This window comes from Molothrus aeneus, chromosome 7 (genome assembly GCF_037042795.1).
Source record: "Molothrus aeneus isolate 106 chromosome 7, BPBGC_Maene_1.0, whole genome shotgun sequence".
NCBI lineage: Eukaryota > Metazoa > Chordata > Aves > Passeriformes > Icteridae > Molothrus > Molothrus aeneus.
The window spans coordinates 34,603,039-34,675,127 of record NC_089652.1 but is presented as its reverse complement, the minus strand read 5'-3'; the positions used below and the strand labels follow the sequence as shown (position 1 = coordinate 34,675,127).

At 40.0% G+C, this 72,089-nt stretch overlaps 1 protein-coding gene across 1 annotated transcript; it reads right to left on the bottom strand.

Annotated features, from left to right (window-relative positions):
- Positions 1-11,887: 11,887 nt before the first annotated feature.
- On the bottom strand, positions 11,888-70,509 carry KYNU (kynureninase). The gene is made up of 14 exons (XM_066553813.1): positions 70,501-70,509; positions 65,157-65,346; positions 59,739-59,859; positions 53,020-53,102; positions 47,334-47,395; positions 45,909-45,980; positions 44,345-44,419; positions 42,881-43,027; positions 36,554-36,652; positions 35,703-35,776; positions 18,829-18,881; positions 17,289-17,374; positions 13,316-13,546; positions 11,888-12,117 (listed from the first exon to the last, which is right to left on the bottom strand). Exons 2-14 carry the CDS (start codon positions 65,323-65,325, stop codon positions 11,965-11,967), a joined length of 1,425 nt encoding a protein of 474 aa, XP_066409910.1. The 5' UTR covers positions 65,326-65,346; positions 70,501-70,509; the 3' UTR covers positions 11,888-11,964.
- Positions 70,510-72,089: the final 1,580 nt, after the last annotated feature.

The window sequence follows — 72,089 nt, the reverse complement described above, 5'->3', positions numbered from 1 at the left end:
CCATCAAACCTGTAAAATGCTGCAGCAGAAGTTGCCTATGTTACCTGGTGCAAACCCTAGATGACTGGGGACATGACATTTTTCATGAAAACATCTTTCACCGCACACCTAACATTTCACTCGAGTTGCAGACTGCGTCTGAGCTCCTTCACATCCATTTGACAGTATGTCAGCAGTGACAAAATTCTATAAAAGGATGGCAGCTTTGCATACAGCTCAAACTTATGCAGCACAAGCTTCCTGTGTGATCTCTGAAAGGCTGAAAATACTTTAGATGTGCAAAAAAAAAAAAAAAAAAAAAAAGAAAAGAAAAAAAAAAAAGTCGGTTTAACAAAGTCTAAGCGCTCATTTAATCTAAGCAAAACTAAGCAGGAAACAGAAGCTGCACAGACACTACCTGGAGCAGATTGCTGTGCAATAGGTTGGCCCTTGTGTTTGGTGTGCAAGTTGAAGATAGAGCATCATTTCTGAGGCACTGATTTCTTGTCCCTGTTTTAGTGGCTGATGGCGTCATTGCCTCTGAGACGTGTCACCAGGCTGGTGAGCATCCAGATTGCCTCATCTCATACCTCAGAGAATTCAAGCTAAAAAAGCTGGTTTAAAAAGATCACTGTTGGCTGAAGGTGCTGAATGCCCAGCAAATGTTATCAACTCTGTTATGATACATTCAAGAGGTATCATGATCTTCCTCAGGTGCATAAACAGCTATTCTGAGACTTATTCTGGACCAGCAGCATCCTGGGGGGGAAAGAAAACTTGACTTTTTCGGTTGTTTTTGCCTAGTTCAGCCTTTACTCCCTGTTGTGATGACTGGCAGGCAGCCTGGTGTCTGGCTTGTAGAGCAGACACCCAGTAGCAAAACTAATTCAGTGCTTAAATCAAGGCATAACAGACAATACAAACCTGACAGCACACAGGCACGGGCCTGGAAGGACAAGGGTGCATCCATTGCCTTGCTGCAGAAGAAAATAATTTTTTATTAATAAGAATGCCTAAAGCACCAAAACTTTTCAATTCACTGGAAAAACCCTAGGAAACCAGGAGACTCAGTGATGATCATGGAATCATGGAATGGTTTGGTTTGGAAGGGCCCTTAATGATCATCCAGTTCCAACCTCTTGCCATGGACAGGGACACCTTCCACTAAAACAGATTGCTCCAAGCCCCATTTAGCCTGGCCTTGGACAGTTAAAAGATAATATTTATTTTTTTCCCCACATCTTTTGCCAGAAGAATGTCATTTTTTCATAATTTTAGAACATTTCAAAAGGAGAAAATAAACTTTTTTTCTGCATGGCCAGTAGTTCATATTCTTGCTCACAGCAATCGTTTGCTCAGAATGCTGATGTCCATTCAGCAGCCATTATTTTTTTTATTTCTTTGCTACAAGGGCCTTGAATATTTCATCTCAGCAAAAATATTTCTGGAAACACACATTCTCGTGTGTCAAGGAGGCCGTGCTTGTGGCCATGTTACAACTGGTTACAGCTCATAGCCCGAGTGAGCAGCAGCCTCTAAAATCACCTGCTTGGGCTGTGAATGCTCATTGTGCAGGAGCCTGAATGTAAATGTCAATGTAAATATATAGAAATGGCTGAATTCACACAGCCCTCTCAATCACAATGTGCATTATAAATATCCTGGTACTACCTTCCAAACCCTTTTACTCTGAGCTGTTTCCCCCAAATAATCCATTTCATTTACCACAGTCTTCAAAGTGCAAGAGGATTTTTAACAAAGTGGTCACAGGTGGTAGGAAATAGATCTTTAGAGATTCTCCAGCACTCTAGTGCTGGCTCTATGAAAGGAACATATGTGCTGTGACTTGAGGTCTAAAACCCAGAACATTCACATTTTAGCAGAAAAATGATCTTGCATTAAATCACTTAATAGCTGAGCCACTGAAGTTTTAACAGATAGACTGCAGAAAGCAGCAGAGAAGTTTAGGTTAGAGCTCTCTGAACATTTACTCCTAAGAAACTTCATTTTGCCTTAAAATGAGGTTTGCATTTAGGAATATTCATAGCTGAGAAAATAACATATATTTTTTGGTTTAACCTCATTATTTTTCAAGCTTAGTTATTGCTATATTTCATTGTTAAAGAAAAAAAAATAGGACACTAAAGTTAACAAAAAACTACTGGGTAAGAAAGTTCTATAAAAATCCAAAATAGTCTTTTTCTCTCTCTTTCCCAGGTGTTTTTACAGATCTTGCCATTTATTTTAAAAGCCAGCCTTGCCTAGGGCTATATTTAATAACTTAGAAAAGCCACTCCAATCCATTGTATAGCCATACTGTACTAAAAAAAGAGACAAAACCCCAGCATATGTTGATGCATTATGTAAAGACTTTCCTTGACAGGATTTAGTTACATGCAAGCTTGAAATGCAGTGTAAATGTATTTTCTGGAGTGCTAAAAGTACTACAATACCAAACTGCCAAAAAAGGTGGTTTTACACACTTTATCACACAATAAGGAACCTTAAAAGAAAAGAATTGTGCTCTCAGGGAGACAATATCTTCATCTATGAGCCCGTGATCCAGTCAGAGCTACAAAAACAGCCAATGTTTTCATGGTGAAGGAAGATTCTGGAAGGAATATGTCAGTCCTTAGCACAGAAATGATGTTCAGCCAGTGTTGCTTCTACCTCTGTTAAAAGAGTTTCAGCTACTTGGTGAATAGTTTCTAGTGGAGAAAGTCCCAAATCCTGTAAAATCCCATGCTGAGGATGAACAGAGAAGAAAGGTAAGATGTTCTGAGATATTTTCTCCTGCTTCAGCCTTCAAGGAAAATAATTTTTTCAAAAGTCTAATTTCTACAGTACTGAAGTCCCCATTCACAATAAACAAATAAACAAATAAAACATAAGCAAGCAGCCAAACAAGCTAGTCACGAAAAAAATGTGTGCCCACCAAATCTAGAGGAAATAAGAATTGCTGAAGTATTTTCCTGTCTCTTGCTAATAGAAGCTTTATCCAAGTGGCAGCTCTGCTCTCACCCATGCTGCCATCCCGGAGTTCATCAGAACTGTCCAGGCACTGGTGCCAGGAAAAAGAAAACAGCAAATGCAAGGGAGAGTCAGTTGCAGGATGTCAAACTCCTCTGCAGACAGATGAATGCCCTCTCTTGTGTCCAGAAGCTTTCAGGGGAGACTGTGCTGCTTGGAATGGACTGGGAAACATCAAATAAATCAGTTTATCAAAGACTTGAAGCAGTTAGTTGAATTAATTAATTCCGTATGTCAGTTCCAATCCCTTCCTGTGATTTTATTTGCTCATGCAATACACAGATCCTTCTAGTTTGTGTGCATGGCTCTACCCCTTTGCCCTTTTCCTCAGCTCCCTCCTTCTGGCAGGCAATTGCTGCATTCTCACAGGATCTGGGAGATGTCAGGAAATCAGGTTATTGGTGAACGGAGGGATCCAGATCTGAGGAAGGAAAAAAGGAAAAAAAAAGAAAATAAGAAGGGCATCTTCAGAGCAACTCATAGCCACCAAGCTGAGCATTAGATATGTTTGGCTGTTTGCACTTCTTGGAAGACTTAGTCACAGCAGCGACCTACAGAAAGTAAGAAAGTCCTTACTCGGAGCACTTCAACATGTCCGTGGAAATACAGCGAATTTCAGCTTGCTCTAAGCACACAAAAATAGAAAACTGATAGCCCTCATTCTATAGCTCTTGAGCTTGTTCCAGTTTTTCAGTTCCTTTTAATTCTATAGTCTGTGGTCTCTCAAGTCAGAGACTTCCTTTTTGCTTGTTTCTCAAGGCCATATTGTCCTCCTTGCTCTGGTCCATGCCTGTAATATTGGGTTTTTTGGGACCCTTTCTATTTCATTAATCTGCCAAGACTGATAGAGACTCTCCTAAAGCAGATACCCAGCACTGTCTTACCCTGATGCTGCAGTCACCTCTGTAGGTTTTCATGGAGGAATCACCTCCAGGCTACAGCAGAAGGAGCCTGGAGCTATGTTTTACAACATCTCCACTTTTGCATGAGGTGTGTGGGGGGTGTTTAGCAAAATTATTGCAATGCTAATTTCTTCTCAGCCAGAATTGGACCTTCTGAGCTGTGAGAAATGTTCATCCAGACCCATTATTTCCATAAGTCCAGGCAAACTCTGAGACAGGACAAAGTGTATCATCAGCAGTTCCAAAGAAAAGTGGTATTTAGAGCTATGTAATAATTTTAGGAGTATTTAGGATGTAGGAAAGAGTGAGAGAAGGAGTTTCTGCTGCAGCCTCTAGGTTTTTATAGAAGCTTAATTAACTACAAACCTTTCAGTCCACCTCCCCACCTGTGTTATGAACTCACCTTTATTTCAAGCTCCAGTTACTGTGACCCTCCTAATTCTTCTGAGCAAAAAAACCATTAAACATTAGGCCTGTTGGGAAAAAATACTCTCCATGAGGCTTTTTAATCCTGATTTATTCCTCCCTTGTTACAGGGTCTGCAAAACCAACTTGCACTTATTACTTATTTCTTCACAGAGCCAAGAGTTCTTTTTGATAACCTTTAACAGCGACAGTCGAAGGAGGCACCAGCCCCTCTCCCCCTGTGCATAAGCTTGCAAATCTAAAATAGGACCTTAATGAAAAGAAATTTAAATATTATAACTCCACAGTATATGTCATTATGATATATTGAATGCAAAGCAGCTGTTCCTGACAGATTTGGCATATAACAGGGGTAAAGTAATTTTACACAAATCATTATGTTCATTATTTTAAATTAATAGATTAAAATTAGTCAGCGATGTTTTGTAAGGCCATCTTACCCACAGAGCCCTTTATCCTTAAACTCTAAGAGGGTTTTTTTTTGTTTCTCCTCAATATTCTGTGCAGAGAGGACATAAATGCCCTGATCACTTGCAGCATAAGCCCCTAAATTCATGGCTGTTGAGCCTTTTCCAACATAAGCATCTGAAGAAAAGGTACTTAAGGGAAATAGAAAATGACATCATTTTTTCCTGATCTTTTGAAGAATGATTTTTTTTTCCCCCCCATCCTACAGGAACAGATTCTGGACTAATTTTTCCTACCAAAGGCTTTAAAGTCTAAAATTCATCAAACATCATGTCCTCAGAGACAATGTCATCCAAGTTCAAAGGATCTATAGCCCAGCAAAGCTGATGTCTTATTTCAGAGCTAAAGCCTTTGTTTTCACCAAATGTTTGATTTCATCAAATTAAACCCCTTCTTACACTTCCCATAAATGTGGGGAAAAAAGAATTAAAGACAGAACCAACTGATTCTCTGGAGAAGAGCATACATATCCATACACATACATGTACATGTATATCATATACATTAATTTGGGATGCTTTTCTAATATGTTTTTTGGGATGGACCTGTTATATATCTCATCAGGTTTTTCATATGCTTTTGAAGAGACTTTGAATTGAAAATAGTAGCCTTCCAAGACATTTGTTTTAATGATCATCATTACAATTAAGAGCATGCTTTTCATAACTAAGTACAAAAAGAATTTTTTTCAAGTCAAGTCTGGGTCTGATTACTGATGGAAAAATTTCAAGATCTTTTGTTGAGAAGCATTTCAATATTCATTCAAAAAAATGTCAGAAGATCAGACTTCAACATAGAACTTTAGTGATTCATACTTCTTCTGGTATTTTATCACTTCAGCTTTAATACCCAGTTAAAGAGAGAAAGTTCGAATAAAATAAGAATACTAATGAAAATCAAGCAGTCATAAGCTACATCATCTTCCACAGAACTTAGGATATTCTAAAAATTGACACATAGCTTTATCCTTCATCCATGTCTGATACAGAGCAATGCAGGATCTTTCATTTAGTAGACACATTTGAAAAGTTGAGAGTAACTTCTTCTCAAAATTCACTGCTGTATTAATGTAGAAGAAATTTATCTTTTCTAATACAAGTTCTTTCAAAATCAAATAAAACTTAAACGTTATAATGAAGTTTATAAAGTCATTAAATTAATCTGGCACTGTACTGTATTGAAACTAGAAGTCAAACAAAAATCAGGGAAGTAGTTTAGTGGTGGACTTGGCAGCAGCAGGTCTAAGGTTGGACTCAGTGACCTTAAAGTATTTCCAACATAAATTATTCTATGATTCTATAAAAAGTGGGATTTTCACATCAGTTTAAAAATAAGAAAAAAGCCCCACACTTTCAGGGTCAATGAAGAGAACTCAGAAGCAGGTGAATATGTTCTTTCACTCACAATTCTTCTAAATGAGAACTTCACGGTTTTTTTCTCATTAAGTAGAAGCAGTACAGAAAAGTCCAGAAGCATCCTTAAAAAGGAAGGTTCACAGATCACCCAGTTGTGAGGTGTTTTCCACAGAAGAAGGCAAGAACTGGCAGCATCTGCTGCCTCATGGCCACAATGGTTTAAATTAGATACCACACAAAACAACATCTGAGCATTTTGCACAAACCTTCAGCTAAGATGTTAAAACTGCTTCCATGTCTTGTCTGAAGAATGAATATTTCTGAATATTGCCTTTAACCTCCCAGGTGAAAATTGAAATAACACACTCATTGATAAGAAACAGGGTGTTGTGTGCTTGACACACCTCGGTGAATAAAACAGAAAATACAGGCAAAATAATTGCAAGTGTGTTTCTGCTGGGATTTATTGATGACATTTAAAATCTCCCAGTTCTTAATGCCTTGTGCTCAGGTATCAAAGGGAACCTTGCAGATGTTCTATCCCAGCCACCTTTGGAACAGCCACCCCACCCCAGGCTTTCAAAACTGAGGCACCAGGCACATCCTTGGAGTGGAAAAGTTGCAGGTGGAACTCAAGAGGTTGGGTTTGGCCCCTGCTGCCAAAAATTATGGGGCAACCCCCACCCCAGCACACTTCATGCATATCTTCACATTCATGCCTTGCACAGGGATGGTACAACTGCCACTCTCTTTTATTTCAGACGAAGGGGTCTCGGTGCTGTTTGCCCCCACACTCATTTCAGAAGCCTGTATAAATCTTCCCCCACGTGGGAATCATTTTGAACATATTGAATAATGATTTTTCTATGTCTCTGCCACTTTGATGTAGCCTCTGAGGAGGAAGAACTATCCTGGATAGACCATTTGGTCATGTTTTAACAATTTGAGGATCACTTCAAAATTCTTCAGTAAAATGTAAGGTAAAAAAAAAAAAAAAAAAGAACACCAGAATTAAGTTCAGTTGATGAGGCCCCATCCCCCCAAATTATAATGTAGAAACTTTTTGAACATATACTTTAAATTCACAATTCGTTTCTAATTTTAAAGCTGTATTTTATCATTTGATGAATTGCTTAAAACTGTACACAAAGATAAAGGGAACTTTGAAATTCATACCTTGGAGTATTAACATGTACTCAGGACTAGATGTAAAATGTCAGAGAGAAAAAAGATCTAATGAACTCTTTATTGGTGAAATACAGTATTGCAGCTGCCCAGAATTTTAAAAGGTTTGTAGCCAGCTCCAAAGCCAAATAACTACAGAAGTTTACTTACAGCAGGACTCTCATTCAGAATTTCCAATCTCTTCTTCCAGGGTTCTTTTAACATTAATAAAATGTCCAGAGAAAAAATAATAAAAGAAAAAAAAGTGCAACCGCAGAAGAAATTTTCTGTCTAGAAAATTACACTACCATAAGTTTTCCTTTTCCCTGATGTCTTCTCTGCCATAATAATGGTTTCAGGATTTAAATCCTTTGCTGCTATTGTGACTTCAAAGCCTTAAAACTGCAATTGAATGAAGTAGTTCATCTGTCATTATTCAAATATGAAGCAATTATGATGAAATAAAGATAGAATTCCATTGAGAAATACCCCAATCAATTCTCACTTATATTTAACTAGAAACATAAAACGATACTTAGAAGAGTAAGTTTAGGAAATAAAAACTCGGGATATAAAAAGTATGAATTACTGATCTATAACTTACTCATTTCTGAATAAGCTGTCTAAATATATTTCACAAATATTGACAAAAGTTTAAGCTTACGATGCAGAACTGTCTCTCAGCTGGTCTCAGAGAGTGAGCAGCTTTTCAGAAATATATTTGCACCAGCTTCAGTGCCCAGAGGTTCAGCTGAGAACCTGCAGATGTTTTGGGGGGTCTCTGGGCAGGACAGCTCCCTGTGAAGTATGTTTTATACACACTTTATACAGGAAATAACACACCTACCTCACCATGGCTTCATTATAATAGTGAACAAGGCAGTGCTGGGTGAGTGGTTGGACTCAATGATCTTGGAGCTCTTTTAAAACCTCAGCGATTCTGTGACTCAGGGAAAGGTATTAAAATAAAATATTGATGTGGCTGCTTTGATGTCAACGCATCCTGTCAGGCCCCTCTGTGGATTTAGCCCCAAAATGTTTCTCTTCACCTTTTTGATCCCAACTAAAGCCCATCCCTACCCCAGGGGCTGGAATTTCACAGGGAATTCCCACTGTACCCAGTTCTGTTTGGGAATATCTAACACAGGTTAAAAAGTTAATTATTTTGTTTTAGTATCTTCCATCATTTCTTGCATCTTTCATGCTTAATTTACCAATGTATAATAATTTGCTGGTAAATTGAAATCAAGGTGGGTCCTGTCAGACAATGATTTTTTGGGATTTAAGCTCTTCAAAGGAGCCACGTCCTTCCCACTCTCAGTAAAGCCACAAGCTCAGATGAAAAAATAACTGTGCCATGCCTTTTCCTTCCATCAGACTATATTGTTCTTCTGGAAGACAAAGGCAGCCTTTGCTGCTTGTGAAGGGAGACTTTGCCTTGTCTTTGGTGTTCCCATGGCAGAACAGGGTTAAAAATGCAAAGATGGATCCCATAGTATTCCTTCCTCATATTTTCAACAATTGCAGTGAGCTTAAGAGTTCTGTGCATTTTTAAATGTTGTTGTGCTGAAAAAGATCACACACAACCAGGGATCTGCATACTCACATTTGCCTTCATTTTGTAGGCATTTTCTCACTCTACCTGGGTATCAATTTTCTGTCATCTACAGATCCTCATGTCCTGCAGTTTAATTTGAAAAATGTAATTTCTTCAGACAATCCAAGAATGAAATGTTATCACAATTAGAAAGCCGTGGTACTTAGTATTGAATTTTAAATCAGAGATGTAACTAGCAAGAAGCATTCGGGGTATATACAATTAATTATTTCACACATAATTATTCCTGATATTACTCTAACTGTGATAACTTAAAGCATTTGAAAAAGCAGACTGCAATATTCTTCTCTTTTTTTTTTCACAGAAGCTCTTTCCCTTGATATTCTTTTGCTAAATAATATGTAAAATACTGACACCTAATGTTAACTTCCAGTATTATTCATTTTGCAAAACTTTTGCTTCAGGTAGGGAAAGACCATGTGAAACTGCTGCTTATGCTGCAATTTTGTTTCAGTAAAATGAATAAACTGCAATACAGGCTTCCCTCACTTTTTGGAAATAATTTTCTGAATTTATTTTTATATATGTATATATGCCTATAAATGCAAGGAGCTTTCAGTTTTATTATCACAAGTCAAAAAGATAATAACTCAAAATAGTTGAAATAAGTGAGTTTTGATGCACTGAATTTAATCAAATCCATAAAATGGAACACAAATACATATTTTTAAAGTCAATATTTGTACCTGTAGCCTGAAATGACACTAAAAGATAAAATATTATCAAATATTTATTATTAATCTGTTAGTCTTTGAAACCTGAACTGCATATATTCAGTACTTACCTACTATGTGATTCACCTTCCTCTGAGACACAAGATATTATTTTCACAGTGTGTGAATCAAAGGCAGATCTCAAACTTCTCAAAAATCACTGTTTATCTCCCCAGAACTGCCAAGACAGCTTGTCCAAACCTGAGGTCTAGATGCTATTTAGAAAGAGATTTTGGAGTTCTTACTCCTCTGGGGTTTGAGATGATATTAGAATAAGATATTTTACAATATGATCTACATCCATACCTGAATTTAGGCTTGCCTAACTTTAATGGGAAGATGTTAGAGTGAGCTGGCATTTACACACATGTGCTGCAAAGGCACTGACACTGAGTTCAACCCCTTTTCAACACTGTGGACCTGCACACTTTTATATTCAGTGCTTTTTGCATCAACTGTCACTTTATGGAAAACGGCCCTTCTCTGAGACCAGATAAAGTAGCTGAGCTGCAGGTGCAAGGACAAAAATAACCCCACAAAAACACAAATACCTGGCCTGCAACAGGATCCAGCTCAGCTGAACCGAGGAGAGATGACGTCAGTGCAATCAAAACCTCTTGAGTGAGACAAAGCTTTCCAACTGATTAAAACTCCTGTGCTATTCTTTATAACAATATTCTGGTTAAAGGAGCTCTTCTTTCTCTTCACAAGCGCTAAAAATACCAACAAATGCTGTATGTGCAGTTCTTTCAGCTTTCCCCTGCGTATTGCAACTAATAAAATAGGCATCAGCGCAGCAAGGGTTTTAACACTACACATCTTTGGGGAATTTTAGAGAACAGGTAGGTGCTGTGCAGGCCCTTGGGTTTCCCTGTGCTGCAGGAGGTGCTCAAAGGGTGTGAAAGTTTCAACCAGAAAAAAATCAGCTCCAAGAGAAACTAGAGAAGACCTCACTCCCCCCAAAATCCTTCCTCACTTGATAAGTAGAATAAAAAGTAACACAGAATCAGAGCAGTTTGGGTTGGAATGGACCTTTTAAAGGGTCCCCCTGCCATGTCAGGGACACCCAGAGCAGGCTGCCCATCCAACCTGGCCTTGAATGTTTCCAGGGATGCATCCATCCCTGTTTCACTGTAAAAAACTGCTTTCTTATTTCTATCCTAAATCCACCCTCCTCCAGTTTAAAACCACCCCCCTTGTTCTACCACACCAGTGTGTCCCTGTCTTTATTACAGGCTCCCTTCACATATTCAAAGCACTACTGGATGTAATTTTCCGAGTGTTTCATACCAAAAATGAGACACATTGAGCATCATCAGAGAGGCAGTTTCAGCTGATTCTTGGAAAACGCTGCGTGAATAGCTGCAGACTTTAGGGCTTAATTGCCAATTATGCCAAGGTGTTATTTATGCCTTAAAACAACTTTGGATAAAGAGTTGCTGAAATGTAAGCAGTTTTTCTACGTTGCTCTTGCCTGCCTGGTGCAAATCTCTGTAAAAATTCGGGCCACATGGTGAGCTAACAATGAGATGTTTTGCTGCTGCTTAAAGAGCTCAGGGTTCATTTTGCCTAATCCCAACTAAGCCTCACTAAAGCTGCAGGGAGTGCTCCTACAGCCCTTCACGCTGCCTTACACGGATCTACAACTCCACTCAGCTTCCTCCAGCTCCTCCTCTCCAACAGGACTACCTAGAAAAGATAAAGTGGTTTGTTTTGGCCAACTGTATCACACCAAAGAAGGTATCTGCAATGGAAATTCGTTCTTCAATTAAATCATCCATTAAAGCAAAATTTCAAAATATTGGGCCCTTTGAAAAACTCGGTGTGCAGCAGTCAGGAGTTTTGAAACAATTGTTCAACTTTTACTTTTCAAATATACCCTGTGCTTTAAATAGAATTACTAAATTAAAAATGTAAATTGGACTGTATCTTTTAACAGTTGGTGATTTGTCTATTTTTCACATTTTATTATGCATAATTTTTATAATAAAGAAGGGATTTTTTTTCATCCCTGTTCTAGTTGATAGCAATTTTTCCATGCTTCTCAAGGCTAATGTAATAAAACTACATAAAATGTTTAAGAAGAGCCCCATTAAAATATACAAAGCATACTAATTCATGAAGTCAAAGTCAAAGCAGAGTGGAAATATGAGCTTTAATAAAACTATGTCTGTTGTAAATAACTATTCAAGCACAGTCATTTTTTTGCAAATTGCATGGGGTATAGCTCGGTCTACTCAAAGCAAAGAATCACTCAGCAGGATAAATGCATCTTAGTCAGAAATAGATTAAAAGGTACAGCTGAGCCATCAATAAGAACCAGATAGCACGGTATTATTTGCTGTTTGTTTTGAAGATGTAATTGCAGATCCCAGGATTTCAATAAATCTGTGCACATCAAGGAAGGAATTGTAGAGAGGAACTGGGGCAACGCGAAGAGCGTTTGGTTCTCGCATGTCACACTGCAAAACAGAGAGGGAACATTCAGTAAATTCAGGTCACTTCTTGTCTGTCAGGCTGTATTTTTTACATGCCACAACTTGTCTTCAAGGAAGAATGACTGGACTGACAAGGACCACATGTAAAACCTTTGGGATGCTCAAAGAGCTACAGTGAGGAGCATGATTGTGAAAAATTTAGTAAGAAGAGTAGTTTTGCCTAAAAAATGATGCAAAGCTCAGGATGGGCAGGACTTTAGCAGTGCCATTGAGGGCTTCAAACCAGCCATGTAGCCCCAAAATTCACTTTAATGCCTATAGCAACCCAGAGTTGAAGAGGCACAGAGGTGACAAAAAAAAAACCACAAAGCCCCCCATTCCAGTATGTGAGTGTCTTGTTCTAAAAATACAGGTAATGGCACAGGTATTGCAGTATTTTTCTTCCCCTCACTGTGATTTGAACATGTTCCTGAATATAATAATCTCTTATATTTGAAAAATATCACTGCATTGCAAAGACAAGCCAACTGTGTGAGGCCCCATGCCCTGTTAAAAGCAGGAGTTCCTGGAATTCCCTGGCAGCACCAAAGCAGCAGCATACGTAACGTAAAAGAGGTGCCCTCTGGGGAGACAAGTGACCAGCAGAAATAAAACTGATATCTCATTTATATGGCATTATGCTATCAGCCTCACCTCCCAGCACATCTAAATCACCCAATGTACGGCCCTAAATTTCACTTTTATTCTTTTGGAGCAGTGCTCGATGGAAACTGTGCCATTACAAGGAAGTGGCTCCTTTTTCTGAGTGCTAAAACACATCTCTAGGGAAATGGCAGCTTTTCCATTGCTCCATCTCGATGTCTCACAAAGCTTTTGGCCACTTGTGGATCAAGAAGGGGACTGATGTAGGTTCAGAGTTCCTTGTCATGTAAATCTGTAGCTGTGCCTCCCATCCTAATGTACCCATGATCCAGCTCTAACCCCAACAGTGACTCCAGAACTACTGGAAATAGGTCAATAGTGAAAGGGCAATACAGCAACAAATAATACAACAAATAATTTATAAAATAACTCTATGTATTTGACTGCCTGCACAAGTAAAAATTGAAATTGTAAGAAATCGTCAACAGTCCTAGTGGGTTTTTGCCTTATATGACACTACATTTGAGTAAAAGCAAATTAATAGTTTGTTACTTGTTAAGATGAAGTTTGATTTACTTACAGCCACTCCTCTCTTCTCCAGCTCTTTAAACACAGATTTGATTGGTAGGGAAAACGACAGAGTGAGCTGGCATCCTCTCTGCTCAATCTGAGATGGTGTGATTATTCTTACAAAGGGCTTCTCTGGATTTGTTTTGTCCTCACTGTAGTAATGCTTTATCAGGTATTCCAGGTAACCAGTGAGTAGAACAGATTTCCTCCTCAATGCTTTCATTGTAGTTTGGCTAAAAACCTGTGATGATTTGAAATCATTAGAATGAGAATGTGTTGCTGTAGAAAATGAAAAGGAAATAAAGATTTCTCTATACATTATCACTGGAATCAAGTAGTAACACCAGAGAGACACTTTACATAAACATGGCAGGATTGGGCTTTGGAAAACACAGGATAATGTTATGCTTTAGATAATGACAGATATTTGTGCTTACTGTTTAGAAGTTTCATACACATCTGTGTCTGCAGAAATAACTTGCACACAAAGCCAGTTTGCTCAGAGAGCATTCCTCTGCATGTCTAAAGAGAATCCATAAATCCTCTGTAGGTGCAACAGTGCTGAATGAAAATCAAAATCACATGAAAGTTTTCTCTTGCATGTACCTTTAATACACACCTTCTCACTCTCTACAGCTCCCTGAAAGGAGGGTGTAGCCAGGTGGGGTTTGGTCTCCTCTCCCAGGAAACAACTGATAGAAAAAGAGGGAACAGCCTCAAGTGGCACCAGGAGAGGCTTAGTTTGGATATTAGGAAGAATTTCTTAACAAAAAGTGTGGTCAAGCACTGGAACAGGCTGTCCATGGCAGGAATCACTGTCCCTGGAAGTGTTCCAAACCACGTAGGTGTGGCAATTGAGGACATGGTTTGGTGGTGGGCCTGGCACTGCTGGTTTAATGGTTGGACACAATGATCTCAGAGGTCTTTTCCGAACTAAATGATTCTACTAACCAAATCCAAGGGCCAGGACTGAAACATCATGACTGGTGTAGAAATTCTGGTCTGTGAAAGCACAAAATGTATACTAACATTGACTTTATATACATGTACACTAAGATTGGCTTTTGACTTTAAGTCCTGTGCAGGCTCGCTCTCTCTGGTCCACATGAAGAAAAAAAAAGCACATTCACTGAATTCTTTTCAATAGCTCTGTGCTCCTGCACAGCTACAAGAACCAGTGAGTTTCAGACTCTCAAAATATCATGAGATACGCAAAAATGACTGCTTGAAAATGGCAGTGCTGTTTGGCCACACAAACAAGACCAATGTGGTAAAGGAGTTTTGGGAGCAGAAGGTGAGACAGCTTCTGCTTTTGCTCTGGAAAGGCTCCATTACAGGGAGTGATGGGGATGCAACCCCAGAAACAATCTTCCCCCCCCTTTCCTTCTCCCCATGGAATTAGCTGCAGGGGAAAATGACATAGATACAAACATGCAAGTGCCCAACAGACACTTCAAATCACATCCTTGCACATCAATGCTCGTGGACAGCTCTCCCTCCACTGACTGCAGCTGCAAATCAGAGGCAAGGCAGTGCCCTGGATAAAAATCCATGATCTTCACTCTCAAGAAATCACTGTTCCACACTAGAGAAGTAACAATTTTAAGATTACTTATATCATAACCTGGAAAAGGATAAAGAGAGGTACCTGAGAAATCCTACTCAAAATATACCAAAGTCTGGTTTCCAGCAGCATCTGGAAATCATTGTTTTGTAGAACATCCCAAATCTCACTCCTTGATGCTATCACAGCCACTAGATGCTGCACGAAACCAAGAACCCCTGCATTTTGTGCTTGTGAAATGGAACGTGGATGCTGTAAGACAGACTCTGCAAGGGAATAAATGTGACAGGGACCAGAGCCACCAGCAGTCAGCAGTTGCACAGGTCAACAGAAATCTAGAGGTGCTTCCCTGTCCACCCAGGCAGGCAGAGCAGACACAGGATGGTTCAGTGCATTTCTAGAGGGAAAACAGGCCTGCCTCCTATTCCTCCAGGATTTGCAGGAGTATGAGGGATGGATCTCCTTAGGCTGCATGCAAAAATCTGCTTCCACAGGCTTTGTGCAAGGAATACTTGGGCTCCTGGGTGAAATTTTTTGAAAAAGGTCTTTAAAATGTGTCTGTAGAGCGCTCCCCTTTTTTCCATAAAAGGCAGCAGCTAGTGCCATAACAGTCACTTTAAGCATTATTGAGGAATAACATCCATTAACACTTGCAGTTTTCATTGTTTCCATTGGAAACACTGCCTTCTGCTTAATGTGTCCCAGTGAAGGTGGCATGCAATTTCACTAGCCATCTCTTGCCAGACATGAAAACTACTTTGTTTCCCACTGTATTAGAGCAATTAGCACTGGGAAATCCTGGCTGTGCCAAAAGGTAATGTGGGCAGGGAAAGGGGAGGCAGTGGAAACTGCTCAGCCCTCATTGTTCCAGGCTCCCTGCAGTGGGCTAAATGACACCAGCCCACACAAACCCGAGCACTCACAATCTGGGTCATGGCAGAACAGCTTTCAGCTTATCTCAAAGGTCACATAAAGTTTAAAACAATATAGTGGATGTTTAAGGACTAAAAAAAAAAATTAAATTGTCAGGCGGAACAAGAAGCATGGCTGTGCCCTTTGCAGTCCTTCAGTGTTGCATGTTAGATGGAGAGATCATAACTGGCAATTTTCTGATTTTGTTTGCTTAAGATGCTGTTTTTTCAGTAAATACAGAAGAGGGATGTGGACCCTGCTCTTTGTTCCAGCATCAGCTCAGCCATTCCACTAGAATTAATGGAATGCTAACCAGAAAAAAATGTCTGCCATTTGTGCTGGTGGCAAAACCTTGCCACTCAAGGCTGCCTTGAAAACCAGCTGAAGGATGATTTTATAGTAGACTATATTGCATACAGCAGGTAAATCTGAGTAACACCACCTTTTTGAGCCACAGAGACTGAGTCCTATTTCAGAGGTTAATCATCCTAAAGGGAAATGCTGAAACATCTTGACATGAAACACAGGTGTTTGGGGAACAGCTCCATGCCCTCAGACAGGGGTGGGCTGTGCTCTCCAAAGCAGATCAGAGGCTTTCAGCACACGGATCGCACCTTCAGAGGTGGAATTAGCTCTGTATGGCAGGATTACCCTTCCCACAGCGTCAGTGATTCACACAGAGATAGATAGATAGATAGATAGATAGATAGATAGATAGATAGATAGATAGATAGATAGATCAGATAGATAGAGATGGGGCTCTGCTCCTTTGACCACCAGAAAACTAATGATTCAATGAAAGAAAAGACAGCTTGGAGTTATGCCACACTCATGGATTCCTTCTTTAGGAAACCTTTGCTGATAGTTTGGGTCTCTTCTGCTTGTAACCAAAGGCAGAACAGGTTCCTTGAGTCACTGGGTCATCTGATCAGTGCTGATCCAGTACAGCCAGGACACCTAATTTTCTTTCATAAAGGATATAAGTCTGCTTTGCTGGTGGAATATATGAAGCAGCAGCTCTGAATGCAACTCTTCAGACTTACATGATTCCTTTGCAGGAAGATGCTGAGCATAATCATTCCCATGAGTGGTACTGAGACAAGGCACTGTTGGACTTGGTGACCTCAGAGATCTCTTCTTTAATTATTCTGTGATTTTGAGCCCTGAATATTTCTATGGGATCAAGGTGCTGTTTGTACTGAGCTCCTAAAAGCAGGGACAAACACACTGCCAGAGTTCAGATTTGGAGGTGCAAAACTCAAATACTGTTGGTCCAACTCAGGGTTCTCCAGCAGAGTTTGTGAGAGACATGGGGAGATGAGCATATTCATTAAAGGCGTTGGTCTCTCAGGGCTGTGGGGTTATTTTGTTTGCTTTTCATTACTTCACCCCTTCCATGTTCAAATATTTCACAGTTTTCTTTAAGGAAGACAGCAATAACACATGTAGCATTCATTAAACATTTTTGTACTCTTAAATTCAGGCTCAAAGTGAAGCAATTACTTACCTCTAAACTGGCATGCAGAGCACAGACCAGTAAAATTGGAGGATTTGATAACCGGAATCCATTAATTCCTTCACTTAGTTGTAATTCTGGAAAATGAATAACTTATATTAGTGTTTTTGATTTCTTCATTTTAATGGATTGGACCTTATCTTGAAGTCTGTCCTCACGCAGTAAAATATTTCCCTAATGTGGCCCATAGGAATCAGCCATTAAAAGGAAATAGTAATCTATTCCCAGCTAATACTTTCAACTTCGAGAGAAGCCCAATTTTATCCAGCAGAAGACCTCATTAGCAGCTTCATGGGAACCAGAGGACTGCAATTAATTTGTTTAAATGGTGTGTGCTAAAACCACCTTTACACTTGAATCTCTTTTAAGGCTGGCACGAGGCAGAGGAATTCCAAGTCAGCAGAGGCACGCTCACGCGGAGCAAGGAATCACGTTCCTTCACTTTATTGAGCTGACGAGACACATGGGAGGCTGCATATGCAGCTAAGTGTAGCTTCAGGCCAAGGAGAGGAGCTGCCTAGACTTTGGGCTGTGAAATTTCACGAAATCTATTTAATAAATCTACAAAAGCCTCGCTGTAAGTTCTGTGTCACCGTTGATATTTCACGCTCCAGTGCCAGAGCGGGAGGGCGCGGCGGAGGAAATGCTTTTCACGCACAGCAGACTGGTTAATTTTATAATGCCCAACTTCTCCCCTGTAAACTGCTCATGGAAATGAATAAACAACGGTTTTTTTTCTTCTTCTAGCAGTATTTCAAGGCAATTTGTATCTCCTGCTGGCTTTCCATAGTGCCACTCTCTTGCATTTGGTCTGAAAACAAAGAGCAGACTGAGGCTATTAGAGAGGTGCTCTCCAGCCAAAGCCACATCAACAGGCGCTGCCACAGAAAATTAAAAATATATTAAAAACAAAACAACCAATCAAACCAAAAAGCACCTTTCTCATCCTGATCCCCCAGGATATTCTCTCTGCCACAGCTTAAACTGGAGCTGAGCAGTCTAGCTGTCAGATTTGGAAAGGAGTTCTCATTTTGTGTTGGGACAATAAACGCTATTTCAGAGCAGGTTTGTCTTACAACCCATCCCTCCCTAGTGCAGAAAATTTGGAGATGCTGAAACATTAGTGGGATTTCATGACTTTTGTCAGGTTGCCTTACCTGAATTTGTAAAATTTCTCATTAATTCCAGTGGAACTAATCCCGAAGAAAAATATTAGCCCAGTGACTGATAGCAGATCCTTGCTCCTCAGAGACTTATGAATTTAATTCACTGAGATACTTTGAAAGTTTCATCCATATTCTATATCTGCTTTTTGAAGGTATTTCAGCAAAATGTCTAGGAGCAGACAGTCAAACCCTTATGCCCACACACAAATTTATTCCAACATTTATTTTGTTAACTCTACTGCCTCACATATTGAGGATGAGGAAATGCAAAGTTCTGTCCTTTCTCCTCAAAGTGCTACAGAACTGAAGCTGGTTATATATAAATAAATCAAATAAGGTAAAATTGAGAGTGTATAAATACATACTGTTTTCCATGAGGAATCTTGTTTTGAAGTCATGGCCCCACCAGCCGATTAGCCTAAGAGTTTTTAAAGAAAGTAAATTAATAGAAATCTTAATATCTTTCAATTTAGCTTTGAGTGTTAAGAATTATATAAGATTGAGCAATATATAAATTTCTAATAATACATTTTATTTCTAACAATGACATAAAAATGAAATAAATTCTATAAAGAGTTAGCACTAAAAACTTAACATTACGATTTGAGAATTTCTCTTTTACTGCAAATAATAAAACACATCACATCTTTCAATTAACTATTGATTTTAACAATATCCATTTTCTCTGAATTCACTTCACAAAACAAAAAATAGTACAGAAATATTTCCACTGGTTGCAAGGCATTAAATTCAAAACATTCTCTCCTGCTCTTAAACTTAGTTTAATGAATATTGAAAGCTAGAAGGAGTTATAAAATCTGACTTAGTTTCACCAAGAAAAGGACTTTTGGTGAGCAACAAGCAAATAAGACCTTGGAAAGGTCTTGTGGACATTGCCTCACCCTTACTGTGAGGTCACTGTGAATTCTGCATACACTTATTTTCCTGAACTAAACTTATTCTGCAAAAAACTTTCTTTAAAATAAAAACCAAACCAGTTTAATACTATATTCCCTTTTTAAAGATCATCTCCTGAAAAAAAAAAAAAAAACAAAACAAACAAACATACAATTATTTAAAAAATAATATGCCTGAGCTTGGATGTTAAAATGACATTACATTATTAACTCATATTTAATGGAAAGTATGTTTGAGGGCATTTCTACAAGCAGTTTTCTAAAGCAGCTGGATGCACTGGATCACCTACTGCCAGGGCACTGCAGATAAAACCAATATTGCAAAATCAGGGACTTTTTCCCCACCTCCCTTGGGTTCTCCACTTCTCATCTCAGCACACAGTGATATCAGTGATTAATAATGCCAGCCCCACTTGAGATTCCCCTGTATTAATGCTTTTACAATATCAAGAAGTCTCCATCACAGACTCCTTCCTGAACTTCTCAGCTCTCCAGAACTGGACATGTTGGACACCATTTCTGCCAAGGCTTTGCTCAGTTTTACCTATGCCAGATAGCAAAATTTTAGGAGTGAAGCCTGGCAAAACTTGCAATGATAAAAATAATCTGTATGTAAAGGTCACAGTAGATCAGCCTTCCTGGAAGCAAACAGGGAAAAGAAAGTCATGGCCCCTCCCTAAAGGAGCATTCTGCAGTTTGCCTAAAAGAACTGAGCTCTGCAGAATTAAGACCACATTTGAGTTAGAAACTTGTTATATGAATACTGCAGAGTGTAAAATAAAGTAGTTCATATTACTGTATAACAACACAGGTTTTATGTTTACTTCTGTGAGCTGAATCTAAACAGAGGCAGAAAAGGATTTTTTTTCTTTATTGCTGCATGATGTTTTTATTATTCTGAGACCCATGAAAATTAACAGTGCAATATACATCCATTTTAAATGAGATATTACATTGCCAAAATGAATACACCCCAAATAAAGTACAACAGAGCCTCTGCCCAAGTCACTGTGTTACTGATGCTTTGAATCATAAAAGATATTTCAGTTATTTTATAGGAACTCTATAATACATAGATAACATTGCTCTGAAAACCCTGAATATTGCATGTTCCTGCAACAATCTCCTGATATCAATGTCTACACACATTCTATGAATTTCAAAGGTTTGAAGCAGAAAATAAATTCAAAAGGAAATAAAACATCTGGACAAATAGTCTGTGAGAAGGAAAAAACAATACTATGTTCCACTTGGACCACACCCAGACAGCAAAGACAAAATAAAGATCAATCAGACCATTATCCAGATCAGGGCTGATGAAAAGCTCCCTGGTTGCACTTCAAATGCTCAAAACTCACTAATTCTGAAGTTGGCTTCAACCCAGATCTCAGCTGCAGCACCACAGAGGCAACTTGGAAAGTGAAATTTCAAAACTTTTCCAAAATGACAGAATGAAGGATTTTTTTTTAAAGACAGTTTTAGCTGTCTTGCCCTTTCCTACCATAATCTGACAATTTGCTTTTCCTCTTTTTTATTTTTTCTCTTTTGGCTGTTCTAGAACTTCAGAGGTGTCACTGCAGGATGTGCACTTTGAGGCAGCTCTGGTCCTACACTCTCATTGATCTAATGGTCCATATGGATGTCATGTTATTTGACATTTAAGTTGACAGGCTTCAAAGTGTGGAAATTAACAAAATCTTCACAAATTATAGCGATTTGCTGTTTACAATTTTCTGTGAAAATTTTGAAATGAAGGTTGCCACCGCTATGCCAAATTTCAACCTGTTGTGATGGGAGAGAGCTAAGGTGTTAAACCCCAAACATAACGCTTTATAAATGCTCACTAAAAATAATAGGCAATAAAACTGCACATTAACTTACTGCAGTAAAATTTCTTATTAAAGAGTTGTTACTCTGCATGCAAAGTGAGCATTTTGAACTGCAGTCGCCATTTCAACTGTTCCTGCCTCAAAAACAAAGGCACCAAGATCTAAATAGATTCTGAATTCCAACCCATAATTTTTGGCAAAATACATAAAGTGGAAGGCTCTGAAAAGCAATATATGATGTGCTTGTGATTAAAAACACCTTAAACATGTTAGCAATGGCACTGTCATGCTTCTCATGGCAGATAAAACCCATTGTAGGAAGTGTGTTAAAATCAGCATCTAAGGAGATAAAGGTCTAATTTAGCAAATGTTCCACTACAAATTAAAAAATGCAAATTTATCCAAACTGAGCCCTTGTTTTAACACATCACTAATCGAAATAGTTATCTCAGTGATGGATAGGTTTTGGTTGCAGCACCCTGCTGCCAGTCCCCCCAGCAGCCTCCCAAGGCTGGTCAGCAGAGATGCTCCTGGGACCCCTCCACAGAGAACATCTCTCCACCCTGGAGCAAAAGCATACTTGAAATCCATTGAGAAACCATGCCTAAAATGAGAGTAAACTAGTGCCAAACTAGCCGTGTCTTTTTCTGCAAGGTGAACATGTTCTTAAAAGCCCACTTCTGTTAGAAAACAACCTTCCAAATGGATTGTTCTGTTCTGTGCCTCAAATAAAACCATTGCCATCATAGAATGCCTTGGGTTGGAAGGCACCTTGAAAAGCATCTCTTTCCAACCCCTGCCAGGGGCAGGGATACCTTCCACTGGACCAGGTTGCTGAAGGACCCATCCAACCTTGTCTAGGTCCTCACAGTTTGATACTGAGACCTTCCCAGGGAATTCTGCCACTTCCAGTCTTTGCACAGAAATTTTCCATGTGCCACATAATATTTAAAGCTAACTGTTATTAGCTTGGCTTCATGAAACAAGTAAGAATATAATTAAATATTGCTGAAAGATTTTCAAATTCCTTTTTTTTTTATTCCAAAATGTTCTCTTGTTTTACAAATCAATAAACAAAGGTTTGCTGGGCTGGAAAATGACTACAGAAAGGAACAGTATCCTCTTATTTAGTCATATTCTCTTTGAGGACATTTACACCAGGGAACAATCCCTCCAATAAGTATTTTTATTTAGCTCATTTTCCTCCTTCATATCTGTCTGCATTAAACTGAAGCACTGGTTGTTCATAGCTTGAGTCTTCTCATTTGTAGTTGTATTAATGATGCAGGAGTGCAGGATATAATGATCATGATGTATGTGCAGTGTAAACATCAAAGAAGATCCAGTTAAAGAACACAGAAAAAATACAAAAAAAAATTCCTCTGACCTTTGCTTTGGCATTACAGATGATCATGCTACTCATTTACAATTTAGAGCCTGGAGCAACACGGGTCTCATTTCCCTTCTCAGCAAGAAAAAGAGACAGAAAACAGGGAAAATGCCATTAATGTGGCCCAGCTTTTACAGTCCAGGGCAATGTGTTGAAGTATCCTGTCATTATATTGTGTGAGATAATCATTTCACATCCAGAGGAAGGCAAGCTGAAAAGCTACAGGAATACAGTGTGAAATTTGTAATACTTGATTTTACATCTTCCAGCTTCCCTGGGCATGGAGCAGTTTGTTTCCTCTCCCTTTTCAGGTCACAAAGCGAGCTGCAAATTTCATAGTCATTATTTAGATTATATTAGGAGCATATACCAGCAAAGCATGTTATGTTTATGAAAGGATGGATTAAGCCAAATCATAAACAGGCAGTTTGGGGCCAGGCTGTGTCCACAAAGGACCTGATGTAAGTGCTGGGTGGCAGCTAAGCTCTTCATTCACACATTGCTTTAATTTTGCAAAAGCATCCAGGTGTTGGCAAAGATTTGTTTGATTTTTTCATGCTACTGTTCCAGCCATGAGGAAGAATCAGCTCTGAGGAGTTAATGAGACTTGTCACTGCTCCCAAAGTTCATTACACAGAGCCAGGCAGATCCTGTGCTACATCTGCAAAGGCAGCCTTGTGCAGGGAAAAGAATGAAAGGGGCAAAAATAATCATTCAGTTCAGTTTCTTGCAGTCCCATATGTCCATGGCACAGCTGCTGGTTGAGGAGCACATCCATGTCTCAAGGCACCCTGAAGACCTAAGATGGGCAAGCAACAGACACTGTCACACAAGCTTAGAGGAAAGAGGTTAATTGTGACTTCAATATCACTCTCTTAGCAGAAAATGTGTGACAAAAACGCCCATGAGGCCTTAAAAATTAAACTGCAAAAGGGCATAGAAAGCCTGGAGGCTGGAGCCAGCCTGGAGCCAGGAACAATCCACATCTGACCATGCTGGACCACCATCCTTCTGCCTAGGAGAACGTGATGGTACCAAAGACCAAGCTTTCATATTTCAAATTCCAGGATTAAAAAACCCAAACCAAACTAATTAATTAAAACCCCAAACCAACAAATCGTACAATCAGCTCCTCAAACCCAAAAACATTTCTAAACATGCCTTACATCCATATATGAATCTCCAACTCAACTCAAAGGTTATTCCCATATTCTGAGTCTGAGGTGCATTCTTTCAGTTTCCTGGGCTCCATGTAATGCAATACAGATAGAAAATGTACCCAGGGCTCAGGTCCTCAGCAGGAGCATCTCCTAATGCTGCTGCACTCAGTCAAAGGTCAATCCCAGAAAACCAAACTCACAGAAACAGTTCTCTCACCCCCTCAAATCTACCTTGCTCTCGCCCAGATCTGCAAACTGCAGAACCTCTGAGCACAGACCTGGTCCCCAGGCTCAACAGCTGGGCTCAACTCTTTGCATTCTACTCTGCATTAATTTTACTGCAGCTTTCTAATTGCATTTTTTATATGTTTTAATTTAATATCTATGGCATTAATTTTATTGCAAGCACATGAGCATGATTGTGTTTCTTTGGATTCAATGCCAAACCTCAGAATAAATAGAATGACACATACACACACCAACTAAGAAAACAGAAAAACCTGCTCGTTGCTGTACATGGCATTTTTTTGGCTCACTGGCTGGAGTTTGAGAAGGAGTTTCAATTTTCTTTGCTATCACAGACTTGTCTGATCACTGATGAGTCATTTGGTCTCTACGTGCCTCAAGGCCTCATCTCTAGGAATTCTGCTCAGGACTGCTCTAACTCTGCAGTGAGGGATGAGAATATATTTGTTAAAATGTACCCACATACTTACCAATGAGGACCACGTAAGGATGAAGAAAAAGATTTATGTGGAGCATCTTATATAGGATTTTTTAATATGCAAATAAGAAAAGGGCATTTGGAGGTAAGCTGATGTCACTTGGTTTTTTCCCCTCCTGCTAGCCTTTCCTCAAATTATCACTTCACCCTCCAAAGTTCTTGCCAATTTAGGTTTCTATTCATTTCAGAATCTAATATTTTTCTTGATCTAGATCACTTAACTGGCATTTCTGATAAGGTTCAAAAAAAATTTAAAAAATCAATATTTCTATTGTTTAATTACACATGGGATTTTACAGCTATGCTGAAACAAAACAAACCCAAGTGGATGGACAATGTTATTCCATTCCACCCCACCCTCTCCACACTGAACACCCCAGCAGGGTCCTGCTCTCACCCAGAGCTTCCCTGCTGACAGCTGACTGAAAGGGAGAAAAGGCATTTCAAACGATGTTTGAGATGATGAGGGGTCTGCTTAATCAAAACAAAGAATAATGGAAAAATAACTCCTGCTTTCATCACTGAAATCAAGAATTCAACGATTTTAACCCCCTTGTGTGGGTGAAACTCTTCCCATACTGAGAAGCTGTCAGTTCTGGAGTATCCCCACAGTATATATCTATAAGGGCTAGGATTTGCACGGGGGATTAAGGGACTTATAGCAGCTACCCCTGTTAGACTTCAGCAATATTTCCAACCTAACTCTCACAGTCTCCTTCAGAAAACCTTGCCAAGATTGCCAGAAGCTATATTTAAAGCCTTTTTTTTCCCCCTTCCTTTATATCTTTTTAGCTATCCTTTATCCCAAATGGTAAGCTTGGACTTGTTTCATTATTCTCTTCTGTGCAGTGCCTGTTAATTTTAAGTAGGATCTGTTGTTAGGATTTGAAAAGCTTTTGAAGCCCAGGTAATTATTAGCCTCAGACTTCTGTAGTTTAGGACTTGCTTACACTCTGCTGCTTTCCTTACCCCTTTCAACTCATTACAAATATTTCCTAATTATTAAGCATATGTGACTTGTGAGCGGTGCCATATATTATTAATGGGCCAGTCTCTTAGAACTCAGTGGAAAAAATCAAAACTCCTTATGAAAAGTTGCTACTGTGAAAGTAGGAACTTTTCATATTTAATATGAATGAGGCTTTACTTTGTCAAAGGACCAAAGTAATGTGATTGTATTAGAGGCTAATAGCATGACATTTTTCTTCTGTTAAGAGGCTTGCACTTTCAGTACCATCCAAAGGGAGACAATTTTTCTCCTCTATTTTGAGGCTTGTCTTGCTTAAAAAATAGCTAAACTCACTTTCTGCCTAGCAGCAAGTTTTAAAAGCAAAGACCCAAATCCAGGAAAAAACAGTCTCATAATTTAAACAATGACACTTAACTATGCAACTGCAATGGATGGAATTAAGAAACTTCCAGATTTGAGTAATCACCCTCTTTCCAAAAGTAGCTGGCAGCTCTCAGCTCCCTGAGCTTTGCCGTTCTTCAAGGTGGGTGATTTAACAAAACTGCTGCCACTGTTAGGGAGGCTCTTGGGTGCAAAACCTGGGCTGTTTGGTCAGTGGAGCACAAGGTGACTTGCAGCTCGTGGCTACCTGGAGACAGAGGGTGCACAAACTCTTCCTGGATTGATTTTTACCTTGTTAGTGTTTCAGGCTCGACACAAGTGGGAATACACCAATTTCAACGTGTCCATCCATATTACCCCTCCAGGTCAAAACAAAAGGAGATTGAGCTCAGTCTTGTAGCAGGAAACAAGTTGCTGTGGCCAGGGCATGAGGAAGAGGAATGGCTGCAATGCTGCCAATCCAATCAGGGCCCTTTGGAGCCTCACAGAGCTCTCCACCAAACCTCTGAGGGGCTTGCGATAAGGGACAATAATTTCATTTGCCATGATTAGGCAAAAGAAAGGTATGATCCAACAGCAGACAAAATGGGAGCCTAAATTAAATCCCAGGAGAAGATTTCACAAAAAACAAACCCCCTAAGGCTAATGAAGTTGAATTAAAAACTGTTAAATCAGCTTACGAACAACTATTATCACAAAGTGCTCATATAACACTTTCACTGGCCAAATATCAGATATATGAAAAGGGGGAATACAGCCAACAGTATGTTCACACATTTAGTAAGGGGAAATTGAATATTCTGCCTAACACCAGAAATTAAAAATCAAGCAGGGAGCCAATTTACTCATGGAGATATTAATAAAGTTCTCAGTGATTTTTATAAAGTACTGAATAGCTCTCAATTATTTTATGGTGATAAAAAAAATCATGTTATATTCTTTAAGAATTCCATAATTTTTTTCTAGGCTGTTTCAAACAGATTAAATTAAACAAGTGAAAGCAACAGTCCCTTCTAGAGCTACTTTTAAATGTGGATTCTGACTTAAAGGAGATTTGGATAGTTTTGATTACTATGATGTGTTTACTGAACTGTACAGTCTCTGCAATCCCTTGAATAAATCTTTCAGGGGAGGATATCTAGATAGATTTCTAAATATTAAATATATCTGACTGAAATACAATATAAAATTTTTAAGATCTGGGACATCTTAAAGGAGATTTGGATAGTTTTGATTACTATGATGTGTTTACTGAACTGTACAGTCTCTGCAATCCCTTGAATAAATCTTTCAGGGGAGGATATCTAGATAGATTTCTAAACAATAAATATATCTGACTGAAATAAAATATAACATTTTTAAGATTTGGGATGTCTTTTTTGTTTCTGAATAGACTAATCACAATATTAATGCAAGACCTTTATCATACCAGAATCCTTATTAGCTAAAATGCAAGTTATCACCTCTGCTCTTTGCCTGAAACAAGAAACAATCCACATCAGATGAGATTTTTTTAATGACAGTGGCTAGAACTAATTGAATTCATAGTTTCAAGTGCCAGCAAATTTGCCACAGAATCCAGTAGCTGTGTTACAAAACATTTACTAAGTGATACTGAAGGAGGAAAACTCAGATGAAGTCTTTTCAGCTGAAATCTAAGACATGAAATAATTAAGGGAAAACAGAAATGTGCATCTTTCAGAGTTATTTTAAAGAGTTTCTCTTCAAAAAGATTAAATTCCATCCATCACTAGAAAACAAGAACAATGTGACTCAGGTGCCTTTCTTTATTGGGCTCCGGTTGCCCAAATTTTCAGTAGCACGCACATTCAAGAGTCTTAAATTTATGTTATTTATTTATATGGGGTCTAAAACAGTTTTGACATGAGGTCCAATGTAAGTATGTCATGTTTGACATGAGGTCCAGGAGCTCCAGGCTCTTCTCACTGCAGAAACAGGTGAGAAGCATCAAATAAGGACATTTCTGTGGACTTATTGTCCTGTCAGAAAATAACTGTAGCTGCAACTCTGACCTTCAACACACACTGACAAAATCACTACCTGCACTAGCTGCACTAGCTCACAATGGGTTGCTCAAAAATCATCTCAGAAAACTGTCAGTGAAAACAGAGGGATACTGAAAAATTAGATTTCAGTAGGAAAATATTCCATTTTTGCTCAATAATCTGTACACAGCTAAAGAAAATATTAAATGATTCTTCACGTTGAGCAGCTCTTTTTCATGGCATGGGGCAGAAAGAACCTAACATTTTCCCAAAACTGTTGCACTGGTGTGATTAGATCAGTGAATTGATGTCATGCTGACTGAGAAATTAGGGAAAGGAAAAGGAAAGGGAAGATTCTGTGTTTGTCCCACTAGAAACTCCTCTCCAGACACTTGAGTGAGCTCTCTACAGAACTCTCTGGAACTGCCCTGCAGTTTCCACACAGTGGAAGGCAGCAAGAGGCAGCTGCCAGCAAGCACTGAAAATTACTCTGGTGAAAAATGAGGAGTAGTCACTGTGACAGTAAAAATTGACCAGCAGCGACAAAGAGGTGTGAAAATAAGTATTTCACAAATGGAAAGTGAGAGGAAGGATGGCTTACAGCGAGTGGGCAAGAATACACAATATATGTCATGAAGGCCTCTAGGAAGCTCCTGATTCAAAGACATGTGGAGATGGGTAAGAAATAAAAGACAGCAGGCTGTGGATGTCTTTTGCTGGACTTTAAGATAAAATAGATTTGATTAAGGGAGACAAAAGAAAAAGAAAAATATGAAGGTTTCTGACCTGGTGAGACCTTATCTTGATTGAGTACTGGAAAGTTTTAATCAGGAGAAAGAGGGAATATGAGGACCAGAAGCCCCATGAACAAGAAGAAACAAATAGGCACAAGTGGTAAACCAAGCAAAAAAGAACAAAAAAGAAGAAAGAAAAACCATTTCATAATGCCCCCATGCACAAATCCAGAATGCCAGCTTAGCAAAAAGTAACAAGTCTGAATTATTTCCTTAACCTGAGCAATGACCTTTGAAAATGCTTATGGTTTGAGTCAGGTGCTGGCTGGGACATGAATCACAACATGAGCTGTATGAGTGACCCCAGAGCTGCAGCTAAAGGCAGAGAGGTGCTCAGCCAGGTCAGGGACACAGACAGCTCTGGGAGACATCCCAGGCACAAAACCCCATCTGAACACGGAGCTGAGAATTACAGGAACACACTCTGGGGGACAGAAATGGAGAGAAAGCTGTTGATGACACAAAAGCATAAAGGCTCTAGCTGGTGCTCTCAGCTTAGAGCAATTTGAAGCCATACCATGACCTCAAAGCACATTCTATAGGGAGAATTTAGACACAGTTTCCCATTGTGGTCTAATGAACCAATACAAAAGCATGAGCAAATCTCATTTTTAAAGGGCATGTGCAGACTACAGGTTTAACTGAGAATCTTAGGAGGAAAGATTCATACAAAGTTCCAAAATTTCTGAACTAGAAAAAGTGAAAAATGATCAAACACTGAAAGTGAGTCAACATCTAGTAGGAAATTCCCAGATGCAAAATTGCATTAGTTCCAGCACATTTCTGCACAGAGGTAAGCGAGCTCTTAGTGGAAACAACAGAAGATTTACTAGAGTTTTTTTTCATTAAAAATAAACTCTTTCCTCCCTAATATAGAAAGGTTCTGTGAGGTGGCTACAGAAGCACACAGATGAATGGATAAGAAAATAAATAACTCCTCTTTTTGTGACTTACTAAAAAAAAGCAGGCAAAGAAGGTTTTCTTTCCATTTTCTTAGAGGTGTGTAATACCAGTAGTTGCATTTCTGTAAATTAATTAATCAGGAAGGAAGCTTGCTGCTTTGTCTTATTGGGAAAAATCAAGACACAGGAAAGTGCTTTCAAAACTGCCTGCCTGGAAGTGGAGAACTGAGGCACACAGAGCAGGCAGATAACAACATACGGACTTTGAAATACAAGGGAATATCACAGCAACCATCCAGACTCCAAGGAGAGCCCCAGGATCCCTTCCCTGCTAGTTAACAGGATGCAAGACTCACCCCCAGGCTACATTCACCTTTCCATCAGGCGAAGCTGGTTGGTTCCTTTCATGTGTTTGAGCAGTTGTGTCTTACACCACCCATGAGAAAGCTCGAGGCACTGCAGATGGGAAAGCAAATGTGGAAGGAACAGAGCCACCTCCCTCTCATTCCCGAGGCTGGGAGTGGGACAGGACCACGGCAGAGCACACCAAGTGATGTCCCTGAATGAGATCCAGGAGGAAAAATGCATGGGAGTGCACTCAGGGAATGAGAGCAGCACATTTCTTCCTCATCCACCCCATAGGTGATGCAGAGTTCACACACAGCACCTTTACAATCACCTTAAAATCCAACCAGAGCAAAGGTGACAAAACAAGGAGGAAGACCTTCAAGAAGGAAAGAACAAGAACACTTATAATGAGGAAAGAGATGAGATTGCTTGAAGATACAGCTTAATTACAAGGAAGGATTTGAAGGAAGAGAGAGAGAAAATACTTGACAGAGAACAAGGAGACAATCATGGGAGCCACATAAAAGGAGCTGAAGAAAAAGAATGGGAATAGATGATGTGAGTGCACATTAACCTCTCGTTTTTTTCTCCCAGAGACTCACTCCAAAGTTAAAAAATGCTCTTGGATATTTGCCATGCAGTTGGTGAATCCGAGAACACACCCCTGCAGGCCCATCATGGGTCTAGATTGGCCTAATAAATCACTTGTCCCAAGACAATGCAATTAAGCCTAATTAGCCGATAGCTTTATTCCTAAACAGTCTCTTCCCAAGGGAGGTTTTAACTTTTGGTTTCTAAATTAGCTCAAGGAGCTAAATTGCTCTCATCTCCTTGGCAAAGCAACAGTTCATTTCTACCTTAGCACAGGATGCTTCATACACTCGGGGGACGCGTGCTCGCTGCACGAGTAGTTTATTTACATTAGCCCACAGTCCAAGTCCAGCAGGAGCAGGGAGAACCCTTTGGAAACAGCAGCATGTTCACTGCCATCTGTCACCACTGACTTCCCCACCTGGCTGCACTCAGCACAGCTTCCCTACGAGTCTCTGCGCTGCTTCTCCAGATCCTCTCCTTGACCAGGACAAGGTGCTCTGTTCTGATAAAGCTTCGAGTAGTTCTGAGATGCTCAGAGGAGAAAAATTAAATAGGCCAGCGAGAAATGGACCACCTTGGCCTATTATCTGAGTAAAGTCTGAGTAGAAGACTCATTCTGAGTGAAGAAATTCTTCCCTGTGAGGGTGCTGAGGCCCTGGCACAGGGTGCCCAGAGAAGCTGTGGAAATGTCCAAGGCCAGTTTGGATGGGGCTTGGAACAACCTGGGATGGTGGAAGGTGTCCCTGCCATGGCAGGGGTGGAATGAGATGAACTTTAAGGTCCCTCCCAACCAAAATCATTCTATAATCCCATGATTCCCAAAAGCATTAGTAAAGATCAGCATTAGTACTTTCCAGTACGGTAAAACAACCTTCCAAATCCTTTTATGACTGTCCTTGGCTTCCAACTCACGTTCCTCCAGAGTTACATTATTTTCAGCAGTCTTACAGAAGATTCAGCTCTTTATTTTGGGGATTATGTGACTCTAATTCAAAAAAAGACTAATGTGATGTGTCCTCATAAATCAAGAAAATGAGCAAAGAAAAACTCAGCGGGCGTTACCAGTCCCAGAAGGTGCAGAGTAACCTCCTGCACAACAGTTACTGGAGAGAGAAGGTTTGCACTGGAGCAGGATGGGGATCCAGAGCACCTGGGGAAAATGGGAAGGGGAAAGTAGAAGGAGCTGGAGTAGCATATTTCTATTTATCTGACACCAGGGTTAGAGTTCACATCCCAAAAAAGCTGTGCAGCTCTCTATAAAGAAGTAGCAGGAAGCTATTTGTGCTCTGGCATTTTCATTGGCATCAAAATACCAGAAGGGGAAGTAGTATAAGAAAAAGAACTGATATCTCACCTCTATCTGTGAAGAAATTGCCTGAAGATGCCTTTTGTTCCTCAAAGGTAATATGAAATCGTTACCTTTTTGCTTCTTGCTCTTTTAAACTTTTTTTTTTATCCTATGGTAAAAGCCAACAAATCTTTGGACATCAACTGCTTCCTGCACATGCAGCATTTCTTCACATCACAGAAACTTTTCACTTTTAAACACTACCTGCTGCTAGTGTGGGCTAAAGTCTTGATAAATCCCTTCATTTTAAACACTGTACAGTTTTCATTTATTTAATCCTCTGCAAGGGTTTATCTATTATTTTCCTGACTGCCTTACATACATTTATTTCCCTTTCATCTGTTTAAATTGTGCCTTACTTTTACTTAGTTTACTGTCTCAGGGCTCTGCAAATTTGGTTCTTCCTGTCCCTTTCACCTCTTGGCAGCAGAGCTGAGCCTGCTGCCCATCTACAGCTGCAAACCCCCTGCTGGGAACACCTGACTGAAGCATCTTCTCCCCCAGGCGCTCACAAATATTCACATTTCATTACATCTAAATTGCTTGGGAATTCAAGTTATCCTTCTTATAAATGGAGAATTAGGGAGAGAGCAAAAAATTTCAAAAATTAAAATGGGAACTTTTCTGGAGCTCAAACAGCTAGACAAGCAAAATTTCAGTATTAGTAGGTCACTTCAGTGCTCTCTGTGTTGGAAACCTCCCCTCTGAAACTCTTACATGGAAACCTGGAGGCACAGACTCAGCCTGCATTGACCTGATGGTTTCAGTAGTATTTCATAGCTCTGCTCTCTCCAGGTCCTTTTCTTTTTATTTGAAACCCTCCCATAAAGAAAGCACTCTCACACAATTAGCCAGGAATATATTGCATTGTGATATATAGAGCAGGTATTAAAAAAGCTATTTGAGTATTAAGAGAGACTTCAAAGGAGGTGAGATCATGGGAGAATGGGGATAGATCATACCCATATATGTCAGATTGATTCCGTTTTTCTGCTCTAAGGACAAAGATGGGGACTAGCAAAGCGCTACCCCACATGCTTGGGTGGAGATGTTAATTGGGCTGGTTACAACATGTCACTTTTAGAGCCATGGCCCCTGCAGTGAGTTAGAGAACCACCCCAAGCTAAGCCAAGGTGTTTTTCAGGACTGCAGGGTGGTGTATGCAATGAAACAAAACAACAGCAGGACACAGGAGACTCTATCACCCTCAGCTTCCACCTGATCTAAAGGTCAAGCTCTGCCCTCAGACATAAATCCTTTCCCCAGATACTGAATTCCCAACTTTATAACTCTTGTGGGAAGCTTGCACTTCCATGAAGAAGAGTGGGACTGGTTTGCCTTTTGTCTGCTGGGACATGTCAAGGTATTGCTGATTTACATCAGGTCTGGCTTGTGGAGGTTTGCAGCGAGGCAGCCCAAGAGCAAAAAACAGCTCTGGCTCATGTAGTGATGGTAAGGCTATCAAATACTTTAACAATTCTATCCCAAGTTACTTTTTAAAAGAAAGCTGCAAATAAATGTTTTGTTGTTGGAGGGAGCAGCTGGAGAGGAACAAACCCAGTTTCTTAAACTGGGCATAAAACAAAGCATACCCACAAAATTAGAAATTAAACTAAAATACCTAAATTCTTTTGGTGATGTGCTGTAGCTGGGTTTGGGGGCTCTAAAAATTAAATTTTAGAATAAGTTCTTTTTGCCCCAGTAACATTTGTCTTGTACTCAGACGGTACAAGACAAATGTTCTGCCTCTCTGAATTACACTCAGAACACACATTTTCCCATTAAGACACAATAGATTATTTCCATATTAAAATAACTACCTAGTCGATAACTTGCAGGAAATATGAAGGATGAGATGAATTAGAAAAATTTATATAGGTGAGTAAAAAGTGACTCCCCTAAAACCAGCCACGAGTTAGGACAGTATTTCAGGCAGCTCACACGACAAAAGGGTGTCAGCTGGATTGGAATTTAATTCCCTGCTCATGCATGGGCTGAGGTGCACAGAAACAAGTGGCTGGTGCCTCTGTTCTTGACTGAAGTTGTGTGGCCACTGGGTGTCATCCTTGATTCAGATGACAGCCAGAAACTCTGCAGCTGCAGCGCAGAGCCTGCAACTTCCCGAGCAGTTAAATTCCACTCTATTTGATTGTACAACATACAGCAAATTGCTCTGCATTTAAATCAGCTATACAATTGAATACTTTGACATAGACAAATTCTCCTTTGTCTCAGTGCTTTATTTGGAGACCTGAAATGGCTGGTTGCTGCAGGAAAGAAAGAAAAGTAATGCAACGGGGGCATAGGAACTACAGACAATTTGATAAGTGATTATCAAATCTCGGGAAATATGAAATAACTATGATTAAATAATGCAGAGGGTCGATGCAGGAAGTTTGGAATTATATCTGTAATTTGTCCCCAGGCTGGAAAAGCCTATTCCATATAGGTAATTTCATTTAAGATATTCAGTATCCAGATTCAGTGCACAAATTAATGACTATGTATGAAGGAGCTGGTTCAGGGAAAACTAATCTAAACTCTCACCTACAATACCAAGCTAGTACCCTCAGAACAGTTCCAAAATGTCATCAAGGAGGAAAAAAGACTGAAGGTCCTTGATATTTAATTAATTCCACCTATAGCTATTCTGTAATTTTTCACATTTTTTTCCACTGTTCAGCCTCTTCCCAGTTCCCCACAACCAGGATCCATGGGAGCCACACAACCAGGTGTGGCCATGGGAGCAATGTCTGCACCTGGCAACAGGGGAGCAGGAAAAAGCCTTTCCAGAAGGAATATCCAGACATCCAGTAAGTTTTGCCCATGCTCACATATAAGGTTGGAATCAGCTCACAACAGGTCATATGTCATCCTAATGAGTTTTCTGTTATGGGTGACTGAAAAGAACTTATCAGCGTTATTTTGTTATCTCCTGGGAGTCTAGACAGTCTGAAACCAGCACACAGTGCAGCAAAGCTGCCTATTATAATATTATTTGTCTCTGGAACCTGATTTAGTTTGCGTTCTTCAAGCTAAAATAAAAGGAAGTGCCAGCAATTTCTCCAAGCATTACAGGCAGAAATGTTTACATTTGTCAGTGCATTAAAAGTATTTATGCCACTGTTCTTAACATACAGAGTATAGCCATAAAATGGCTTAAATAACAGGTATTTTTGTTAATGCAGCTAACCTCAGCTGATAGCTCAGCTTTCCATGGATTATACAGTCTTTCAGAACAGATCTCCATGTAATACTTCCTAGCTTTACCAGTGGATATAATTTTAATGAAAACATGCCACTACTAAAGAGCTATTAGGCACAGTGTCGAAACTGTCTTTGATTTTGTTCACCAACCAAAGACTTCAATGGTTATTTAAAATCCATTTTTAAAGGCAGATGTTAAATATTCTCTTTATATTAAGCAGCCTCATAGACATGATTTAGGATGCTTGTTTTTAATATTGCCAACACTCTCTTTTATGGTTCTATTTAGTTAAGAACTGATACCAGACTCAAAGGAGGAAATGCATTTTAGATGTGAGCATGTGCATTAGCAATTTCAAAATTTACCATAGTTAGTGTAAAGCAACCCATCTGAAGTAACAAAGTTAGATAACCAAATTGTCTAAAGGTTTACTACCCTTTTAATTGAAGCAATAAACCAGTAACAAATATTAACCCAATGAGTTTTTATTGAAATAGGAATTTTCTTCTGTTTCCATAAATATATGCATAGATGCACATACCCATATTCTATGGCTAAAAATCAACACAATTTCACTTTCAGATCTCAATTCTGAAAGGGAAGGTTCCTTCCCATTTAAACTTCACAGCACCTTTTATTTGGGAATTTATTATTAGAAAAATACTTACGCTGGTTTAATACTCTTGGAATGCTTTTCATGAATGTAGGCACCAGCAAGGCCTCCTGCTCCAGAATTTAAATACTGCAAAGAATAAATCAACATGTACATGTCGTGCTCATTATCTGTAAAGTATCACTTTCCTTCCCTCACCCTGATCTATAAAACAAACCAATTTTAACATTTCTAGTGGTTTCTAGATGGAGATCTTAGCATTCGTCACAAAGTGCTGATGGAGGTAAAAGCAGATATATTTTTTTCAGATTAGATTTAAAAGTATCTCTCTTGGCTTACATATGGTATTTGAAGTCTAAGAGGCCAGAAAATTGAAGTACATCTGAAACAGTTCCATATACATTTGCTATATATATATATATATATAATATATATACATAGCAAAGTCATCAAACAATTCATCTGACTATGTCTGACGTGTCTTAATCTCACTAGGAGTCAAAGGAACTAAAGATACCTCGCTCTGTGATCTGAAATTCTTAAAGTTGAGACAAGAGTATTCTATTATCTGGGGACCACTTCATAAAATATTATACCTGTGAGACCTTCTTGGTGTGAGAAATAAGAGAAGAGCCTCTGATTCCACATCCACAGGGCAGATGTTTAACCACCACCAGTATCCACTTCACATCCACAAGACCTTGTAGGTCATTGCCACTTTTTGGACCCCCTCATAACAGAGACACCATTAAAGTCAGTGTCCATCTCTTTGTTGTGGCGAATTCAGAGATTCAGCCAACTCTTGCTCAGCTGCTCAGGTGCAGCTCTTATTCACCTGATCCGTGTGCTGACCCATGAGATGAGTGACATTAGGGAAAGCAGTCTCCAACAATGGATCTGTTTTACCTTGTAGGAGCACCAGCAGGCAAAATCTACTCCCCAGTCATGCAAATGAAGCTCCACATTCCCAACAGCGTGAGCCAGGTCGAATCCAACAAGGCATCCCTGCAGGAAAGAGATGATTACTGGGTTACTTATTAAGATAATCATCACTGGGATTATTTTGAAAATAACTCCTTCAGAGCTTAACTTGCTCTCAGTATGTAGGCTACCTAGAGACTTTTTACAGAAGCAGAGAGTGATAGGATAAGCGTGAATGGATTTAAACTCAAAGAGGAGAGATTTAGGTTAGATGCTAGGAAGAAATATTTTTCTGTGAGGGTAGTGAGACACTGGAACAAGTTACTCAGAGAAAGTGTGGCTGCCTCATTCCTGGGAGTGTTCAAGGCCAGGTTGGATGGGGCTTGGAGCAACCTGGGATAGTGGAAGGTGTCCCTGCCCATGGCAGGGGGGTTGGGACAGGCCAATTCTTAAGGTCCCTTCCAACCCAAACCCTTCTATGATTAATCTATCAAGAACCATCTGTTCTCAGTGATTACTAGAAACAAGTTTTCTATGCCACAGATGCATGTAGAAATCACCAATTTTTCTGTGATTTGTCTTCAAGGATGCTTGGATAGGGTTTAGATTTCTGAGGTTTTGATTGTTCAGGGAACTGGAATCACTTGAAACAAGTATTGAGAACAAATGTATAAATACAAACACTTCATGTATGGCACAACAAACCCCAGGCAGAGACAAAGCAGTAATGGTCATAATGATGCCAGTTACCCATAAAAATTACATTCCAATATATATATTCATGCCCAAGGTGTCCCTGGTATTTAAATGAGAAGGACCTTGCTCTTTGGGAATCCAAATGGATGAGATAGCAGCTTATTCAATGCCTTGGTCTTTAAGAACTTTTATATTTGTCCTTAAAAAGAAGGAATCTGCCATTTCTCTGTTAAAAATCTTGTATTTGCCATAAGCACAATTTACACAGGACACTGAGAAAAAGTGGGGGGAACCCAATATCTAAGCACTGAGAGATTTCTAGATCTAAAAGTATGAGTTTTACACATGAAATAACCACTGGATGGCAGCATTTTTAAACTAAAAAGTTATTTCAATCTTTGCTATTTATTTAAGAGCAGAGAAATAAAACTGCTTTTTGTGCCTGGACTACAAATTAAATGCTATTTTACATTTTGCTTTTAAAACACAAACAGCTTGCTTGCAAGCAGCAGGGTAGGAATAAGAGTGAGAGCACAGGCTTCAGAAAAATCAACGTCCAATAATAAAACAAAGGGTTTTTTTAAGAATCTCCTGCTGTTTCTTGCATGGAGGGAATCTTAGCTAAATTATTTAAGCAGTACTTTGGTATATTTAATCTTCTGTATAAACTAGATAACAATTTGTTCAGAGCATTTAAAGAAGATGTGACACGTAAATTCTAATAGAGACATTTGTGAAGTTATCAGCTTGAAAAATTATTCCAAAACGATGGAAAGAAAACTCACTGCCATAGCATTTGCATGATCTAAATGTTGGAACTAGAGTCCCAATAAATAGCCATGGTGGCTTGATTACACAGGGACACAGAGAACTGAGGTAAGAGAAATCAACTGAAATGGTGAAGCTAATGCAGAGAGGCTGGGACACGCTGAATTCCTATGGGAATGCTCTCATCTGGGGATAAAATGGCTTTGGATCAGAGAAAAAAGCTTCAGCAAACCAAGCCAATTGCCAATGAATAAGGAGGTTGTCATAAGGTTTTAAGGCATTAACTTCAAAACTTCAGTTGACTGGATTTAAACCTTAACAGGTACGTACATCCCACACAAACTTTTGGAAGCAATTCTATGACAGATGCACTGGTTTCAGTGGAAACCAGGAATAACAGATGAGAGTCTTGCAGAATGCATGTATCTGTCTGTACATTGACAAAATTGAAATAAACAAACAAAAAAAAAAAAAAGGAATTTGCTCATAAAGAAAAAGCATGTAAGAAATTTAATTCTATAAATCATGTGCCAAAACCAGCTGTCCTTTCCCTGTCACTATGCAGTATACTATATAAAAAATTATGTTCAAACACATAACATCGAATTATGAAAATACAGTAGATGGGAGGTAGGAGGAGATAGCTTGGGACAATTGGATGCCCTCACAGTAATGAGGCTCCATAACCACCTCCACAGTGTGACTTTGGAATGGACAAAGGTTCTTGGGCACTTTTGCATCTGTGGCTGCAACAGATCAGCTTGAACAAAAAGGAAGGTTATTGGCATAACACCCATGGGGTCACCCATCCTCCTGAACTCCTTTAGCTGCTCCCCACCACTTTGAAACATGTTGGCAGATCCTACTGGGCAGTGTTTAACAATACCGAGGCACGGGAAACTCGGGTTCAGTGCTGGCAGGGTTCCTGCATCGTCTCAGAAACGCCCACTCGCACCAGTTTGTTCGAGTCGTCATCTGCAAGATGGGGTGTGCTGGTTTGCTTTCCCAGGGAGGTGTCTGGCACTTGAGTCACACAAACAGCAAATGTTTAGCCACACAGATTGCATGGAAAAAGTAAAACAAACTGAAGCAGCTCTCCCTGCACAAGCCACGCAGAACCAGGACTGCGTGGGAACGGCGCTTCCCCAGACTGGGGGGAAAACAGAGCTCTCCATCTGCTCCGGGCAAAGGAGAGGACATGTGCTCTCCCCTGCCTCTTCTGTTTTATTCTAACATCTAAAAGTCATTTCTGCCAAGTGTCTGGGTAGCTGCTGATAACCAGCAGGTAACAACTCAGCATGGACAATGACATTTGGAGAGAGGGAGAGAAATGACAGCTTCACGCCAGCAAAGCTGGGACATTTAGAAAGAGAGACAGGAAAAGAAATGAAGATGAAGGATCTTAAAGCTCTTCCTACTGGGACTCAAGAGATTAAAATATTTTACATAACAGTTCAGAGTCAGTGGAAAGTACGATATAACTTATGAAATTAAAATTGTATTTGAAAGGTAGAGCCTCCTAAAAGTCAGCCATTTCTTCACTTGTAGAAGAATAAAACAACTCAGCCTCCTCCATCCTCTAGAACAAGCTTGAAAGTATGAAACAAGGAAAACTGTTACATCCTCTTCAGCCTACCGATGAGTCTCTTGCACAATATGTAGTAATTTCGATTTATCTGAGAGACCTTAGATGGAAAAATAGCCTGAGGTAATTTTTCAAGCTTAATTTAGTTCATTTAATATTTAATGACTTAATGAAGCTGTCTATGTGCAGAGCTTTCACTCTGGGAGGAATCTTAATGTACGCAGAGAACTTAGGAAATTGGCTTAAAAAATGTAAAAGGAAATCAGTAACTTAATTCATAAATGATTGACCTCAAGAATCCTAGGACATTTTCCAGGCCTCCAGAGCTCACAGCTCAAATCTCTAGCCAAGCCCTGATAGGGCACAACACTGTGGGACTTTATTTTGACAGTACATTAAAAGAATTATTAAGAACATCTGTGTAGGACTTTTCTCTCTGACATACTGGCTGACAAGTGATTTTTTTCCCCTCTCTTCTTCTCAAATAGCATTTTCACCTTGTATTTTCCCCTTCTGACTCGTTTGCTTGTCAGTTCTCCCCAACCTATTTTCTGTTCAGGAGTGCAGGGTCATCCACCACCCTTCATTCCTGGGAACGAGAGCTTTGCATTTTTGCTACAAACATGACTTTTTCAGTCTTATCTGCTTATAAAAGAACTTTCAGCCTATCTGTGACAATATGTTGACTAGAAGACAATTCTGGATTCATCAGGTCCAGAAGCTCTTGAAGGAGATGTGGTAAGTCCAACTAAAGCCATGTATAGATACACAGACACTAATGACTCTGCTTCAGCAGTTGTTTTTGTTTTCCTCTAATCCAACAGCAGCTCCTAACCCCAGCTCTGGCCTGGGAAAAGATAAGAGGAGCCAACTCTTTTGAAACCCCCACATTTCAGGCATTTTGATAACTAGGAGCCTTGTGTCCAAGATAAGCAGCAGGGAGCAGAAATGCTTCTTACCAACAGAAACACTTCATGAATCTACGGTTTCGTGGCTGTTCATGTAAATATTTGTCATACGCAGACGTTGAAGTGTGGTGTAACAGTTTCTTACATGGAGGGTTTGTGTAAACATATAAACATCACTTAACCTGTGGGCAGAGTCTGTAAGGACACTGAGCTGAGTGTATCTGACAGGAGGGAAATAAAAACACGGCTGGCTCGTGCTTTTCAAGCCTTAAGGGTACTCAAACAGTTCTTCAGGTTGAATTAATTTTGCTTTTTTTGCTTTTTCAGTGTACTAATGATATTTTACTTCATTAATCTACCTGGATCTCAATCCTGCACACTCGAACCACTAGAAATTCAATTTGATTTTTTTTTTCTTCTCTCTTTTGAAAAATCTGTGGAAGAAGAGATTAATGTCTACATTATGTCATTTCTAACAGGCATTCAGATGGAAACAGGCCTTTGACATCTACCTGTTCCTGCTGGAATGCTGAATTGCTGTCACAAATTGCTCTGCTCTTCAGGAACATGATACAGTCTCTGGGTAAAGTGTGTGGTGGTTTTGTGTGCATCCCTGTGGAAGCCCATGGGGTTAATATTATTATTATTATTATTAACACCTGGGTTAATATTATTATTATTACTTGCACTGCCTTGCAGATATTTTAATCTTTCTCCATCAAGTCCTGGTTATCTCCTCAGATTTTATAAACATCAATCAATTTTCCCTCTCTGTAATAAGCTGTGAGTGACTACTCTCTCCCAGAACACCACTTTGGGGCAGTTTAGAGCTATCAGTGAAACCGCATCTCTTCCACATATCCAAGTCTGCAGCCCACAGTCCAGAGAGCATCTTTGGAGAGGTGATAAAGCAATGGATTTTTTTCCCAGGTTGTTCATCTTTATGGAAAGGAAGGAAGATTTCTCTCTCTCTTTCTCAGACACCTTTCAGACACACCACGGAGCGGCTTTCTGGGAAGCAGCACTGAAGACGTGTAGGTGTTGGCAGCTCTGCTGCCACCAGGAGAGAGAGAGAGTAGAGCAGTGGGTGGCACCATCCTGTTAATAACCTGTCTTCCCTTTCTAGCATTCCAGCACAGCGGAATTGTGATTTTCTGTGGTCAGCAAAGCGCTGGCAGACACTCCAGGAAAGCACCATGATGGAGTTGCTTTTGGAGCTCTTGCACAAACCCACTTCCCCTGCAGCTGACTCCCCACATTTCTATTCACCCTGCTTTTCTACATCCCTGTCAGAAGTTGGTTTTGTTTTGTGCTGTTTTTAACGCTGGGTTTTAACACCAGGTGCTGCTCTGTGAGAACATTCCCTTTTTACATCCCACGGGCCCTGCACTAGCTCTCACACCTGCTCTGCTCTCCCAGAGGGGACTTTTCCATCTCTTGCCATCAGCATAACTTACGCCCTGACGTCCAGAAAAAATTCCACTGCCAAACCTACGGCTACAGAAGATGTATAGTGTGCTGTGAGGTAGGAACCTCTCCAGTGAGTTAAACCATTAAAGATAAAGAGTTAGCTGGTCTGCCAAAAACCCAGTGATACCAAATAAGTTTACCCTTCAGTGGTTTAATCTTGTATGAGATAAGCTGCATCCAGTAAAAGGCTGCCAGCATGGAAAGTCTGGTGACCTCCTGTTGATAAGACAACTTAATTAAAAACTATTTTCTCCTGGATTCTGAAGGCAATTGAGATGGTTAAAGAGTTTTACAGCTATGTCCACAGAACACACTGCCTGCAAGCTCTGAAGGCTGAGTCATCACTAAAATACACTTGTCTTGTGATGTTGATGTGCTCCACATTGTGCCTGTCTCCAGAAAACTCATCAGTGGAGTCTGAGCACTGCTGGCTCCGTGGGGATCTCACCCCTCTGCTGAGGGGGGAGCAAAATCTGCCATAACACAGCTACAGGAAAGGAGGAAAATCATAAAAGACTCATGTTGAAAAAGTTCAGAAAAAGCTCAGAAATCTTACACAAACTAACTTTCAAAGACAGGTGAGAGCTGTGATTGCCTCCTCCTCCTCCTTCACTGAGGCTGTTGGTATTCTACCCTTCAAGAAAAGCCATGTCAAAGCTAATAGTCATGAATTACCTTTTCCAAAGAGTTTAACATTCATCTGCCTGAAAGATTGCTCCCACAGGGCTATTTCTTCATGCAGCACACAGTCCTCCAAAGGTCTGGGCACAGAGTGCTTTTACGTTTTACCAGAGACCTACAAATTTCTGTGGTTTGAACAACTGATTTTACAGAGAAAACTGATCTAAAATTAGCATGAAAAGGACACATCTGGAGCAGTCCTACCTTTTTTTGGCCAGCCCTTGTTATTCTAGGGATGTCAAACAACTGTCCTGTGTAGTACTGCACCCCACTGAACAGAATGACAGCAATAGAGTCCCCTTCCTTCTCAATAACAGACAGGATATCTTCAGTCCTCAAGGTCTCCTCCCCCTAAAAAAAAATTAAAGGACACATTTTACATCCACTGTGGCAGTAATGACATCGCCATTCCTTATTTCATAATCTATATTTTACCATGAAAGGAGATCAAAAGCAAACCTTTGTCTTGGTAATGATATACAAAGGTAGTGCTGTGAAGTAGCCTACGAGCAAGTAACCTCAAAAAAATAATCATTAGCAAGTGAAGCTTGGAGGTGCTTGTTATAAAATATCTATTCACTTCATGCTCTAACATGCTTCATATCCTTTAGTATTTCTGACAGTTTTAATTTACAGTCAAAAATTCCTGGTGCAAACAGAATATCGAATGATTTTTAAGTGGCATCTGAAATTTGTGACACCCACAAGATTTGAAAGTTGTCTATCAGCTTCACTCTTTACTTTTCTGATAAACTTGGTATCCCACAGGAAGCTATTATAAACCTGACATATTCATATTTCAAAAACAATGTCTCACATCATCAAAAGTACAAAAATCCCCAAACCTGTGGTCATTAAATATAGAAGAACTTCAACCACAAGAAAAAAAGAATCAACCTCATTTTTGATTCTTTACAGGAAAATTACTGCCCCATCTTCCTCCTGTCTTCCTAGCAAGGGATCTTGTAAAACATACCACCACCTAGGGATCAATTAGGCTGTGAAAACCTAGAATTAAATTAGACTTGTTACTGAAAAAAGCTTGGGCAAGATGGTTGAATTGCAAGGGACTGTTATTATCTCAACAATCTCTGCAAATCTAGCAAGCGTTCAGGAGTGGGCTCTTTACTCACAAGATGACTCAGATTTCAGAAGCAAAAGGTCACCCTGGGTTTATAGTTGGGTGACAAAGTTCTTAATGCTGCAGAAGTGAAGCGAGGCAGCATTTCAAATTAATCTGAATTGCATATTACTGAGAGCAGACCTTTCCCTCAGCCCGTGCTGATGCAGACACAGTGCTGCTCGTGCTATGGCAATCTCTTAGCTCAGGACGTTCAAAGGACACTGGGAATTCTCAATGAGTCAAAAGCATATTTTGCAGGTGACTCAGGATGCTGCTAGTTTTTTTTTGGAAACAGGAAAAATAGAGAGAATGGCTTTTGTGTTGTTTTTGTTGTTCTTCTGGGAAAGTTAACTATTGAATCAGCAATTATAAAATGGGGTCTAATGTCAAAAATATGCACGGAAAGACATCTGTTTATGATTCATAAAGTTTATCTACATTTTAATGCACAGATTGCAACTTCTACACTAGAATATTTGAGAATATTCACATGAAAGGTGTTTCTGCCCTTGGCAGTAAGCAGAAGTGACAGGTTCCTCACCAACCTGCCTTGGCTGCAGCAGGACCATGCTCCTCTCCACATCCAGCCCATGCAGTCGGAGCTGGGACTCCACAGCATACTGGAAGAGAATTCCATGCAGACAGCATTAACTCAAATACATGAAAAACAACTACAAGGAAAAAAAGGACAAACACATCAGAACTTGAGAAAGCTGTTCAGATGCCTTGCCTTTCACTAAAAGTAATGCTTGAAAGTATAATCCAACTCCACTGAGAAATTCACAGATTTCCTCTGGATTAAAAAAGATATGAATTTAATTCTTGTGAGAATTAATTTAATTCCTTTGCAAGGATAAAGTCAAAGCCTGAATCCCACAGGATAAATCCATGGAGCAGAATGAGAGTGGAGATAGGGCCCTGAGCAACCCATCCAGTGGGTGGCATCCCTGCCCATGGCAGGAGGGTGGGAACATGAACTTCAAGACCTTTCCAACCTAAACCATTCCATGGTTCTGTGGTGTGATGGATGCACCTCACCAGGGACCAGAAAGCCAAGCCTGCAGGGATCACAGCCAAGGAGGACTGAGCATCCCTTCTCCAGGAGCCCTGGGTACCCACATGCCCTGCTGCCAACACAAACGAGGTTTGGCCAGCACAGACATCCTGCCCTGTGACATTCTCACCTCTTCTATTTGCTGCTCAGCTGGAGGGAAATAAGAGCTTTAAACTCTCAAGCTATTTAAAAAATTCTATCTGCCAATTTTATTGATAAATAATGGTCCTGGAGATCAAATAACAATCATCAAATAATAGTATAAAAGAGTTTAAAATTTCACGACAGGAACTGAAGCAATGATAGTTGCAGAAATTATTACTGAAGTGCCATAGAAATTTAAGAGGATGGAGTGTAAATGTACAAGTGCATGTGGAACAAATGTGGGATTAATCTGAACATTACTTAGAATAAAAGCAATTTGAGGTGTATACATCTGTGCCAGCATCTTCATTACAAATAAACCTGTTAGTAGCTCCAGTCACTTTTATTGCACCTCAGAGATCAAATTTGTTATAAATTTCCAGGAGTTTACGGTGCTGATGATAAAGTAGCAGTGCCCCACAAACCCAAAGATTAATTTGCTCAAAGCTCTGATGCACAGGCTATTGTCTCTTATTTTACAGCAGACAAATTATGTTTGAACTAGTAATCTAAAGTGCTAAGAACAAACATTTCCATCTCTGTCTGGGGATATATAAGTGTTAATGTTGTGAGTTTGTATTGATTTGGTTTCATAAAGTAAAACAGCAACAAGAATTAATAAAACATTTACAACTTTAGTTGATTTAGGCCAGTAGTTTGCTCGATGTCTTTAAAAAGACTAATAAATCAATGCACCCATTCATTCTTTTCCTCATGAAACACTTCTTATTTGAACAAAAGGAATAAAGCTATGATCTGTAAAGTATGCTGAGCTGAAAAGTTTCTGACAGATTTTTTTATTGTAATCTTACTTGGACAAGATGAGCTAATAAATATTCAAATCGTACTACCGATATTCTTTGGAAAAATATGATTAATAATACAAATATGGTGAAATATTAATTTCTTACATGGTCAGATGGAAAGGCTCTTGCTTCTAGAAGAATTTTATAGCGTCTTGGAGTAGGCTTAAAGAAAGATAGCTGTTAAGGGGGAAAAAAAATAGAAAGAAATATTGAAATTTATCTAAGCAGAGATGAGAAAGATGCTCCCAGCATATAACTTAATAAAGACTGCTTTACTGTCATGCAGACCTACAGAGAATCCCTGAGAAATTACAAATATTTTTTTGTCCATATAACATTTATCAAAGCAGGAAAGTGTTATAATACTGAATTTCACATATCCATAACAAAGCCACCAAAACCCAGCAGTGAAAACTTGCACTTACAGGAATCAATGGCAAAGCTTTGTCTGCAGCCAGGCAAGCTGGGATTTCACCCAGCTCCATCCAGCAATCAAAAGCAGCAGCTGGAGAGTGGCAGGCAGTGAAAAAGAATTAGATTTACATCTCTGCCCTTAAACTTTAGTTATGGAATCATCCCTTACTCCAAAACAAGGTTGACCAAAGACCTGATCTCAGCACCTGCAGGTGGGTGATCTTTTCTTCTCAGGTCCTGGCAAGCTGGGCTGGCCACCGTGCCAGGAGGACAATGAAGACTTACAAGCCCTCCTGCTCAATTTAGCTTGGGTTACACAACCCTCTGCATGGTCTGTGTAGTCCAGAAATTCACATTTAATTCAGGGCAGAGTAGCCACCTGAATTGACTGTACTGAGCCTAGCCTGCTCCACGTTCATTAATTTTAAAAGGTCCAGAGGAGAAGATAAATTTAAAAAGGTCTAGATCCAAGTGATAAACCTTGTTGTGAGAACCACACAAAGGGGAGTTTCACATCTACACTCAGTGGAACCAAATCTTTGGAAATACTGGAGAACCAGAGACAGGCTCTATGCAGACACAGGGACACCTGAGCATAAATAAGAACACATTTATGGTCACTATGCCATGCAAGTCAAAAATGCACATTTTAGGCACATATAAAATAGCATAATTCTAAGTGTCATCTCTTGTATGCAGCTGCATTTTAAGCTTGACTGATATTACAGCTTTGTCTTGCTCACAAGCTTGTTGAGCTCCTGTTTCCTTAACTTTGAAATTGGCCATGGAATTGAAATTTGAGAAGCTACTTGTAAATGTTTCTTCAATAATAAGATTTCCTCTGGCAACTGACATACAACACACATGAGAAAAGCTGAAACTTCCCTTCCAGAGTCCTTGAAAATATTTCTTTGTCCAGCTTTCCTGCTTAGTATTGAGTCAGGCCTGGTCTTGCACATACATTATTCAAGATACAACTCCCAAGGCTTAAAAACTTAATCTGTCACCCAGTGCTGTCTCTGTGAGGTCCTCAGAAAACACTTTGCTTATACACACACAAAGAAAGGAGAAAAATACTTGTCAACACAAGATCAAATATTCATCGTAAAGACATACCATCTGAAGGTGCAAGTTAACAGTCAGCCCATTCATTAAGGCTATTTCTTGTCTTTTGGCCCCTGAAAAATTAAAAAGATAAAAAAGTCTGAAAAATGGTTGAGTTTTTCTTTAAAATTTCAGAGAAATAGAACAGAGAGCAGAGAGCAGTAGTGAGAAAGCAAAAGCATGAATTCAGTCAATGTCTCTCCAAAGCCTGGAAAGGAAACAAATGTTTGAGGTGTCATCAGAGTGAAATAAAAAGATTTCTTATCTGACTCTCTACGCTGCACTGGCAGGAAAATATTTATTTTTTTCAGGTCAGACACAGAAAACAAAAAAAAAAACAAACAAACAAAAAAAAACCAGCTAAATCTTTTCATTTCCCAGCAAACCACCAGTGGATTTATTATCCTGAATACCTCAGACAAGTGAGGTCACAAAGACTGTATGTAAAGCAAGACTTGAAGACTTATTTTTGTCAGAAGTTCATATGTAACACAAGTGAGAAAGCATATTGAGATAATCAACTGTTGTAAGTGGTTACTGTAATGTCCAGATAAATCTCATCCCTAATTAAAAAATGAAATAAGCAAAATTGACCTATTGGATATAACAGACCATTATTAATGTATAAGCTTCACAAGAAGCCATACCCACATTGCTCCAAGGAGGATAATAACAGATGCCTTTGGACTACAGCTAATCACGGGCAGAGCTAATTAGTAACAACTAATGGTTGTTAGCAAGTATTTAGTAACAAACTCTCCAGCATTTGTCAAGCCCTGGTGAAAGGTTTTAGGTAGGATGGGGAATTGTGTGTTGGGCAGCACCAAGGTATGGAGAAAATCAATTCCTGTTTCCTTCTGGTGTGCTTGGTGTCTGTTCTTGAAAAAGAGAAATTCATTCTTGAGCCAAATCAATATTTTCAGAGTCTTCTTCAGATGGGAGATGTGTTCATGCACCTTGTCCTGATCCTCACTCAGCCACAGAATCACCAAATGTGGAGAGAGGTTGCAGAGAGGAAGGGATGAAGAGAAATGTAAGGAGGCAGGGAGGGCAGCAGCCACTTTTGGAATCAATAAAGAGGAAAGAAAAGCTGATTTGGGGATATAAAAGGGTAAGGGGAGCCACAAGAAAAGGAAAGCTGAACCCTGAATTTCTCCTGTCCCTGTCTTACACTGCCACCATATCCTGAACAGTTTAAATTCACAGAGTGATTGCTATGTCAGTGTAGAAAAAAAGATATAACCATGGGTTCAACCCAATGTAGGTAAATATAACCAAAGAACAATGGAAATCTATAATTATCATTAATTCACACATTCCTCCCAAGCAGGCCTCAGCTTCTGCCAGCCCAGGAAAAGCCAAGCACCATTCTCATTGAGGCGTTCAAGGACATTTGCACTTGTTGCTGAAATCTCCAGGTTTTGGACAGAAGGATTTGGAAAACAGGTGTTAATGACTGGGAATGATCAGTCCAGGGGATGAGCCACACAAAAATGAATAAGCTCCCTCTTCCTTCAGACACCAGGAACATCATCAAATTTGTGGGAAGAAATATATAGAGGACTTTCTTCATAGGGAAAAATAAGCTTTTTTCTTCACTTAAACTCCTCTTCTTTGCTTTCTTTTCTTCCCTCTGATAGCATTGCATCCTAAGGCTCCTTGCTGCTGGAAGAGGTCACCTTGGGATTGTTCTATTGCAGATCCAGGAGACAGCTAGAGAGAGTGATTGCAGCTCAAAACAGTATTATTTGCAGTCTTAATATTTCTATGGAACTCTTGAGGCTGAAAAAAGGGACAGGATCAAGAAATGGCATTGTTCTTATTTGTCCCTCTGCTCCTTCTGTGAAATCTGTGGCTTTCACAGCAAATTCTGCACGAGCAAACCCCTGCCTGCTGTACTGATTCTGTATGAAACAAATGGTTAATCTGTAGATCACTTTTAGCTGCATGTTAGCATCCCAAATTAAATATGACACTACATTTGTCATGTAAGTCTTGGTCTTCGGTAAATTATATATTTATTAAAAGCCTTCCATTATTGAATTTCATGCCCACAAAAAAAAACCTCATCCATGTCATTGGAAAATGGTTATCCTTTATAACCCGCACTGCATTTCAGAAAACAACCTTTCCATGATCCAATTAACCTATTACAATATTCAAAGACCCAGCACACGGGAGACAAAATTATGTTTGCCTTCCTTATTTCCTAACTTTATACCATATCTCCAGGACAGGCTAAAACCTGTATGTTCTGCATGATAAATCTCCTCTTTAATAAAAGGAAGCAGCGTTTGCAAAGTACAACTTCAGAGACAATTATGATTGCGTTAGGCAGACACTGCCATCCTTCTCTTCTCTGACTGCCAGGGAAGTCTGATCCTCGCTGGAGTAAGTAAAAAGCATTTTGTACAATGATTGGAAAAAGGCTAAGAGCCCCAATTTCGAAAACAGTTTGGTTATTTCAAATAATCCTTATCACTCAAAGTCACTCCAAATCTGCTCAGCGTTCAGTCTTCCCTCAACAGAGACCTGCCCGTGCCCATCGTAGAGCAGCAGCCGCACAGTTAATCTTGTTCCATCAGAAGGTGATCCTGCCAAGGTTGTAATGTTTTAATAAAGTCTGGTAGGAGAGGCAGAGATTGCCTTCACTGCCTTCAGCCACTTGGTGTGAGCACAGGAAAAAAGGTTTGGCCTGCACTGACCTTGACTCTTCATTTCACAACGTATTTACTACTGTAACTTTCATTGAACAAGAAAATGTGACTGCCTTTAATAAGCAAGGTGCTCATGCACTGTAAACCATTAAGCAGACAAAAGGTGTTTTACAGTCCTTGGTCCATTCCCGAATAAGTTTTAGTTGCTACCATGGCTTAGGGTGAGAAATGACAATTCTTCCTCCCCCTCCAAAGCACATTCAATACTGAATAAAAAACACAGTAAAATTCTGTTCTTGTTCTTACATTAAAGTCAATAAGAAAGTAAATTCAGAATTCATTCAGCTACGTACTCGTACATAATCAATATTATTCTTTATTGGAAAACAGTATTTAAGCATAAATTGTGAGGGCTGGAACTTTAAGATCCCTTCCAACCTAAATCACTTCATGAATCTGTGGAATGCTACATTGAAAAGAACATTTTAACATAGTTTTTTTCCCCCTCCATTTACCCTTTTAGCCTCTTCACCATAGCCTACAATTTTAAAAATTGGAATTTACTATGATACATCCATTATTTGGGAAATATTAATTCATCTGCTTTCTAAGAATCACTCAGCTGTGTCCTGAAAAAGAGCCATGAGGATATTTTCTAAACAAACCCTGCACACAAATTTGAGGGCCAGTTGTGAGCCTAGACCACATTTTACAATTTAATCGAAAAGCCCCAAAAATTCTGGAGAACAGAATCCAAACCATGTTTTTTATCTTTGAGAAAAACAACAGGAAGCACTTCCCAATAAAGAAATAATTTTAAAAACATAGTATTAGGTTAGTGTTAGGGTGACTTCAGTTGTAATTTTTAATTGAAAATTTTAGAATATTTGTTTACCATGAAGAAAATCATATTAAGTTCACTGTGGTTAAGACATGGTGATGTAAAAGCACTGGTGTCACATGGAGCTTGGTAAATAAAAGGAAAGTAAGGAGATGGATGAGCAATTAGATGAAATTTAAGCGAAGCTCTCATTTCCATCTCCTTACACCTGCAGTGCATCTTGCAGTTAAATTAGTATTAAAATAGGGACTAAGTTGGCAGCCTCTAAAAGACAGATGGATAAGGGTAAAAGGGTCCCAGCCTCGTTCTCTGCTTTCTGCAGTGACTCTTAACCCACAGCTGAGGCCAGAGGGGCCCTGGCAGGGACAGTGGCAGCAGGTCAGGGCTCAGCCTGCCTCAGGGCTCCACATTCTGCTAACAAAGCACAGGCAAACAGCCACAGAGGTGATGCAGAGAAAGATGATAACTCAGAAGCTTCCAGCTCTCCTTTGGGGAATCTTGGCTCTCTCTCTCTCTCCTGGTTATGTGAAGAACATCAGTGGTCATACCTTGATTACTAATTGGGGTGCCTGGGAATATTTGGGAATAATTGTCTGCCTGCTAAGATAAAGTCAAGGTTTCCAGTTGAAAATTCCAAGGCACCTTTCCACATCTTCCCTGTTGTACCCTGACAGAACAAGAATATCCACTGGCCAAGGGAGATGGGTCATACTGGAGAAACCCCTAAATCAGCTGCGTTCAGCATTTCAACACCCTCCACTCCCTTTATATTTCCACATTTTTGTGTCTTATGATGCTTAACAGAGGAGGGTGCTGAGCTTGTCCTTGAATGTAATGAAAGCAAGAGAAGTAACTTCTTAACCTCCTGAGCAGCACCAGGTACAATAATAGCAACTTACAAAAATCAGAACCCCCAATCTACATTTTTAGATTTTTAATTCATTCTGCATATAGGATTTCTCTACACAGCTCAATGATGCCCAGTGTAACCACACTCATGTTATCTCAGAATTTACATCATGGATAGGCCAACTACAACAATAATTTATTGCATTTGTTCTGCTCCAATAATAACACCCACTATTTTAGCTATTTGGAAACTTCATAAAGAATTCAGAGAGGGATTTTATTTATAAGTTTATAAATAAACTTGTCATGAAACATTCTTTAATGTGTCTGCTCCCAATTGTTCCAGTCCTATTTGCTTTTCTTGAAGGAGAAAGCCCATAATTTTCTCATTGAACACTTGTCTGCAGTTGGAAGAGAAATTACGATAAATTACAATATCTAGAATACAGCAGGTCAACATAAGGGCAATATTTTCCCTTAGTGATGGCACAAATGAAGGCCTGATAATTCAGTTCTGATAGTCACTATTGAGAGTTGCCTTTGACACCTACATTGAAATATGGGCCAGGTCTCCCCAAAATCTACTAACCTAGCCTTGACAACAGCTGGGAGGGTTGGGGGGAAAAAGACCAAGGCCAAGATTATTTCTCTTCCCCCTTCATAGAGAACTCTGAAGGAAATCCCAGTGAAAGATTATTTCAGCAGCTACACAGAGTAAGAGGTGATAGAGGAGATTTGCATTCCTACTCAGCTGACTGCTTTCATGGCAAATTCACCAGGAGGAGTCTCCAGGGCTCCTCAGTCTCTGGAATAACCAGAAGCACTTCCTGCCCAAGTCCTGCAGCACTGCAGGCTCCTCAAGGGGACAGCAGGGTCATGGGAACTCATCAATAGCAGGTCCTGCCCAATTATCTGCTCCACTGCCATAAGCAGCTCTCAAAGATGAGTCTGGATTTAGTTGCAGGGAAAAGAGGAAAACCAGAAAATGTCTAGATAGAAATAATTTATCAAAGGGGAAGGTTCATAATTTTACTTCTGAAAGAGTGACTGAGACTCTGCAATACCAAGTGCCCTTTAAAAGGGCTTCATGTGTTAGTCCAAGTGGTTTATGATGCTCCAAGAAACCCTCTGCTGCAACTAGTTCTGTTATATACACATCACACACATTCATCCCCTAAAATACTCAAAGCCTTCAAATAAAACGTTAGCCAATGCACAAGAAAACCTGCTTTCAAACATAAGAATAAAAGGAACTAAATTCTGCCTACAAAGTTTCAGGTCTTTGAGTCTTAAAGAAACTAGATTTGGTTTTATTTCTGGAGAAAGGTTTTGCCCTGCACGTCACACCTACCAACCAGCTCAGCCATCAGGTCCAGGAGGCACTCGTCTGCCAAAGCCCACGGGCGCTGGCCATTGAAATGGCCATGGACACCTCTGAAAAGGAATGGAAAAATGATGAAAAGGTGTGGTATTCTATTTGGATCAGTCCTAAGAATCACTTCAGATTTGGACATTCCACATTTGGAGGACGAGACTTGCCTAAGCTGAGCACAACCCTTTTCTCATCCCGTTAAACCTCAGAGCAAAGGCAATTTATTGGTTTATGACAGGATTTCAGTTGCTTGAAAATTATTTATTTTGGCTCACAAAATTCCTCTAGAAATTCATCAGTAAAGATGATATCTTTTTCACATGCCCCCTGGCTATATGGGCTCTGGAAGGCTCTGGGGACAGGAAAGCTGGGACAAGGCATCCCAGTGTGAGATGGCACCTGCTAAGCCAGGCTGACATCACTGCACAGACAGCAGAGCTCACCCCACAGACTTCCACAACCTGCATTCCTGGCTGGCCATTAGATGGTGCAGAGGATGATAGACTGAAATACTGCCTTGCTCACAGGCAGGAATCTTTCTTGTCAGAAACAATTTCCACCCTCTTGCATCTCCTGTCTGAGCTCACTCCTCTGCACAAACCAGAGGGTGCTTCATGCAGGGGCAGGTGCTTCCCTGCATCAACAGAGCTGCTGGCTAATTCTTATTGGTTCTCTTCTCCCTGAAAAGTTGTCCTAGAGCTCAGTGTGCATAAAGCTTTTTGGGTTGACAAAAGCTATTTTAAAACATTGTGTTGCAAACTGATCCTGTCTACAGGGATCATATGGTCACCTTAAACTCAAGTGTTCTGCTACTCTGAGGTGACAGATGTATAAATTCAGTTCTGTATTAAGTGGTCTGAACTAAATTTTCCTTCAGTTATGACAGAGAAGAAAACTTTTAAGTTTTCTTATATATCTGCCATGCATATATAAATAAAAAGTTGCCTATTTTCTTAAAGATGCAGAGTGTAGAGTACAGATTTAAATGCAAATGGAGGCAGATTGAGAAAAGTAATAATGGTGCTAATCCAGGGAAACATTGCTCTGGGCTCCCATCTCACACTGGATGATTTTCATATTTGCTGAGCACCATGGGGTACTTGTGGAGTTGGAAACACCAGGCTGCATGAGGCTGAGTATAAAACTGTTTCAAAATAAGGACAAAGCCAGTAGGAAGCTGGGTAGAGAACAGAAGAAGCCCTAAAAGCTTTGATATAAGAAAAAAGGGAAAAAAAGAAAAGTAGTAAACCTTTTAAAGAAGAACCATCCCACAACGTTCACTCAAAATCACAGGAGGACAGCTGCAGATTAAGACCTGAGACAGGAGGATGCATGAGCCACTACCCCATCCTCAAGGCTATTTAAAAGATTGATTTTCCCTATCCACCTCATACTTTTCCTTCTCAGGTAGAATATCAGTCTCTTGCAAAAATTACCTGGGCGTTTACAGTCAGACCCTTTTTGATTGACTTGGGTCTAATTCACACCTCATAGAGATACCTCCAAAAAAGAACTACAATCCTAAAAAAATAGGGGAGCTGATGCTTTTAAAAAACTCAGTTGTATTAACCATGTTGAGCTTCTCATCCTTACAAAACCCCATTTAATCTTGGGCTAGATTAGAGTAACAGCTGAAGGAGTGCAAAGGTACAGCTGAACATCTCTTACAGATAAAACAGCGTCCCACGCTCAACAAGTCCAATCCCACATCGACAAGGAGGACCCTGCTCCTCAGTTTGGATGAGGTCCTGGTACAGCAGCTGACTGCTTTCCTCCATTTTACAATTGCTCTCTGATGAGTCCTCGAGAGCAGAGAGCAGGCAGTGTGAAATAACCCTCATTTACAAGAGCATTTCATAGATGAGGAATAAAGGCAGTGGGTAGGGAGGGGAGAAAATGCTGTGAGGGGCAGGAATAGTGCTGAAATTTCCTCCCTTCTGTCAGCCCACAATGCAGCTGCATTCCCTGAAGACAGGGGGTATATGTTTCACAAACAGCAAGACATTTATTGGTAATTTCCTGTCTTATTCTTAACTGTAATAGAGTGATCGAGGGACTTTAGGATTATAAAGACTGTTAAAATAAAACCCCCAAAGATTTTCAGTAGCTCCCAGCCTGAGGGAATCTGTATTTCTGAAAGAGGATAGCAAATATAATAAGATGGGAAAAATAAGTCCTAACTACCTATGGGATTCTCTTTCATTAGCTTTCCCTGATTTTATAGCCATTAGTGTCATCCTAATGGGAATTTACTAATGAAAGTTCTCTCTATCAGCACACAGGACTATCAAAATTTCAGAATAAATTTCCAAGTTATCATGAAAACAGTTGTGAGATTTTGGTCATGAGAATGTTTTATTTTGAGAAGAAAACATGGACATTTAACCATATTGAAAGAAGGGAGAGGCAGCATTTATTATTATTATTCTTATTATTATTATGGCCCAGCTTACAGCTTGCCTCCCTCTTGATGGCAAATATAAATGCCAAGAGACAAAAATTATTGCCTCTAAAATGGTAGTTAAAAGCATATTCTTGGACCCTTTTTTTTATTTTAATCACATGAAACTCTGTAGACTTTGCTGATGGCACAATACATCCTATTACATTTAGGTTGTAAAATTCTATGCTGTGCCTCAGAGAATTTATATCTCTGTATATTATGCCACCCCTCTCTCAGCTCTGGTAGGCACTGGGGGTAATAATCTTTAAGGACACAAGTGCAGTGCTCCTGGCATTCCCCTCATACATGGAGAGCCTTTTCCTCCCCTGCACCCCAGGTAGCAAAAGAGATTTAAATTGAGGTATCCAAATTAATGAATAACAAACTTCACCCATCAAATCGCAGAGCATCAGACAAACAGATATTTCTTCAACTTCTATGAGGGTTTCTCATTGTGCAAATTAATTTTTAGTCAGTTACCATTTTATTTTCTGTTTGGCAGGAAATCACAATTCCACGTTTTATTCGCTGAGGTCTGGTTGATTTAAAGCTTGCTAGGGGAGCTAGAAACACATTTTTTGAGATGATCCCAGGGTTTCAAAGGCGGTGAGAAAAGGAATTTAAATTAATTGCCATCTTCAGGAATTTTCTGCGCTCATCCAAATCTTAGTCAAGTGCAAATTTCCTTCTTGCTCCTTTGCCAAAAATGATGCAAGGTATTTAATGAGCCAGTACAGACTCTTAAGTTGGACCAAGGTTTCAAGCAAAGAAACAGCCAAAAAAGGGGAAGACATATCAAAAGAAAAAGAACTGTATGGACCAGCAGATTAAAGAAAAAACTAAAAATTCCAGGGCATTAAAAGATGAATTTTCAGCTCTACCACACAACCTGGTGAAAGGCAGAGTCCTGAGAATGGCAGGAGAGGTGGGGATGTCCAACAGGGCTTGGCCAAGCTGCACTCCTGTTTGCAGCCTTCTCACATCTTGCAGAATTAGTTCAGCACACAGACCCAAAGATACCTTCTGACTTGCTGAAAATTGTCTTTGCTACTCCAAGTGTTATGTTATAAAGCCTTCCTCAAACTGGGAGGTTGTTAATATCCTATGTCCATGTCAGCCTCTTGCCAGACCACTTCAATGCTTAGAAGAATAGATATGTTTTATTTCTCTATATATGTTTTATTTCAATTTATTAATTCCTTGTTTATATTTACTATGCCAACATGCTTTTCATATAAGTGGTTCCTTCCCTCCCCTACACTGATACATCCACAGAGAACAATCCTTTTCCCTTTCAGTCTTAATTTTGCTCTACAGCTCCAGTCCTCAGGACTTGCGTGCAGCAGGTTCCCCACTCCCCAGTCACCCTGCCAGCCCTTCACAGGAGCACTACTGGCTACAGCAGGCTCCCTTCTGTTTTAATTGTTCCACTTTAATGAGTTATTCAGACGAGAGACATTGCCTGCTGCAGTGAGTATGCTCACACACAGTAATGATTCTATAAAATATTTTAATTACTTAACTGGTTCTGGCAGGGCAGAGGGGAAAACAAGGCACTGCAAAGCATCTCTTGGCCTTCCTCCAACCAAAAAAGTCCCTTGAAGTTTGGACTTTTAAAACATTGGGTTATTGGCTACTCTAGGCTAAACATGAGGGAACAACTCTTCATCCCTTTTTACCCCTTATTCAATAAATCTTGGATTTAGCTGAAATCATAACTGAAACATGAAGCCTCAGAGGCTGCTTTTAAATCCATACCAAGAATGCCCGTGGCTTGGATTTGTAATTTTGCTACATTAGCATAAGAAACAGTGGGAAGGGATATGGAGAGGAAGAATACAAATGCAGAGAAGGTGTGTGGGAGGCACATGTAGGATGAGAGCTGGAACCCACCAGTTAAAGTGGAGGTGAGGGAAAGGAACTAAGCACTGAGAGGAAACACAACAAGAGAGAGGCATTTCCATGTTTTTCTCTCCCAGCCGTTTGCCTGATGAGTTACCATCACTACTTGGAGATGAAGCTACAGCTCCCCTGTCCTTGACCAGCACTGGGTAATCTTCCTTTTCACTCTTGCCCTTAACTATGAGCAGTGAAAGCCATTTAAATAGACTCACAGCTCTTTGAGAGGGGTCCCAAGACACAACAAACAGAAAATGCAGTAAACCAATTTATAAGAAAGCCAAAATCTATACCATTGCTGACTTGATGGATGTTCCTAATTTGCATGCCATTTCCTAGATTCTTGCTACTTATTTATCTAAGCCAGAGCCACTACATCCCACACTGCTGACACAACAGCCATTGAACAGCCTTCAGCTGGGAGCAGCAACCACCTTAGAATGGGTTTTGCTAAGCTGTCCTTGGTGACTGGAATAAAAGTACTCATTTCTGTACCTTCAGCCACCTATTCCTTTGCATTCCATTCGCCACCTTCTCTAAGCATACACTGCTCTCCTCAAAATCAGCTTGATCCTACCCTGGCTGTCTCAGTTGCTTTAGGTTCAGGATTTTATCCTGTTTCCTTGTTGATCTTAATTTGAGGAGTTTTGCTTAGTTGGTACTGTGGTTTTGTTTTGGTTTTAATTTGTTTTTAAACTTTCTGATTTGTTCTGGGTAAGGTTTTTGAGGCCAAGCCGTGTTTTTGGCAAACAACCTTTCTGGTTGTGCCCCTTCTCTTGAAGTGGCTTGAAATCAATGTTCAGCCATTTTCCCCCCCTAGATACAGTTCCTGAAGGCACTTTTGATCTGAAGGAGCACACTGCCTACCTTTTTTCTTCCAGGTTTTTACAGTCACTGAGGAAAAACTCATTTTTCACTGCAGCAAAGACAAACACAAGAATAGAAGTGAGGCAGTGAAGATACAGTGGAGGAGCTGAAATAACGTTTGCAGTCCCAGTGCATCACTCTAAGAATGTTATCTGACTTGTGCCTTTTGAAGGAGCTCAGCTGTTTCCCTGACAAAGTGGGATAACAGCACAGAAATGGACAGGGTTGCAATTTTTTCAAATGACTGGAGAAACTGCATTGCTGTGCTGCCTGAATAACCAGAAGGAACAAGCCCTTCCCAAAGTCCCACTCATTCCCACTCATTCTCAGCCTTCGCACCTATGAGAATACAGGTGAAAAATAGCAATCAATAAACCATATTGATGAGCTCCCAGCATTCATACATTTACAAGTGGAAGAGCAGCTACAGATTTCTCACATTTGCATTGAGAAGCCTCCATCTCGACTGTTTCTGCTGAAACAAGGCTGCCCACTTAGCAGAATTCATTTTTCCTCTTCTGCCTCTCCATATTTCCTCTGCTCTCTCACCATGAAATCACATCTGTTCCACTCATATCCCGCACCCTATAAAAGAGTTCATCTCTCACCCAGCTCACTCACTCATCTGGATGGTATTTTCCTTTCCCACCTTCAGTTCTCTGTTTTTTACTCATCATTTTCCTTACTCATCCCTGCTCCAGCTGCTCAGGCAGGTGCAGGAGATCTCAAAGCACAGACTCTTAATGGAACAGAACATAATATTAAAAAAACCTAAATAAAGAGTAAAAAAAGCTTTTTCTTTCCCTCATGCATATTAAAAGGTTCCCCATTTGTTATGATGACAGTGTCCCTTTCCTGCAGTGTCCTTCTTTTATCCTGTCTCTTTTACATCAGGTTGATTTAGCAAAGCTTGTTGTAATTCACACTCAGCTCCTTACTGAGAAGACAGGAATGTTTCTTTCTAAATGAAATGAACTTGTCAGGCAGAGACCTGGTTTAAGAGGAGCCAAAAACCTGCCAGCATGGCAGCAGCATCACCTGCATTCGGTGCTGTTTCAACGGGAACTGCTTGTTGCAAAGCCTGCAGGGTGAATCATGCAGCTAAAAACATTAATTAGAAAATCACAGAGCCTGGAACCCCACCACATTCACCAGCAAGCAGCAGCAACCAAATAGGTTTGTGTGCTTTGTAGGGACACTTTATAGACACTGCAGGGTGGGGAGGGTTAAACTGCACAGGTTCTCCAGGTGAGCCAAGCAGAGCCACACACATAGCAGGGGCTATCACAGCTGAAAGGGTCTATTTGCCTGCTCTTGCCTTTAAAAGAGATACAAACAGCACTAGGAAAACACTGAACATGTTTTACTCCTGGGTTGGAGCACTTTTAATGCACTCTGCTGCTGCTCAAGCAGTTCCAAGGAAGACCCCAAAATAAAGAGCTCCTCTGAAGCACAGGTCAGCATCTGGCACACCCCACAGGGTACTCACGTCCGAGCCCACTTGTCCAGTTCTTCATCCAAGTAAGTTTTAACTTTTCTCGGCTGGAGCCCAAGAGAATTCCCAGCAAAGTACACACAGCTCTCCTCTCCATTCACCAGGGTCAGGTCAGCTGTGGAGGGAAACCAGAGAAACAAAAATGCGTGTGAGACTGAGCACTGGAGGGTCACCACAGCACATGTGGGACACAGCACAGGAGGGCCAGCAGGTGTGCACACACCCCAAAGCACAGGTGCCACCCTAGAGCTCTGTCCATCCCCCATCCCCTGGACATCGTGGTGCCCATATCAAAACAGAGGTGTCACATCCTGACCTCTCTCCCAGAACATCGCTCAAGTAACCCTGAAGAGCATCTAAGGAGCAGTTTTGCTTAGTTTTGCAACTATTCACCTTTTCCTCCTACAATTTTTGGAGCTGATGAGAGTTCAGGCACCACTAAATCCCCAGCTCTCAGGGGCTCTGTGAGAAGCAGACACTGGCACCAATTTTATCAGATCTGTAACCAACAGATCTGATAAAATTTGTGTGTACTCACAACAGGGAGTATTTTCCCAATCAGGCTATCCACTTTTCTTCCACCACCAGGATATGCCTACTCTGAGTGATGAAGCTACTGGAACCATGCATTTAACAAAAGTTAGGACTAGGTAAATCTGTGTCTTTCATATAAGTTGTCCCTGCACAATTAAATCTCTATTTAGAGAACATGTAATTGTTGAGGAAAATATTTTAAAGCAGTCCTAAAAGTTTTTGTCTTGTCAGCAAATACTGTAGGCTGCACTTCATGTCATCGTCTGAGGAGAAGGAGGAAATCTATGTTGACAAATCCTTTCAATGATTAGGAGAAAAGCAAGGCAGTAGAAATTTATAAATAATAGCTCTAGTGAGGTTCTGAGCAATCTAATTACCCTATGTCATCATCTATCAATCCTAACACAGCCTTCTTCTGTTATTTCTCATGTTAGAGATTCTTGGAGGGACAAGTGATGGTGACCTTCTAGAAGTGGTAATTTGCATTTGTCTATATCTACCTATACTTACAATACTCCTGAAAGCTAATATCACATATAATTTAGATAAATACAATTGATATCCCTCAGAATAAGGACCAAATGAATGAGCATGTTAAGATACATGCTAAAAATGAACCATAAGATTGCAGTGCAGTCTGTGAAAATTTTGTAAGGCCTGTAGAAAAACAGCCTGGAAAAGGTTTCTTACTACCTTTTGCACTAACAATTACCAGTTTCATTGAACTTCCCCAGAAACACATTTTTCAAGAGTATAGACAACTTGGGTAATTTCTTAATTAAAGTTTTAGAGGCTTTTATAAAGCGTAAGTCAGAGAGCAATCTCAGCCTAATCTGTTTTGCAGATACTCTGTCTGTTTTTCATCTCCATTGTAATATGAATGAAAACAGAGAGGCATAAATATCATCCATGCCCCCAAATTGATTCTATTAAAAGTTCTTTTCCTACCAAGAAACACAATAACACTGTCCCCCTGGGGTTAGACAGAAGGATCCTTGCTCAAGAATCTCAAGCTCCATCTCACCAGTGCTCTCCAAGCACTGAAACAGGTGAGGAATCATCAACAAGGCAGATTTTCTTGCACCACAGTCCTTTCTAAATAAAAACACATCTGTTCACCTTGGAGAGACAGGGCATTGCCTTTTGGACAAAGTTATTTTAATACACTTCTGCCTGCTCCTTTTGATATTCTTTTCTTGATATGTTATCAACTCTAATCCTGGATGAACTTTTTTTCCTTTTGACAAAAAGCTCTTTACTTCCCCCTCTCTGACATCACTAAAATATTAATTTTAGACCATTGCTGCTCATTTTTTTCACCATCTTTGTAATTTCTCCTGATCGGCACCTCCAACAACTCTACATTCACTGTGATATTCTTTTTTCCTAGCACTTGTCTTTCCCCAGATTACATTTATTTTTCATGGTGTAGGCCCTTTTAATTTCTGGAGGAGCTGTGGTTGATTTGAAATCCATATTGAAATATTCTAACAGGAAATAAACACAACTGAGGAAATAAAAGCAAAGAAAAAAAGAAATATTGAAATGTGTTTTTAGAGTAGCCTGGATCAAAAAATACATTTGAGTTAAGATTAATTAAATATATTATATATTTACACACCTTCTCAGATTTCTGCAAACTGGTCAAATCTAATCATATACATTACTTTGCATACTAATTATACCCATTCATTATTGGGTGCATCATTGAAGATGCACTTCTATACCTTTTAAACCTAAAAGGAAAAGCAAGTTTATTGTCAGAAATATTCAGTCCAAATAAAAGGGAAAAATGTAATGGGTTCATTAATCAGAATGGAAGGACTAAATCTGCTTGTACCTATCTGAGCTCTGTCCTTAGCTGAAGGATAAAAGATCTCCACTTTCATACCTGCCTGTACCCCACTTGCCAGCCCTCCAAAAAGCCAGATTTTTATGGTTAACCACTACTTTTAACCATTTCTTCTGGAAATACAGCTCAGCTCTTTCACTCCAGGGCATCTTTTTATTCCCAAGAAACCAAAAGGCACCCTACTCCTTTAGCAGGTGACAAAGCAGGAGCCATAGCCTTCATGAGATGGGTGATTTGGTGCCCAGGCCATTTCTGCCTCCTTCCTGGGACGCACAAAGAGAGGATAAAGAGACTTTGTTGTCAGCTTGGAGAAGAACTACGGGATCCAAACATTTCCCTAAGTCTTCTTGTGTCATCTTTGCCTCATTTGCTCACCTGAGCTTTGCCCCTCATGCTTGCCCATAAAACCTCCCAGATTTGCAGGGAGTTAGGCTGCTGCTGCTTTCCCCTTGATGGATACAGCAAATAAACAGCCCTGGCAGTTTATAACTTGATAACTAAATTAAACTATTCTAATGACTTCCTAAATATTTTCCTGTACGTCATCTCACCGTTGTCTCCTATGGATGTTCTCATCTGCTTCTCGTAAGGTTTCATTTTAAAGCCTCATTGTAATGCTTTATGTAAATATATAAAGAATATTTGATGGCTAATATCTGGAATGACATTTATCTTCAGGAACGTGTTATCTAGCATCCGCTCCTGGGCGCAGATAAATGTCATGGCAGATCTGTCTCTATGCTATAGTCACACAATGTAAATATATAAATATATTTACACCCCTGCTGCTCTTCAGCAGGGAAGCTGTTCTTCATGACAGCTGAAGCACAGAAAAGAAGAAGGACAGGAAAAAAAGGAGAGGGAAAAACCCCTCAATTTAGGAACACCAAAATGATGGGTTCTCTGTGCTTTCCAACTGGTACTACTTTGTACATTGTTTATCCTCACTAAAACACATTTATCCACAGTCTGGGGACTAAATATTAGGGGGAATATCTAAATATTAGCGGGAATACCCCCACAGTCTGGGGACTAAATATTAGACTGCTGCAGGGGGAAAACCCCACAGCAGCAGTCCTTGGGTCTAAATATTGTAGTGATTGAAAATCAAATAATAGTGGACATTGAAAGGGAAGAAACCAAAACTGTCACGTGGGTATCAAAACCTCTACTTCTACTTCTCAGAAGATTCTTTAATCTGAAGCTCCTACAACACTACACTGAAAAGTGACCTTTGATATCCTGGAGAGACATTTGACATTCTGCAGTCAAAGATCCAGCTGCTCCAGCTTGGGCTGGATTCCAGCAGCACCACTGCCATGGGAACTGTGTTCCAGCATCTTTCCAGCTTCAGTGGCACATCTTGCAGCACCATGGTGGCAGCTGAAGGAGCTTTGAGTACAGAATAGTCAAATATCCAAGCAAACAGAGGGGGTTTAGGAAACTCTCAAGTGACCAGGGTAAAAAAAAAATGAAAAAGAAAAGTTACAGGGGCACGGAGGAAGCACATAGTTTAAATATTTACAAAGTGTCCAGTCCTGCTCTGAATAATAGAAACAGCACAACTCAAGGATTTAAATGTGGGGAAAGATAAGCCAATGCCACCAGAACACAGAGAACTGAGATTTATCATCCCCGTGTCCCAAGGGCAGGAGCAGACTGCATTCCCAACACTCATCATTGCTCAGCAGGAAGATACTGAAGACAGACTGTTTCAAAAGATGTCCAGGAATTCAGACTATTGACACCATTTTCTATCATAGTCCCTTACTAGACACACTTTGGTGAATGCACCTGTAATTTCTCATTTACCATCAGTAATGTCCTTTCAGAAAAAGAAAACCTGCAGAAAATTCTGTCTGCACTAATTGGGAAAAGAAATGGCAAGGAAGTTCTATCATATCTTTTCCTTTCATTATCAATAGGAACATTTAGCCAAGGCAGGAAAGGAGGAGAGTGACTGTGCCTGTGTGTGTTCACCATCTCAGGAAATAAATCTGCCATTTCTCCAGTGTGCAGTGACCAGGGCCTGCAGAGCCAGCACAGGTAACTGAGACAAAAATAAAGCCAGACAGGGCTTGGGAAGCAGCAGGAGGAGAGACCAGGACCTTGCTGCCTCCATAGGTGGCTGCTCCCACCAGGTTTCCCTGCATGAATGTGGCTAAACATGGTGGCTATTGCAGGCATCATAAAAAAGTTGGAGCTGGGTTTTAGTTTTGATGGTCTGGGGGTGCTAACCCCAAGCAAATGCTTCCCTCTCAGACTGAACCCCCTTTTCCACCCCTCCTGCTTCCACACCAAGCCCTCCCCATGCCCAGACATGCCACAGGCTCCTCAAAGCAACCTGTGGAACAGGAAAGAAGGAGAAAAATGTCCAGAACAATTTCACATAGCTTCACTGAAGTCAGGTGCTGTCTATTTTTAGGCAATTCATGAGGAAAGTGGAAAATATCTTCAAATAAAAGGCTTCATTATGAATTATTTGCTCAGATCAATTATTTGTTCTGAGGCACAGTCTTCCATTTGGCCTCAGTGAGAAAATAGCTGCACCACCAGCAATAAGACATAAATGTTCACATAATATATATACTGCCTCTTTCATTAACTAAAATAATTGTAACCAGACAGATAATTCCAAGCTGAATCACACCAAGGAAGCAACTGCTCTGAACTACCCGAGCGAGGCTGCTGTTTCGAGCCATTAGACAGAAAAGCTCCTGCCTGTAATTTTCAATCAGTCACTACATTGTTCAAAGCTGCTGACTGACAGCATAAGCACCACATAAGTACTGTATCCTCACATTTGATTCAGGATGGCAACGAGAACATAGAGCTTTTGGTGCTAGAATAAGCTGATGGATTGATTTAGCAACAGCGGGGACATTCTGTGCTCAGATATGACTACAATTGCTCAATTATCTCATAAGTGACGATGATTTCCAAAGAATTGTGATAAACACATGCAGAAGATGTGAAGCCCAGCCCTTTCCCCCTCCCTCTCCCTCAACAACAATTATAACTCTCACTTGGAGGCAGATCCTTGACTTTGGGGACACAGAAACATTCCCGAAGATGCTTTAACTCATCTTTTTCATCTAAGTGAAGAGCAAGCTTTTTGTCCGTGGGGCTGCAACCGAGCTGCAAGGCAGTTTGTTCCAAAATGCTTGCTGGGAGCACAGGAGAAGATGGATCCATTTTCAGGTCATTTAATTTCACCTGAAAATCAGAAATGGCAGTTTAGCTTCTGCAGTTTGCATAGTCACAAGTGGCTGATAAGCAGCCACTAAAGCTGCACCATTCAAGACCCAAACTTCCTTGATTTAAAGCTTTTAAAAAGTGAAGTGTCTGAATAGAATAGTAAACCTGATCAAATATTTCCAAGGCAACATATTGCTGTAACCCCCAAAGGCTTTTTTTCTTTCCCTTCTACAGATACAAAGCTCTTCCCTTTTTAAACTTTATCAGCCTCTTCTAAGTGTTCCCACCAGACTGACAGCAGCTCCAAATGCTGGAGTGTCACTCACAGTCTGGAGACGTCAAAGCCAGAGGCAGCATTATTGTTTCTGCAGTCTGAGCTCCTAAGAATAGCAGGTGCACAGATGCATTGAAGTTGTTTCCACATTTTCCAATGTTCAGCCCCTTTCAGCATGTTTTGCCTCAAAAATTGGAGGGGGTGTTTGTATACGGCCGTGCTCATGTGCAAGGGCAGAGCAGGCAGGATGCAGGTGTCAGGCAAGCACAGCTTTCAAAATCAGGGCCTTGAATTAATATTTCCTTTCAGCTACACCAAATATCCTGCTGGTTTAGATCTCTTTCTCCCAGGAAAGGAGAGAAGCCCAAGTGAAATCAGAAATATGACAGACCACGAATTCTAAGAGAACGCCCAAAACTAACTGCAAAATTTGCAAGCTCGTTGATCTTGATATGAAAACAGTCCTGTAACTGTAATGCTCAGAGACGCCACTGTGCTCCAGTCAGCACTTGTGCGCTTGGCTTTACAATTGGCAGAGAAGGTTTGCAGCACATACTCTGCACTTTAGGGCAAGACTTCCCTGCTGTGTTTTGTGGCAGCAGGCAGCCAAGAGGCTCAGTGAGGTGCTTGGTGGCTGCCCCAGTTTAGGGAAATGTGTAGTTACACCACACAACATTCTCTGCCTTTTTAACATCCCCAAGAGTCTTGGTGCAAAGGAGCCCTCGAGGGGATAGGCTGAAATAGGATAGATTAGCACATAACAAGGAAAACAGAGCCACCAGAGAATATTACTTTTTTTTCTCTGTTTGAGAAAGAAAACTCTTGAAGCACATATCTTCCATAAGCTCTCATTTCTTAAAGCCAAAATATCCTGCATGTAGCTATCAGAAACAAGCTGTGGATAGAACAACAGATGACTATTGAGAAGAGCTTTGTCAACACATATGGGAAGGACAACGGTTGGTATTTAAATATAAACTCCCCAAACAGCACGGCCTCCTTCGTGCTAATTAACCCAAACCTGTTTATACTCTGGCCAAATGGCCAGCATGATGCTACTTACCTGCTTTAATCTGCTATCATTTGGTTTTATTATTATTATTTTATTATTATAAGGCTGATATCTTACACAGTAACAATTTTTCCCCTCCCACCAGCATGCAGAGTTAAAATAAAAAAAAAAAAAAAATAGCAGCAGAGTTCTTTAAAACAACAGTTTTCATTTAGCTAATGTTCACCCTCCCCTGGGATTTATTGGAGACATCCTATTTTTATGCTGTCTCCACACAGGTTGTTCACACCTCCTCATTGTCACCAAATTTATCATTCCCACTCATTCACCCTAATCATCATTCAGCTGGGGAAAAGAAAAATAAAATGGAAAAATGTTTGGGAAAAAAAAAAATAGCATCTTGATTTTCAGAGTGCTTTTCAAGGTTTCTAGGAGGCAGAGGGCTACAGCCAGACTGGGAGCTGGGTGTGACGCTCAAGTGGCCCCGACTCCCAAAGAGCTGCACCCCACTTAAAGCCCTGAGGAAGGTGTGACCAGGCTCCCTGTGCCCCAGGGAGCTGCTCCTCAGCTCCACCACAGCTGAGCAGCTGCTCCAAGAGCTCTGCTCCCTGCTGGGTGTCAGTCACAGATGTGCCCTTCTGCAGGTCAGGACCTTCTGCACCTGATTTGGTGCACCAGGATGGCTTAGGGAGCTTGATTTCCTCCAGATGTTGTGAACCAACAAGAAAAGCAAGGTATGGTCACAGACCCCATGGCCATCACTAACACAGTCACCTCATCATACACATGGAGTAACTCAAGTTTCACTTCCCCAAATTACAGGATTAATGAGATCTTATTTCCGAGCAACACTTGGATCAGCACTTGGAAAGCAGAACTAGGTTTTGTTTCCAAGGCTTGTTTATTTGATTTACAACCCCAGCATGGATGTCCCAATCCCATTATCAAAGCATGTCCAGCACATACATAATAAAGATAGAGCTTTCTGTTTTTAATAATGAGCACTTAATGCAAATTATGTAAAAAAATCCTTAGATGAGGGATTCAAACTCATGTCTCCCTGACTGTCTCTTTCTAGGCAAAATAATTGCCAGTGCAGTATTTTCTGTAAAATCTCCTTCCCACTCAAGTTAATGCCTGGATTTTCATTTTTCTTTTTTTTTTTATTTAATTTTACTCCCTGGTGACATACCTCCTGGAGGTGAGGAGCCTTCTCAGCTCTCTAAACAGATCAATCTTGAGTTATGAATATTTGCTCAGTGATGCTCAGCCCCCATGGTCCCTAGGAAGTATTGCCATCACCTCTGTCATCTTCTGAAAACAGCCTAAAGGGGGTTTGAGAGCCTCCAGTGTTCATCTCCTGGGACCACTGAGGTAATTGCCCTGAAATTTGTAATAAGGAGGTGGATGATAAGGGTGCTTGAAGGACTGTTTGGTATTATAACCCCATTCTTCTCACCCAGCCTGTGGATTCCCTGCTCTACACCACATGAACACAGCACAACTCCCTATTATTTAGGAATTCCTATGATTCATCTCAGTAGTCACCATTTCTTTAGCAAGGGCACCCAGTTATTGCTGTGGATTTGTGGCCATCATCTCCCAGGTCATCCACTGACCCACCTGGCAAGCACAGATGGGTTTTGGTTCCATTTGAGGCCTGATCCAAACCTCACTGAAATCAATAAGTGTTTCTATTCCAGACAGCAATTCCTGGATCAGGCTCTTGGTTCCCTGTCATTGCTGCATCTGACCAATGACTTACATTTATTGTGACTCTTATTGACATTAGATTTTGACAACAAATATAATATTAAATACAGAGATCTAGAAGTTAAAAAAAATAAGTGCTCAGGGGTATCTGATTTAATACAAACATTATGAAATAAGATAAAACAACTAAAATAAAATCAATCAAAATCCTGTTGGGGAATGAAATCCCAGAGATCCAATTCTGAGACCAGCATAAGAAAGTACTTTTGCCCTTTGAGTGGGAATTAGGCTTCAAAGAGAGGAATCCCAGAATTGCTTGGGGTTGGCTTTTCCCATTCCACTTAACTCTGACTGGCATTATTGGTTGTTTGTTTTTTTTTTTTTTTTTATTTTCAGAATAGAGTCCTGTGCAACTCTTTTACAATAATTCATGATTCATTTGCTGTTTTCTACATGTAGAGCAAACACATTTGTATAAGAACAGCACACTTTCTCTCCTTATATCTGAAAACAATATTCAGTAACCTCTTCAAACTAAAATTCAGACCCATCAGAGAAAAAGGCATTTCCCACTTTGATAAACATAGCTCCTTATCAGAATGTTTTTTTATACAGCTTAGAGAAAAAAAGAATATTTTAAGTGAAACAATTTGTCCCCACTACCTACTCCAAAAAAAAGTAATTCAGGTGTTTTCATTTAATCCCAGAATGGTTTGGGTTGGAAGGGATTTTATAGGCCACTTTGTTCCAATCCCTGCCATGGGCAGAGACACCTTCCACTAGACCAGGTTTTCTTCTTGCTTTCCTTGAAAATTTATTACAACTTTTGACTTAACAGATGACAAGTCAGTATATTTTTACTTTTTTCTTCTTTCTTTGTTCTTTTGCTCTTCCACAGGACTTGCTTGTACTACACCCTGATTCAATGTAAAAACTCAACTATGACTGTAGGCATTCTTTCATATTCAAAAAGATCACATGCAACTTATATTAAGAAAAAAAAGTCATTTTTCCATAATTTATCAGCCCCTATCAAACATTGGCCTCTAGTACTTATTTCCCATTTTAAAGCTATGAAAGACAATGGATGAGAATTAGTCAGGCACAAGTGACACGAATGTCTGGGTGATTATTTCAGTTTTGTCCTTTATGCATAATTTACTGACTAAATAATAAAAAAAAAAGTGAATATTAGCAAGTCATCTTATCAAACCTCCTCAAGAAGGTCCATTAGGCTTAATTATAAAATGATAATTTGTCCTGGTTTAGATCTGCTTGTATCTTTATGGATTTCCCCTCTGTCTTGATGTCTTTGTAAAAACAAAAAAAAAAAACAAAAAAAAAAAAAACAAAAAAAGAAAAAAGTAAAGTTCCCTTAACCCTCCCCTTAAAACATTTTCTTTAAATATTCCAAGATGTTACTCACAGTCTTCCTACCCAGCACAGTGCTGACAGGCACACAGTGAATCCCTACTTTACGCTGTATCCTGAAGGGAAAAGGCTTTATCATGGAAATGTCCTGCCCTCTCTGCCCTCCAATAGCTGCTCTCCAGATTGCTAAACACAGCTCAGCCCACAGACCTTTGATATGGTGGGGCTGGTGTCCTGATGCACCCTTTGGGGAGGAAAACTGGGGGTGTGCACATGTGTGAGTGGGGAAGGTTGCTGTCAAAATACACCCACTGAAAGCACCAATAGCGCCGTCATTGAGGCTGGTGCAGAAAACAAACAAAAGAGGAACTCCAGAACTGTAAGGGCTGATTCTCTTCCCGTCCTTACACCAAAGAAATTGCTTTGCTTGAGAATGATTGTGCAGAAGGAAGTTTCTAAAACAGCACAGCCCAAAGCAGCATGCAGCCTAGATTACTTCAGGTTAAATACACTTCAGTGAATTTGTTTAAATTACGGAACCAGAGAGAAAGAAAAATCTAAATATTCATAACATCCCCAACAACAGACATGCAGCAGCAACCACCACTGTATAATTAAATAAGTTAAACAGCGCAGTGTCACAGCTGCAGCAAGGGAATGTGACAGAGAGGAATTATAATAAACTCAGTTACTTTGAGTAATTTAGGCACTTATTGACCTTCATGTCAAGAAGCACTATGGTGCTAAAAGTAATTTTACATAGAAAATTCATCTTTTCTGCTCTGGAGTGAAACCACGTTACCCTGTGGTCGGCAGCCCTTCCTGGGAGGGGTGATGAAACTCCTGAGCAAATACTCATTGCTGCATGGAGAAACAGCCACAGTCACGTGCCTGGCTCCCCAGACTCTGACCCCACCACCACATGATCTCCGAGTTAACCAAAAACCAGGTGTATATATAATTATTTCTCCTGTTATTATATTTTCCTTTGCCACTGTGGTGAAATTTAAAGCTCTGATTAAATTAAGAACGCATCCCTCTTCCATATGGGCATGGGAAAATAAACACAGCTGCAATGAAAGTGGGTTTAAACCAAACTCTTTTACTTTCATGAAGGAGACAAGAGATAGCAGAGCAGCAAGAAGCCAGTAGTGTTTGCAATCACATGGAAGAGGGAGTGGTGGGAATTTACACAGAATGCAGATTTGCCAGGGTGGAAAACAGAAGAAGAATTGAAGGTGAAATCAGGAATGAATAGAGTTGATATCTCTCTTTGCTCTCTATAAACATTCTCTCGAACCAGCCTCGTGTTTGCTCAATCCCCTCCATTCAAGTTAGTGTGACACCCATTCCTACCCACAGCTAGAACACAGGAATACAGGAGAAGAAAAATTGTTTCCATACAGCCTCTGTGAAGCTTCAGAGGAGGGTTAAAAAAAATTTAAAAAAAAAAAAAAAAGAGAAAAACCACCAAAATATATAACGGAACTGTGAGGAGAGATATAGGGGCAGGAGGGTCAGAGTTGTGGACTAACAATGTAATTCAGAGATACATCTCCATCCTGGAGTTCTGTGTGCCCAGACCCCTGCAGTAATGCTTGTTTATTATCTGGATTTCCATTTTCAGTAAGCACCAATAGACATGACACTCTTGAACTGTAACATTTCATCTTCTTTGCTAGAAAAAAGCCCAACAAAACAAGCACACAGAGCACTTAATATTGACCCAAAATAGAGCTGACCTCTATCCATCAGTTCCTGGAGTATCATTGCCCTCTTTTGCACTGTCAAATTACTTTTTCTGGGGCTTCTCACTAACTCAGCTTGTTTACTCCACCAGCAAGACAATGGGACTGCTGCTCAAGAAACTTTATCCTGCCAGGAGTCTGGTCTGGGAAAGAAGCTGGAGATTGGGGCACTTCAGCTACTGAAGCAAAAGGGATCCAAAGTCAAATACAGCCCAAAAGGGTATTTATTTCTTGTTTGGTTGGCCATTTAGGTCAAAACAAGCTGAAATACACTGCAACTTTTCAATTTGCCTTTGGAAATAAAACTGCACAAACAGTGGAGTGAAAATTTTCCCACTGCATTTCCCTTTGAATGAGCATCGTGCATTTTAACCTTGATTGTGGATGGTGGCAGGAAAGCAGCTGTGCTGGCAAAGGCCATATGCTTGCAGACTTTTATGAGAATTGGAATATTGACCCCTTCTTCCCAACTATTCTTCTCAACCCTTCTGCTGGAATGAAAGGAAAACTGAGACAAAATCCTTTGCCCTTAAATTCAAGGATCAAACATATAGCCTGGATACATTTTTTTTTTTTTTTTAGCTGGAGAAGAAGTAAAACAGTCTGGGGTTTTTTTGAATTTTTTTTCTTGATGTTTCTTTTT

Bases quoted from the DNA above. Each gene is read 5' to 3' on its own strand.
- KYNU (XM_066553813.1), bottom strand. From the start codon at position 65,325: ATGGATCCATCTTCTCCTGTGCTCCCAGCAAGCATTTTGGAACAAACT. The intron at 44,420-45,908 runs GTAAGAAATTAA...ATTCTCTTCCAG, and splicing joins GAGCCTTTCCATCTGACCAT to TATGCTGTGGAGTCCCAGCT. The intron at 18,882-35,702 runs GTAAGTATTTTT...AAAAACTCTTAG, and splicing joins TCCAAGAGTATTAAACCAGC to GCTAATCGGCTGGTGGGGCC.